Raw genomic sequence first — 72,089 nt, forward strand, 5'->3', positions numbered from 1 at the left:
ATTTATGAAAAATCATTTATTATTAATTTAATAATAATATATTTGATAAAAAGAGCTATTTTATTTTTGAAAAAATATTATTGAAAATTTGAAATAAACTATTTACTACATAGTTAATTATATAATTATCTAAAAAATATTATATACTACTTTATTTATTAAAGTATATTGCGATGATGTGGATACCATGTCCACATTATAGCATGCCATGTTGGATTGTTGGGTAGGGTCACCTTAATAACGAAAAGGTTATAATTCTAAGGTGGTCGATTCGTGCATGGGTTGCTCGCGTGGCCACAAGAGAGGACGGTCTTATGAATTGGAGATATCTTCATTTCGCGTGTCGCAAGCTATTGAAATGACTATTAGGAGAAAACATAACGTTTCTTTAATGGTTGCCTTAAGTATCACTTTTTCCTATGATAAAAAATCCTAGCATAATTTCCTTGGTGTACCAGAAGATGATGGTTGGCATGTTTGGGCTTCATGGCAGGCATCACTTAATCATTACATCACAGTAAGTAGTTTCTTAGCCAAGGCCTTTAATGTTAAGGCTATGAAATTTGTTTTATCAACTAACTACAAACTATGGAGAAAGGAAAGGGCCAAGTTTCAAGCTTTTTGTGTTATAGTGATGGCTTCCATGGGTGGGGATAGAGTTAGGATTGAGCTCGACAATCACATTGAGTTCAAAAGGAATAGTATTGTTTGGAATATCTATAAAAGAGGGTGGGGTGGTTTAGTTTATCGAAAGCATAAATGGGTATGATGAAAATCTTTCAATTCAATTTGCTAGGTCATTGGCTGATAAAAGGATTACTGCATGGGGGGAATTTTGTTTGAAATAAGTGAAGAGGTTATTGGGAAAGTGACAGGACTCTCCATGAGAGGGAGAAAATGGAAGAAGCAAAGCAGGGTCACGAACATCAAAAGCCTTGCCCAATTCTTTAGAGAGGATGAGGAACTGGTCAAGCTCCATGGTGGTTTTGCTCACGCTATATTACTTGAACCTTGGAGTGAGGTTTGTCTCATGCTGATGAATTTTTTTACTTTAGAGGGAAGATTTAAAGTTTATTATTAATATTATCTTCCTCTCCTCAATCATTTTAGGAACCACGGCCTACTTTCTCTCCCATTTTTTTATTTACTTCCCTTGAAATCTCTATTCATGATGCTCTAGAATTAGCTAAATTTCAAGGTAGGAAATTGATTCCCCTCCACCAAGGCTTAATTTTTCTCCTATACCATTTTCACCCCACCCTCTGTCCACCTAGACAGCTCTCGATCTTTGAAGCCCCATGCTCTTTCTCTCTCCCCACGGCTACAATTCTTGACTTCCCAGGGACCAACAAAAAGATAAAGCTATAAATTCCCCCCATTGTTAAAACCCTCTCTCGCCCTAGTTCCCCGGCTATCCCTAAACTTGATTTGGGGGCCGAATAAAAAAGATAGGCTTCTACCTCAGACATGAAGAAAAAAAGGAAATGTCAGACACCCTCACCTCTACCCAAAATGTACAAAATCACAATTAGGAAGTGGTTGGTGATGAGGAGGTTGAGGGTGTCAAGAATGATGGTAAGAGTGGAAGCACTTGATGGTGCTTCATTAGGTTGGTTGTTCACTCAAAGAAGAAAATGGAGGAAAGAAAATAGTTGATTATGAGGTTGGTTCGAAGGAGGGCGCAGCTATAGACAATGAGGAGGAAGTTGAGGATGAAGATGAGAAGGTGGATAGCACATGGAAGGTTGAAACTTCGAACAAATAAAATAGTGACAACTTTGAATAGGATGAACCCCTGGTCTTGATCCACGATGCAATATCAAAAGAGGAAGACATCTAATAGGGGAAGAGTGAGTGCATTTGTGTCAATTGCAAGACCACGATGAAAGATTTGGAGGCTCTGAGGAAGAAGGTGCTGGAGATAGAACAAAAGATGGTCAGTGTATCCATATTCAACATGAAGGTGATGCATAGCTCTGTTACCTCCATGTGCCTAATGCAGAGGAAAGTCCTATACAATGATGTTGAAAAAGAAGCAAAATACAATGGACTCTTTAAGTTCCTTACTGATGATTGGAGACATGTGCTCAAATAGCCACTGGGTGGCTGGTTTTATTTCTCTTAGTCTTTTGGTCCTTGTTGTTAAGACTTTGTTTTGTTTAGCTTATTGGTTAAGACTCTTTATAGTTTTTTATATTTATTGTTAAGTTGTTGTTAGTCTATATGTTGTTAATGTTTAGTGTTGCTAATGCGTTGTTAGTGTAAAGGGTCAACACCCTTGTTTTGTTGCTTTTTAATATCAAAAACACCATCAAAGCAATATAAGTAACACTGTCAAAGTATAAGTCTCCTAATTTAGACTATTTTGTCCTCCATAATATAAAAAAATATTATAATTTTACGAAGAATGCATATAAATATATAAAGAGCGTGATTTTATAATCTTTAATAGGCTTATGAGACGTGGACCATTTTTTCTTATTAAGCACTCTTTTATGTATATTGTCAAGTGGAACATGTGATATTATGAAGATAAAATTATATATTCAAAATTCAAGGCTCCAATCTTAAGAATATGAATCATTGGTTTATTTTTCTTTCAAATAATAGATTTTAAGTCGGCAACTATGTAATTATGAATTATCTAGTGTGTTAATTTGAATTGTCATGTTGATATGATGAAGTTTTCTTCATATTTATCCAATTCTTAGTATTGCTAATATTTTACTATGTGTTCTTATTATCTTATATCTTTTCAACTCCATCATTTTATTTTAAAATTGAGTAATGATAGAAAAAGGAATAGAAATTATAATGGAAGCCTCAAGTCATCCTCATACACAACCAACATTATTATGAGCATGTGTCATTCTTTGAAAACTCAAGGAATACTTCCTCCATCACACTTTTCATGCTCTTAAATGAGTTTTCCTACTTATAACAATAAGAAGACCAAGTTTTGACCATTATATTAGCTCTACCTTTCAAGGAAGTTATTCACTCATTTTAGTAGGATGTTGCATGAATCTAACAATTTCACAACCTAATTAATTTAATGTGATGAATCACTTTAATCAAGAGGTCCAAACATTGTCAAGAGTTTCAGAAAGATTTTGGGTATGCTATATATGTTTGTAGTGGTGAAATTTGTATACTTATGTAATTTATATTTATTTTAAAGAAATGTCCTAATAAGTGTATATAATGATAAATAATATAGTTTTATGTGGAGTTGTGCTTATCCCCCCAATCTTTTACTGCTTCATATAAATATATATTCCCATACACTTAGCCTCCACCTTATCCCCTCCCCACCCTGCCCCCCCCCCCCCCCCACACACACACACTCTCATTATATGTGTACATTTATCACATTCACCCATGCATCTACCTCCAAATATTTCTTCGCCACATGGATCTTATTGTTTAGATGAAGTAGTGCCTTTTTGGAGTTATAAGGGAAACCCTACAATTGTGGTGTGTCCCCTTCCTTTCTAATATTTAAAATTAAAATTTGGTCACTTGGCACACTTCATTTTTACACTCTAGGTCAATTAAACACATGTTGACACAATCCGATGCTCTATTAATTTAATGTATTCATTCTAACATCTCCAAAACACACATTTTCTCTCTCATTCTATGTCATTGAAGGATTAGCTAACAATAATGTCTTTTGATTTAGTTCTTTTAAAAAGAGTAAAGAATATGTAAACACCATTCTACAACCCTTATTTGTTATCTTCAAATCTTTAGACACATTTTGGAGGTTGGACTAGAAGAATATGGGTAAAAGCACAAAGTTGTGTCACGTTTGAGGCTAACTTATCAGCCCAAGTGAATTTAGGTAATTCTAACTAAAAATTAATTTTAGTCAAACATATGGTCTATATAGAATCATTATAGCTAAGTTATATATGGGCCACAACTTTTTCAATTGGAAGTGTCTACTAAATGTATGTTTTATACTACTTTTGATCTAATTACCAAAAAAAAAAAAAAACTCGATGGTTCAACAACTCCTACTCTTATGAATAATTTTTTTTTTGAAATGTAAAAATACCCTTTTATAGATCTATAAGTGAATTTTCCAAAATATATATATTTTAATATTTTAATTAGTTTTTTATGTTTTATATTTTATTTTTATTGAAAGTAGGTCATAAGCACTAAAATATAAGGTTGATTATCTTGTCAAGGAAAAATACTAAAATTTATTTAAAAATTTGAAAAAAATATGATGCAATAGAGAAAAGAATCTATGTCAAGATGATATAATTCTTTTATGATTTGAATAAATAATTAAGAAAAAAGGTGGTGGGAATTGGAAACAGTTATATTTCAGCACACCCAACTTTTTTTTTTTTTTCAATAAAAATGGCATAGCCACTAAACTTTATTATATTATTTTGAAATGAAGCACACGCAACTTTTCAAATTTAATGAAAAATATATATTTATATAAAATAGTAAACAATATATCCATGCACTAAAGTTTCAAGTTATCAATATACAAAAAAAAAATCAAGAAAAAAAAGTAAATTTTACTAAATAAAGTGTGGTGGCTTGTATAACTTCAATATCAACATTTTTTCAGCAACTAAATTATAGTGTTTACTTTATAAAAAATTATATTCAAATAATTTTTTAAATTTTTGTTAACTTAAAATAGACATAAGAATATAAATTTGATTAGTTTACATCATTTCAAAATTCAAAACATATATTTCACTTTCTATTGATTTAATTTAAAAAGTTGAATGAGCATTGGCCATTTCCTTTATAAAAGTGTGACACGGCTTTGTACTTTTACCCATATGTCTTCTTGCAATACAACAATGCTATCCAGGCATTCTTACATATATAAACAAAATACAAAATATAGAAACACACCACGCAAGAAGAATAACATAATTTCATTATGTGTAGGACAAATTTAGACTTAGAGAACTAGTCCATGGCCACAAAATTGTCCTCTAATAGAGTATGGATCCAATTAAAAATCAAAAGTGTTATCTAGCAAATAGATATTTTTTTTGGAACGTAGTCCTATTTAATGTAAGAATCTTTGTTACTAGGGTACACTTGTTGATTATATAACTAAGTAGCCTATATTCACTTTTCTAAAATAGAATTATAATTAGTTATATTATCAATTACTAACTATTATTAAATAACCTAGACTAATTTATACTTTTTATTAATTCAATGTAAAATAATCCTTAAAAATCAGATTTTTTAATTTCAATATTATCTATAGATCATCATCAAACTCTATCCCAACTAATTAAATAAACAATAGTTTTGATCTAATATTAAATTAAACAATCTTCAATCTACTCATCTACCTAATGCCCCTATCTATGACATATGCACTTAAAATACACAAATACATAATTACATCTAAAGTCAAATTCTTGAAATGCTTTAGTTTTCTTATTATTCAATTCAAAATATAGCACTCGCACAATTATTAGAATGGGAGAATTTTTTCCATTTCTTTTCTTAAGTGGATTACATGACCACAAAGTATATATTTAATTTAAAAATCACCTTCCAAATTTACTATTATAAATAGAAGAAACCATACTTAAAATACACAAATACATAATTACACTCATTAATTTTCCCATTATTCAATTTAAAATATAACAATTAATAGAAAAAATTATTTCATTTCTATTTTCAAATGCATTACAACAAATGATGAACAAGAACATAACCAAATTAAAAGTCATCAAATCACTTGACAATTGACTATAAACCCATCATATCTTTAAAAAATCCAAAATCTATTTAAACAAACATTAAATATATTAATCTACAACCCTTAAGTTCTTTCCCAAACATAAATCCTTCCAAAAGTCATTATGCCCATTACTTTTGGAAAGGACACATAATGTGATACCTTTTACTTGGCTATTAGTTTTGTCTTTTATCTCCCTAGAAGATAAAGTGAATACCTATCTTTGACATATGAAACAGACTAGTCATTTCTTTATGGTCAGCTCATTCTTCGTGACTTCCACTAGGGTATACATGAGTTATAAGAAGCTTCTTTTCTTCTTTTTGGTTGGTTAATACTTATGTTGCATTGTCTTTACTTGGTGAAAGAAAAAGTTGCATGTTGTACAACCACGTTCCTGGACGGTTGCATGAGAATGACACGTAAACTTCCTACGGAAGGAAGCACCTAAGGAGTGTTGCAAGAAATCCCCCGCGGTCAAAAGGAATCATCAAGGAATACTCCTCTTTATTAATTCCATATCTAAGGAGTTGGTATGACTTTATGGCATAAATTTCAATATAAAATATGAGTAGATTATTCATTCAAAGCTGTGTATAGATTAATAATTGTAATGGGATATGTTATTATTGGGTGTGGAAGGGGGAAATTATATTATATATATATATAAAATGGGTTGGTTAGTTAGTTAAAGTAATGGGTTTAGAAATGGAAAATGTGTGTTGAAGATGTCAAGAATTGATTGTAATGTTGGAAGTTTGGAGTTTGATTAAATGATTGGTTTAGAAATTGTAAATTCATTGTGTTAGGAGTTATATTTGTATTTGTGAAAATGATTTGGCATGTACATGTAAATTTGTAATTGCATATATGAATTGAAGGAAAATTGTTTGGTGGAATTTGTTCTATCTTTCGATAAGTATATCTAGTAAGTGTTGGTGTTAACAAGCACCTTTGGGGAAATTGCTAAATTACAAGGGTCTTGCTTTCCTAGATTAGACCTCTTGTTAGACTAATTTAATGACTTTGGAACAAGGACTGAGGACAACGTGCAAGTGTGTGATAGACCTTGGATAGTGCAAGCATGGATGAAGGATCAAACATAAGGATTATCCAACCATAGCTAACTAGTCAAAAGGGTTTACACTCAAAACAAGAAGTAAGTCTTGAATTATAATACAAACAAGTGTTTGGTTTCTCAAAACACTATCCTACAAGCTTAATTTTAATTTGATATTTGTTGATCTTTTATATCGTTACTTGGGATTAAAAAAAACTTGTCATGACATCCTCTCCATGTAGAATTGATGATCTTTAAAGAGAACGAGGACATAGTATCTTGAGTTCATCCCATAGTATGTTTCTTATGCAGTGGTGTTGTTGTTGTAACCACCAAGGTTGAAATCCACATTGGGTCATTGTGATCGCAAGCTTGTGACTTTGTTGATCCAATGTGTTCGCTAGTTTGGACCTCAACATTGTTTATTGGAGATGAGGTCCCATGTCTGTGACCTCATTGGTTCAAAGCTCCAAGTCAAAAGTGTTCCATGTTGTCCCAGAGGGCATGTCATGCTAGTGTTACCAATCAAGTTAAAAAGTTTGCCTGACAATTTTTTAAAAATGATCTAGTATCTTGGCACTGACCAAAAAACATAATGCATTTCCCTATGCACGTGTAGCAAGGATCATGTGGTCTAATTTAAGAAGATTTCTCTTCTAATTTCTCAGTGTGACTTGACAATTGCTTAAAAGAAACATGTACATGATCTTTTTGGTGAGTACACCAAGGTGTATGCTTTAAAACTCAATGTAACCTTAACCATGAACCTCCCCATGAATAATAACCTCATAAATGGCATTATCAATTGGCACAAGATTCAAACATGTGATGCTCAATTTAAATAGTGCTCCCTTAGGTGGACATTACAAGTCATATCACATTAAACTTGAACAAAACACTTAGCAAATATATGGTAATATAGAATACACCCTCATGAAGCTTTGATATCAATTTGAAGAAGTTGTGATGAAAATATGTCACCATATAGTAAGAATACTTGTTGCACTATATGTGCTTAGAATGTGGACAATTATAAGAATTAACCTCTATGGTAAGAATGGAATGACCATGTTGTGATGGATGAAAATGGGATCAGGTAAACTAGGACCTAATCCCACTTTCACTCATACATTGGAATACGAAAGATCCTAAGGAAGTAATTCACTTTGACTTCCTCTTGTGAAAGAGATTCAAGGAATACTTTTAGGGTTTATATTCCTTTGCTTCTATGAAAGGGGAAATGAGTCAAATGAAGGATATAAACAAACTAAGCTAGTAGGAGTAATGCAAATAACTAAAATAACAATAAATAGCAGACTGATACAGAAGTGAAACTGAGACGCAAATTATAGATCTGAAAGGGAAATTATGATGTGAACTTGATACTGAAATATGAGCCTAATTGAGCCAAATCGGGCTATTGGGTGCTCTGGTCCTTGTCATTATACTGAGTTGAGAATTGGAAATCTACAAATTGAAGTAATCTAAAGTTGAACTACCAAAAACTGCAACTAGTTGAGGAGGACCAAGGTGTTAGGCGCTCTGGTCCAGTACCCGAGCATTGGGTGCTTTGGTCCCAGAGTTCTAAGACAAAATTTTGCAAATAGACCTATGCTTGCTTGCTGAGTCTTCTCGGAAATTGCCCTCTTTGATAGAAACCTACAAATGTACCTGCAAGTTGGAAAATGGTGTATCGATGGCCATATAGGGTTTTGCCTTTGTCAAACCCCTTGTTTTGGTGATTTCCACCTCCACAAATAGCCAATAAAGTATTGAAAAGTGTGTGTGACCTAGAATCTCATGTGTTTGTAAGATCCTAATGAGCTAAAATGCAAAAGTGGAGTTCTACTTTATATTTGGAGTAAAAACCCCAAATGAACATAATGTAAATGCTTCAAATCACAAATATAATATGGATCTAAAGCAATAATGCAAATTTGAAAATGAATGATATATAGATTTGAAAACTCACATAGAGATATGAAATAACATCAAATCATACCAAACCCTAAGGGAGAGGTACAATCCAATCAACGGTCAGTGATCTCCTTATTATTCTTCAATATCTCCTAGGCTTCCATTGATGATGAAAAAGGTTGATGAAGACTTGATGATGAATTTTCACATAAAACCTACACTTTCACTTCATAAGAGGTCTCCTTCAATTACTTTAGAATGGATCCTTCAAATGAGGAAATAAAAGGTTATATATATGAAACCTTAACTTTAATTTTGATCATAGGCCGACCTAGAATTGATGAGATTTTGCATATAGAAAGATTTAAACATTATAATACCACCAAAATATGATCCTAAAATTCGGGGAGAAAAAGTCGAGATCGATGTGCTGGCCATACCGGTCCAGACGACTTTTTTTCAATTTTTTAGGGATGCAAGGTATCATGATTACAAAGTCAAATCCAACTCGATGATCAATCCAAGGTGTTTTCATGTGAGAAATTGAGCCTTGAAAGTCAAAATAAGACTTTATTGAGATAAATTAATTAATTAATTAAAGAAGATAAAATAAAAAGAGGCACACTTAGGGTTAAGGGCCCAATTTTATAATGTGTGGAATGATGAGAGAAGATTTTAGATTTAATTTAATTAATTAATTAAATGCTTAAAGGAATTTTTAAATGCAAAATGCAACACACTAAGGTAGGTGCTAACCTAAGCGTGAAATTGGACAACCCTAATTAAGGGTGTACAATTTACGACACTACACATGCAAACTCAAGAAACATATAAAATAAATATAAATATAAAAGAAATATGTTTATTTCATATAAAATTATTCTTACACCCTATATGCTCATGCATCAATGTAATACACTCATAGTAATTTTACGATGCTCACATGAATGCTCTATAATAATTACTTCGATAGCATGGTTTTAAGAAAATGAATTATTTAAATACAACATAACACACAAGTCGACAAAAATGTGTGTTAAGTAAGCTCATGGAGGCTAGTGAAAATATTAGCAAGATGTAAATTTAAAATTTTAAGTTCAAATCCATAATTATAGAAATGACTTAGGTCTAGTCTAAAGATTAATCTAGTGAGACAAATGTGGTATCTAGGGATAATTAACTATGGGACCAAGGTGTGGTGATAGCATAAGATGAATTCATGCAAGAACATATCACTTTTAGGCTAGTTGTTAGATTTAGCACATTCTAATCTAAGTTGATCCAAAACATAAGGAAAAAGGGCATTGGTATACAACTTTTACTACTATATTCTTACCCCACTTTCATGAGCATGAGAATCGCTATGAAAATACATGTCAAAATAAATTAAGTAATCAACATAATTATTAGAAAATGTGTTTTGTACACCTTGGATAATGTTAAAATGTATTTTAATATTATTTGTGGTACACCTAGGTGACCTAGGGATGCATGCATTACATGGGGTTAACATTCTTAGGGCCACTTTATGTGTTGTATGTAACATTAGATTAAATATTTAATGTGGTATTACATGTATATTAGATAAATATTTAATATTGAGAAAACTTAGTATCAAAAATTAAATGTGGGGGTTAGTGGGGTTAGCTCATGGTATTAGTCACACGGTTTTATGCAATACCACTTAGTGATTTTGTGAAAGCTTATCTCTATAACAAAAAGCACATGGATAGATGTTTAAGGTTGGTTGTTTTGGTTATGGGGTTGTGAGAGCATGTATTGGTCATATTTGTGAGGGTTTGAAGCATGGCACAGATATGTGGTTACATGCTTTTTCACATGGAGTACATGCAAAAATCTTGATGTTTTAGAAGTGTTCATCGATATTTTAAAGATGTATGGAAATCTTTATTGTTGAATAATACATGAGTGATGGATGCTTTTGCAGGCTAGATTATTATAGGGTATACTTGTGCCATCTTAGATGGTATGTTGTCTATTCTTTTACATATGGATTCTGAATACTTATTTGCATAGATTTCTCTATTTGGGTCATGTGGAAATTTGTCATGCATGAACAGAAATTTCCTAACATTTAGTATCAAATGGTTGTGATTTGTGTAACCCTTTTTGGAGTAAATCCGGTGCATGATTGAATCCAAAGCTTTTAGGAAAGAATGAATACATTGCATGGTATAAGGTTTTTCTATAGGTTGTTTCTTATAGATTTAGAGTTTTGGCCTTGCAAAATTATGGTTATCATTTATAGATATGGAGTTATGGATCTGATTTGGAAAAGGATTTTTTGGGTGTTGATTATGAGTGTTTTGGAGGTGATATTTTATAGATGACCCCTTGGACCATTTAAATGAACTTCACCATTGGATCCAAGAGGCCCAAGAGATGAAGATTAACATAAAATTTGACCCTTTTTTGCCACTTCAAAAAAAATTGCCCCTACCCTGTTTATTCAACCATATGACACCTCCAAAAGGTGTTAGTTGAAAAATACAATAAAATATTTTCCTAGATAAGGAATTTTAAATTTTTATAATAAATAAATTAAAATAATTATAGCCCTTGTGTGTGGCCGGGGGGGGGTGTGTCTAAAGACCCACCCACACAAGCAGGGTACGCCTATCACTGGTAACTAGTGGTACACATCAATAGTGGCACAACTAAGGTAATATTGATGGTTGTGCAACCCATCATCAATACCCTCCAAGGGTTTAAACAAAAAACAAATATTTTAACTTTCAATGCTGCCCAATTTTTTTTCTTTCTTTAACTTTTCAAAAGTTTTAAAAATTTTGCCCGTCAAACCCAATTTCATGATTTTAGAGTCTAGGATCTACCAGTGGGTGACACCTACTAACATCAATAGGCTATACAACCCTTTTTTGCACCCCATGTAGTCAAATAGGTTATTTTTTCAAAGGAGTAGAACTTTCATCCAAGTTGTCAACTTTTTTACTTTTTTGGAAAGGTGGTTTCAAGTACTATGTTCTGGTATAAAGTGGTTTTTCTATATTTTGTTATTTTGACAGTGAAATTCTTGCTAGAATTTGGGTTTCCATTTTTGGCTTCAAGAGGTCATAAATTGTGTATATGAAGTCATATTTTGGACTTCTTATAGTCGAAATAAATCTTTTTCAAAGCACTACATAGTGGATTAGGTTTGGAATGTTTTGGCATGATTTATTTTTTATTATTAACATTATGAACTATTAATGGGTTCTTGTTGAATACATGGTAGTTCTTTTAGCTTGTGGAAAGTACAATCTTTGTTATTTGGTGTTTGATTCATTGCATGCTCACATAGACATATCTAGTTATGCTCATTTGATATGGTTATCAATATATTATTGAATTTGTATGTTACATTGTGGAATCTATGAGTTGTGCAATATGTTAGGATGTAAATCCTTACAAGTTGCATATATGACTTCAATGTGGTTTGTTTGTACCCATAGATGTCTCAATGTTGATATATGGCTTGGTTTATTCATATATTTTGGTGGTTTGATTGTGTTTATGAAGTGGAGAGATGGTGTTACCTATTAAAGTCATATTGTGGACCTTGTTCTTATTGACTATGTGATACAGATGCACGACATGGTAGGAGTTTTATGCTATTACATTTGGTGGTGATCATGGTGTCATGGATGTTCCTTGTTCCTTTGGTACTTTGAGATGACATGTTTGTTTATACAGATGCAGTGTTAGTTGTATTGGATTGATCCTTGATTGTTTGTGTTGATGTATCTTCTTTTTTGAGGATCATGGTTCTAATTTTCCTTTTGGGATCTCCTAGTGTTGTAGTTGAGTTGTTTGATTATGTGAGGGCCTTGGTTGACCTTTAATTCGGATATTTTTATCAAAATGTCATGGATATCTTATCTACACATTTCAATGTGAGCATGTATAGTGATAATTTGGTGGTGTTGTATCTTCTTGGTTTGAAGAACATGGTTGAACTCTTCCCTTTGGGAGCTTTTAGTGCTGAGCTCTTTGATCATGTTGAGGCCACAAATGATATTTAGTTAGGATGTGTTCATCGTGATACCATGGAGAGATCAATATCACAATTTAGTAGGAGTTTGTGGCATCAATGTGGATTTATCATTTTATGGTGAATGATCTTGTTTAGTATTTGTTGGTTTCATGGATGGACTCTTAGATTTTGTTTCATATAAAGTGATAATTAATTGATTCCTTGGGTTTCATTGACATCAAATTATTATCTTCATATAATTTGGAGATGTTGACATCTTCGTTCCATGGAGGACTTCTGGAGTGTTTGGTTGAGATGTTGTTTCTAGTTTGTCATCTTTCTAGGTGATCCTTGCTTTGACAAGATGTTTTTTATTATGTCATAATGTATTCTTGATTGTGCAATATATTGTCGAAATGATTCATGTACTCTTAGGAGCATGATATGTTAATTCAAGCATATGATCTTTTTTTAGGAGATGTGAGATCATGATGTCATGATTGAGTTTCTAATTTTGCAAATGTGCATTAGGAGCTTTGAGATTGATCTCGTTGGTTCTCTTGGTATTAAGTACATTTATCATTTGATTGAGAGATTCATGATGGTGCTTTGTTTCATTTTAAGCTTCATACCAATTGATTATTTATAGGCTCTCATGGATACTTGGAGACTTAGGTGAGGCTAGGAGATCTCTTGGGATTATAGATGTGTTGAAATAGATACTCTTGATAGGATTTCAATAGGAAGTTTGAGGAACATACACCTTGGTTGGACATGAGTTCAACATGGACCTATGAGGAGATTTTTCTCATATGAATCATGATGACTTGGTTACCCTAGAAGAGCATTCTCATTTCTCACTCTTGATCTAATCAATGGATAGTCATTAGAGAGGTATTTCCCATTATTGTTTTCTAGATGTATTATGTTATATGCTTTGTCTTCTCATGCATATGGATCTTGAGCTATGGTTATCTTATCTTAGAGTGTTTATTTGTGGAGTGTGTGGCATGATTTTCTCTCTATTTATTATGAGTTTATTTATTATGGCATTCATTGTTGTTGATTTTAGGAGATTTTTTGGGCATATTTCCTTTTGTTTGAGAATGGATTTGGTTTGGTCTTCCTTTTATTTGAGATAGATACATTTTGGTTATAATAACATGTGGATAATGTTATTTTTTGAGGGGGGGTTATATGGAGGAGACGATAATTGTCACAATTTAGCATTTAGAGGTATGTGTAGAACGACATACTACAAGTTGTGAATTGTAGGTTCTCTCTTTGGTCTTGCTCTTCTTCTCGAATTTTTGTATTCACATGATACTAGATTTGAGATCTTGTGTTGAGATATGGTAATCACTACATATTTGTGGTCATGTGTCGGTACTTGTACTTAATTATTATATGATGACGTGGAGGTTCCTTTATTTCTTTCCTTTGTTGAGTGTGGGGAACTTGGGAGATCTATGTAGACTAGTGGTGAGAGTTGTTTTGCATCATATCTGTTTTCATGATTTGCAAATAGTTATGGATGTTTCATGGTACTACATGATGTTAATTAAACTCTTTACATAATTTAATTAGTGTAATTTGGATACCTTGATCATTTTTAAATTTGGTGTTACCTATGCAATGGGAGTTCCTAAATGCATATGATCTTCATTGAAAAGTTTGGCACATGGAGCTTGCAATTACATGTTATAGGTTACACATGTTAATGGCATGAGGTTCACTTGTTATGGTGAGTATGGCTTGGAGGTATGTATAGCTAGATGTACTATAATTTATTTTGGGTGTTATTTTAGCTATGGATATTATTGCTTGATAGCTACTTATGCATGTTTTTTACCATTAGATTGAGTTTTTGTGTTAAGGATATCAATTAGAGGTAGGACTTATGCTTCTATATGATAGATAGTGTGACATCTCTTTGGATGGTTTCTTATCTTTGTGCATTGGCATGATGGAGGATGAGAGCATTCATGCTTGATATGGTGGTCACCTTGATTCTTGTTGTAGGTATCTTGATGGAGAACATGGAGCACTTTCATTTCATGATAGTATATGTGGCTATAGGATTGTTCATTTCATGATAGTATATGTGGCTATAGGATTGTTCCCTTATTAATTTTCGAGTTTACTTTTCACCCCTTATGCAATGTATACACAAATGGGAAAATGTTAGCAAAAAGGTGTATTGTACACCTTGTATAGTATTAAATGTAATTTAATATTATTTGTGGTGCACCTAGGGTACCTAAAGATGCCTGCATCATATGGGGTTAACTTACTTGGGATCACTTCATGTCTTGTATGTAAAACTAGATTAGATATTAAATATGTGATTGCAAATTGGATATATATTTAATAGTCAAAAAACTTGGTACCGAAAATTAAATGTGTGAATTAATAATCTTGTAAGCTCGCGGCATTATTCACTTAGTTTTATGTCATATCACTTGGTGGTTTTGTGTAATCTTGTATCTATAAAAGAAAGAACATGGGTAGATGTTTAATGTTGGTCAATTTAGCTAAGGGTTTGTGAGAACATATTGTGGTTGAATTTTTAAGGGTTTGAAGGATGGAATGGGGCATGGGATGTGTGGTTATATGCTCATCCAAATGGAATGTACGTATAGATCTTAATGCTTCAAAAGTGTTCATGGAGACTTTGAAGATGTATTGAGGGAAAAATCTTCTTTTGGAGGCTAGTATTTTCCATCTTGAGGGTTTCTCCATGGTATATCTTGTGTCATCTTTGATGGTACGTTATCTATTCTATTGCCTATAGATTTTGAATACTTTCTTACATATATTTCTTTATCTGGGTTATGTAGAAATTCTCATGTATGGCTAAATATTTCCTAACATTAATCTAGTGTGACAAATGGGGGATCTAGGGATCATCATCAAATTTCTAGGGATGGCTGACTATAGAACTGATATGAGGTGATATCATAAGATGAAATCATGCAATTTAATATATCACTCGTAGGCCAGTTATTATAGTAATGTCACTCTACTCTAAGTGGACCTAAAACATAAGGGAAAAACAAAATGTTCCCTATTATGTTCTTACGCAACTTTAATGAGCATGAGAATTACTAGAAAAATACATGTGAAAATAAATAAGATAGTCAACATAATTGTTAAATATTTTTAAAAGAATCAAATGATACAAATTGTAATGGTGGGAAAATGGTGAATGATAAATCAAGAGGGAAACTACCCTTTCCCTCAAAGAGAGATGAGAGTTTCGCTATTGATTACCCTTCAAACACTTTTCACCATTACATTAGGAAGAAGGGGATGATAATTCACTAGATTCAATCTCTCCACACAAAGATGATAGATTGAATTCTGAATGAATTGGGAATGCTAAGTTGATCCCCTCTTCCTTGTTTGATTTGGAAAGGAATTGATTGAATTGTGTAGTGCAAAAGTGACAAAGAATCGATTATAACTTGAGATCGAAATATGGGATAAAGTTGTGCACCTGGATCTGGCAATAAAATGTCGAGACGAAGTCGCCCTGCAAATTTGAAGAAAAGTTGTCCAGACTGTGGTGGGAATGTACACGGTCCTCTGAAAAATCCGCGAAACAAAAAGGGTTTTTCCGCCTTTGCGAATGAAGTCCAAATCTGAAAGTACACCTGCACACCTACAACCTACACACAGAAAAGAGAGGAAAATGGGTTGGGATTGGGGGTTTTTCTTTAGGTCAAACCCCAGTCTTGGAATTAACCAAGTAATGAAAGAAAGTACTTGCAAGTAGATGTAATTGAAAGACTGAATTGTAAATCACCTCAAGGGAGGTTGTAGCAGCAATGTTGATAGAAATGCTTGTGTGGAATTGAATGCTTAAATCATTCTCCTCTTCAATGGTTGTATCCTTGACTTGAATGCAACACCTAACCTTGAAGGGAGACTTGAGAATGCTCAATGCTAGAAAAGGATGCTTGAATGCTTGAATGTTCTTGAATGCGTGATCGCTTGTGCAAATTGACACACTCCAATCTTATCCCACTTCAACTTATTGAACTTATGCAAATGAGAGAGTGAATGTCCCCTTAAATACATGTTGGTGGATTTGAATTACGCCACAGGCTGAAATCGGGGGAGTTTCCCGCCCGAGGCACAAGCAACAATGCAACCCTAGGAAGGGTCCTGCCACAAAATAGGGAAGGGACAGGGACGCCACACCCCTGTCTTGGGAGGACAAGGGTGCCACACCCTTATCCAAGGGGGGACAATGGCGCCACGCCCTTTTTCTACCCCTTTCTCCAGGGCGGAGTGCAGACGGGGTGATGCAGAGGCCAAGGAAGAAGTTGTTTTTGCAAGCCCAACAATCTCTGGTCTCCAATCGGGCTAGAGGATTCGAGTTCGCATGCGTGAGGACCCTAATGCAGTCAGAAATTGCTAGGGTCGCAATTTTATGACACCACAAATATACTTAAATTTATATGTATCTTTACTGATTTCTTCTCACAATGAGTGCTCCATCAGAAAACTCAAAAAAAAAAAGAAAAAGACAGTAATGAATAGTATTTGTCATACATTTAAAATAGTCTCTAATTAAAATTTTCTTAAGTAAAAACTATCCTCAATAAATAGTATAAGTAAAGATAAGGTGAAATATTTTCATGGTACAAAAGGTGGAAAAGGTCAGCCTTTGCAAAATATGTGAATTAACTAAGAAATAATATTGGCAAATCTCCCCTTGACATGGGTAAATAAATGTTGATAAAATAAACCATTTTTGGAAAGTGAAATTTTGGATATAGGCCTCTTCATATTTTGAAGTAAATTTTTATTTAAGTGGCTTTAGACATTGATAATTTGTGCATAATAATTGTATCATCAATAAATTATTGATGTGTTATAGGATGAACTAAATAGATGGACATAAACCCTTTTATTTTGCCCCTTCTGGCTAGAGCTATTTTCTTGGCATGTGGCTCTTCTAGGGGATTGGCCTAACTTTCCTTTCAAGTATACACAAATATAGCATGCTTTCAGGGTGGAGATTCTCTTTTCTTTATAGAAATATAGAAATGTTATTTAATGTTCTCACAATTTTTATTGTCATTGATGTTTCTCTTTTTCCTAAAGCACGTATTTGCAACAATGTGATGCTTCAAATATAGGTGTAGGCAAATAAGGTGGTGTTGGAGGTTTCTCATCTCTTCAAGAGCTTCTTGAACACTGGAGCAATTCCTCTTACATAGTGGCATGGCTTCCTTCTAAAAAATTTGCCTCATGTGGTCGCTCCCCACTTTATGGTCGTAGTTCTTTAGCTCAGTGTTCTCAAACCCTTCAATCCTAGGTGACACTCCAACTCTCCCCCATGTGGAGGTTTTTCCATTAAGTGTGGTTCTAGGGGTTCGACACCAACTTTTGGTGGTGGTAGTGGTTGGTTGGCTTTTGATCTTGGTGGTGGATGGCTTGACTCATCTAAGAGATTTTCCAAGTTGGATTTTGTTATATTGCCTATTCATGGAGATAAAGATAAGGAGTAAGGAGAATTTGTTGCTAACAAGGGGTGGTCCTTGCCTAGTGTCACTCCAGACCTCACTAATGTATGGGGCAAATCGAATGACTAGGATCCCCCTCTATTGTCTTCCAAGATTGCTCTTGTTTCTTAAGTAGTAGTTTTTTTATGGTTATCTACTATCTAGGATTTGCCAATATCGCTGTTATTTTGTGTATTTCGTATTCTTCTTTTTAGGCTCTACTCGTGTGAGTTTGTATTACCTTTCTAGGTTTTCCTTGCGTGACTCCAAGGGGTGATCTTGTGTCCCTTTATTTTTTGTGTGTGGATATGTGTAAATTAATTTAAATTAATAGATTCTGACCCACATATTCATCAAAAAAATTATGAATGTTGTTTTGATGAGGTTTGGGAAGTTATTTTGGAGCTATGTTACACATCAAAACTTTGTGTTATAATAAACAACTCATCCTATGGTTTCTTCAATGGAAGTTGTCCTCAAATAGGGGGATCCCTATCCCTCTTTTTATTCATCCTTTTTGTTGAAGACCTTGGTAGAATTTTTAGTTTAGTTGCAACTAAGGGAAGAATAAAAGGGTTTATGTCCATCTATTTAGTTCATCCTATAACACATCAATAATTTATTGATGATAAAATTATTATGCAAAAATTATCAATGTCTAAAGCTACTTAAATTAAAATTTACTTCAAAATTATGAAGAGGCCTATATCCAAAATTTCAATCTTTCCAAAAATGATGTTTATTATATCAACATTTATTTACCCATCAAAATAAAATTGCTCAACTAGCCCCATTAGGAAGGGTTGTGGATGAAACATGAAGAAAAATTCAACAACAAAAAAATTATTGAATGGAAAGGTTCTCTTCTTTCCTAGGTACGGAGGTTGTAACTTAAAGATAATTTAGTGTATCTGCCTTAGATAGCATTAACAAGTGACCAATTCATTAAGAGACCATGTGATAGGTTCATCTCAACAAAACCAAGATCCAAGGTGCCCTTAAAGAGAAGAACCAAAATAAAATAAAAGGAGAAAAGAACAATAGCACATAATACCTTCAAATGCTAAATTAACCATCCATGTAGACTTCCATTTTTACCAAGAAAGTCCATGGTTTTCTTGAAAAACTAACCCTACACTTTGAAATCCCTTATAGTGATTGCCCTTGACCATAGGATAGGGTGATCTCAACAAAACTAGGATTGAAGGTGTCCTTTCAAAGAACTGTCAAAATAAAAGCAAAGGAGTAAAGAACTTCTATTTTTACTGTAGTCCATGGTCATATTAAAAAACTATCACTACACTTTGAAGACACTAATAGTGATTATTCCTAGTACGAACTCATCAAAATAATTTGAAACGGTTGATTTTGTTTCTCTTGAGTCTTATAAGTTGTTTAGCAAAAGAAAAATGATATTTATGAAATTGAACAATCAAATAAATAAATGTGCACACTTATGGTGGAACATATAGTGGCAATGAAGTTGAAACAAAAGTCTACATCATCAATGCTCAAATATAAGAAAATTTTGATCAAAATTGTCAAGAAAAAGACATTTGATAAATCCATTACATATGCAATCTAAAAGAAATAAGAATAATAGAAAGAAAAGATAATGCATAATATTTTTACTAGGATAACCCTTTTAAGTAAAAAATCAAACACAACAAAATAATTAATTATTGCAAAAACTCAACCATGTGAGTAACTAGGGCATTTATCTTATAATTATAAATTAATTAGATCCTTTAATTACCCGATTCACTTAAGCTAAACTTACGTGCTTTTTAGCTTTTATTTAATTAGGTTAATGTTAGCTTCCCTTTAGTTTAGTTGTAGTTGAGCTTTTTTTAGCTCCTCGTGCTTGCATTTTAGTTCTCCTAAATTTAGCTTAGAAAATTTGTGTGCCCTCTGTAAAAGCACATCATTATGCATTATAATTTCACCCTCTAAATTTTTTTTTGAAAAATATGGTATATCTTTCTTGCCACTCTCATTTGTAGATGGTGTTCTAGTTTGTTGTTTGATCTTGTAGGCTTGTATTGCAAAATTCAACAGGGTATTAGAGCTCAATTTTTAATTCAACATGGTATCAGAGCACGGATTTAGCAAACCCCTTGTCAAGCTTTAAAGGTTTTTTTTCTCAGAAGCATTGTAGGGTCACAAGGTTTGCCTTCTTGTGTGGATCTGGAAGTGGACAATTTTTATTAGCTTATAAAGAAAAACTGGTGTAATAAATTTTGAATTTTTTTCATTTTTGGAAACTTTCTAGAAATTTTCAAAAAGTTTCTAATTTTGTAAAGTTTATATTTTCAAAAAGTTTCTATTTTTGAAAAGTTTCTAATTAAAAAAAAATATTTCAAAATCTTTCTATTTTTATAAAGTTTCCATTTTTTAAAAGTTTCTATTCTTGGAAACACTTCAAACCTTCCAAGCCCTAATTGACATACAATTGATTTTTTGGCAATAACTTGGTCATACAAAGTCAAAATCATGCAAATGAGATATCGTCGAAAACATGGATTCGACGTCGATCCAAATCTATAGGTGGTTTTGACTGATTTTGCTCCTAGTGACTACTATAGGCCATTGAATTCAACTCTTTATTTTGCACTTCTAAGGCTATAATTTGGTCAAATACAATTTGTTTTCTGCCAACAAGACATCATCATAAAGGTCTTTCAATGATCTATCTAGATCTACTAGTATTCTTTTCAAATTTTTCCCCAAGTATTTTCTATTGTTAGTGCTAATGTTTCTTTGGTTTCTCTTTGGAGTGAGCCACGTATTTAGTATTTGTTCCTATGTACTAGCTAAATGTAGTGGTTGTATTGCAGTGAGATGGAGCTTTTACCATAAACACACTCTTGCGATCTAGTTTTGTGGAGGTGACTTATCCTTAATTGATCACTTCTTTAGACTATTGGCACTTGTATTTTTTACTAGCAATTTATTATTACATGGTTGAGCAGTGTCATTGGGGACACGTGCAGATTCATGTGCCATCTGTAGCTTCAATTGCTAGATGTTTTTTCCTTTGTTTACCATTTGATAGTTTGAGTAGTGTTGTTGGGAGCACTCATGCAAATTCTTCTCTTCTTGATCTTGATCATCATCTTATTTTAGAGGAGGTTCTACATTTAGTACCATAGAAGTTATCCTATGATAGTTGTCTGCAACTTCCTTGTGCTTCGAGGATGTTCTTTATGTTCCTATTCTTTTTTGGGATATTTATTAAAGGCTTCCTAGTGCTTCATTCTTTTTCTCTCTTTTAGAGAGGAGTTTTCTCCCACAAGGTTTTTCTCATTTTCTCTAGTTGTGAGAGTTGCATTGATTTGTACATGAATATATGATCAAGTTTTTGTTGTTAGGACTTGTTCATGCATGCATTTTGCATTCACATTTAGCTTTTTAGCTACTCCCTAAGTTTATTTTAAAGGGGGGTGTTGGAGTAATTAGGACATTTATCTAACTATTAATTAATTAAATCTTTTAATTACTCTGTTCACTTAAGGTAAACTTAGGTGTTTTTTAACTTTTATTTAATTAGGTTAATATTAGCTTCACTTTAGTTTAGTTGTAGTTGAACGTTTTTTAGATCCTCATGCTTGCACTTTAGTTCTCCTAAATTTAGCGTTAGGAAAATTTTTGCTCTATAGAAGCACATCATTATGCATTGAACATTCATCCTATAATCTTTGCTTTTAAGGAATATGGCATATCTTTATTGCCACTCTCATTTGTGGAAGGTGTTCTAATTTGTTGTTTGATCTTATAGACTTGTGTTACAACCTTTTGTGCTACAAAATTCAACATGATAACAAAGCTCAATTTTTAATTCAACAAGTCATCCTCTAATACAACAATGAATCTCTCTTCCTACACCCTTAATCATGCATATGTGTGTGTACACACACCCACACACACAAATCAATTTCAAATGATTGAAAATCATATTTAAAGAGACATTTTGAAATTCATCCTTAATTGGATTACTTCCCTTGCCTCCTTTAATTAAAAAATAAAAATAAAAGCAAAGTTGATCTTTCTATTGGATTACTTCCCTTGCCTCCTTTAATTAAAAAATAAAAATAAAACCAAAGTTGATCTTTCTATTGGTAGATGAACTAAGGTAATCAATCAATGATGTGATTGCTTGAAATACCCAATATTTTCACTTTTAAATTGAGTGGGGGCATGTGTTCTATAAAATTAGTTTCTCTAAGAATATTGATTTTAACTTGCATTTCGTTCTGCAAATAAGAACTTTTGCAACACGTCATAATCACCTTTTAAAGACGTTCCATTGATGTGCAATAAATGATATTGTCCTTAAGTGTTTCCTTTCCACCCCCACCAAAAAAAAGAAAAAGAAAAAAAGATTCCAAATATGATCCATTAAAATATCACAACTCTTCCTTTAAAACACAATTTATGACAATTTCTTTTAGGTATTACTACGTTAAGCAAACACAATTTTTTAGTGGATTCATGATTTAAATTTGATGTCTAAACTTACCTATCAAGCAAGAGAATTTTATATTCAAAATTACCTTTCCAACATTAAAATATCACAACTCTTCCTTTAAAACACAATTTATGACAATTTCTTTTAGGTATTACTACGTTAAGCAAACACAATTTTTTAGTGGATTCATGATTTAAATTTGATGTCTAAACTTACCTATCAAGCAAGAGAATTTTATATTCAAAATTACCTTTCCAATATTATAACATATCTTTTTTTAATGTATCATGTATTAAATATATATTTGACTACAATTCTATATTTTTTTTAATGATATTTTCATGCAATTCAGTCTTACTTAAATCTTGGCTCTTGCCCCCTATCGGATGGTAAAAAATACTTTGTGAAGGCCCTCGTTGGGTTGGCAGCTCGTAGGCTTCATGCCCTTGTTGGGCTGTGTGCTCGCAGGTTTCGACCTCCATCAAAAATAAATAAATTAAATAAAATCTTCCAAAACAATAATGAACACCTTTTTGTCAACCCAACCCCCCAGTACTAGATTGCAAAGGAGCCTAACAAATTGATAATGGAAAGTTCATTAATGAATATCACATGTACCAATAGTAGATAATTTTGCACACAAATGTCCCACTAGTGGTGCACAAATGGGCTAATGCCTAATTATAGTTAAAAAAATGTCAAAATTGGTGATCTACTACTGGGGCATTTGTCCACTACTACGTTATTTGCTTCACTACTACGTTATCTGCTTTTGGTGCAAAGGAGTTCATGTATGGGTAAACACTTTGAAATGACCACTTTTTGACCTTTCGACACATTAACGATTTCCACAGCGTGCATCGTCACTACCCAGAAGTTGGATCCAAATCTGATGTACGGTTTGAGAGTTCTATGTGCACGAAGTTAGCTATATCCACTTACTAAATGAGATCCCAACGAAAAGAGAAATTAATGCTCAGTTTTGTAATTAGGCGCCCAACCAGGCGCAAACAGTTGCCCCGAAATGCTCAGCTGGATTTTACCACTTAGAATTTTTCTTTCAATAGAGGTCAGGGCTAGTTACAGAACGGTCTCTAAAGCCACATAAAAATCAGTTCGTTTCTATTTGATTAAATAGTGAGCCTTGATTGGCCACAGGACCTCTTTACATTCATAAGACAGCCTCTTTGCTAGGAGGAGTAAAGTATACTCGTATTCGTTAATACTATTCAAGATTTTACAAATCAGTCAATTTGTTTGATTGTACTCAATCATCCCCAGTGGACAGTGGGAGGGACTTTATAATGGCTGCAACAATGATGGGTATTCCAAGACGCTGTATTTTAGCCAGTTTGAAAAATTACAAGTACATCCTCCTGATTGCAATCCTCTATCGGATTTTGAAATTCACCTCCTGAAAAGTTTCTCTGTCCCAAAGGTATAGGATTCTGCCCAATGGATAGCAAGATGTAGAAATAGTTCCATTCTCCTACTGCTGCTACCCAGTATAGTTGAACACGCAATGATTTATGCCCTTTGCCGGGTGTCTTATGGCTGGTTTATTGAAGCGTGCCAAAGTCTGGAATAAAGTAGGAAGTAGCAGGGCAAACGCCTTTGCCAAGGTCTTGAGCAAATGGAATTGCTTCTCCTTCAGGTAACTGTTGAGTATCTTCTAAAGCCCACCGCCGTTGGCCAGATCTGTTACAAACAATCAATTTCACGAGTCAACAATGGCCACATTTGACGTATCATTGTATTATGATGTATACATTTGATCAGCATTCACTAATTTAGGCTGTCTCAAATTTGTCTAACTCGCTCTCTATCGGCCCCTGGGTTTGCTAAATATTTTCAAGATCGTTCTTTCTTATCTATTTGGTTGTCTCAATTGCATTCTTTACACTGGGTAAGCTTATTTGCTCATCACAGCATATTTAGTCAGTAACATTAATTGTTCATCATAACCTGTTTAAGTAGTAAAGAAAAATCCCCATATTCAATATGGTCTCAAAGTCAGTCCTACTGTGTAGCAAGGACCTCAAATTGTATGTGGATTGAAGAGTGTGTGTGAAATTGCAAAGAACCTGAAAGCCTAAAGCCTTATTAGATACTAATATATGTTCCAATGGACCAGTCACAATCTTCTAGTTTTAAGTGTGATTTAATCTTGCAGGTGGCCTATAAATGTAGGTATAGCTCACAAGGATACAGAAACGATACGGTGCAATGAATTATACTTGGTGAGAAGTTGTTAAAATCTTATTCTAGTTACTTTGAGAACAAAGAAAGAAAATAGGAGGAAAGCCCATAAATAGTTTTGTTGAATTAGAATACTTATTCTTGTACAAATTCAATGTTTTTCTATTGCTACTCAAAAACAAATTGTTTTGCATTTCAGGTATACTCGAGTTGGAGTTATTTGGATAGACATTATCTACAGGGCAAAAGGACCTGAGAGTTAGACAATGTACTCAAAGTCTCAAACCCTCCAAAATATTCTACATACCGCCATGTGATGCAAGCATTCTCAAACATAAATACAATGATATTAATGCATGTGACACCTGTAGTGTTTTTATCAAAGGGTATAGCAGGACTTGAAAGGAAGAGGATATAATATAGTTTGAGTACGTGGAGGATATAAGGAGTGCAAGTTCACAAAATATTAGAGGCAATGATGACTTCCAATTGTTGAAATAATTGGATGAATAATTGATTACTAACCAAAAATAAAATAAAATTGACCATGCTCAGTTCACTCAATACTTCCTATGACAAATCACGTGGTGCATAAACGTATACATTTAATTCTTTATACTACAGAGTGCTTATCAGAAAAGGATAAGGTTCAGAACTTGGGAAGCTTGGTGCATTCCATGCGAGTCCACCCAATCCGGTTGTTGCCATTGTCATGAACCACAAGATAACCCTGCAAAGATATGTCTGTAAAACCAAATACATCATTAATGTAACTACTAAGAAGACTGCATTAATGCTCAAGATAAAAGCCTTACTGGCATCTGGCACATAATGCCTGAGGTTTCTGAACAGGAATAGCAGCCTCACAAAACACAACTTAGAAGAAGTAAAACCACTTTACCATATGTTATTCCATTTACCTCCAATGACATTGTAGGAGCTAACTTCAGTGCCATCGAGAATCCCTAGACAGACATTGCCTTTAACCTGCTCATATGTAAAGGTTAGTCAGTATGTTCTATTAGTGAAGAATTCAAAAAAACTCGATTTGGTCACCTTCACTATAGTACATTTTAAGCAATCAAAGTTGTATGATGTTGAAGTTCAGGCATCCTTACACTGATTACCAAATAACCCTCTGGAGGGATTTCAAAATTTGCATTTTTGGTAAATCGTGAGTTGCTTTTGAAGTTGAATTTTAATGGTTTGAAGTATGATTTTACATCTGCAATGGATCTGGAAAAGTAACAGGAGTCAGATGATAGGATCTTACCCTAATTTATATAATCTTTCCAAACTAAGAAATTTCAAATTTGCAGTAAGATTCGAAAAAAAAGGAATTCTCATTTGTGAAATATAAAAAAATCAACAAATTCCTTCACCTTAATTTTTTTTTCCCTTTCCAACAGAATGGCAGGGTTTGATCCAATGAATCTTGTACTAACTGTTTTCCAATGCTTTCTTTGACCTGTATCAACCGTGCATTGTCACAATAGAAACTAAATTATATTAAAATGGCATAAGGTTAAAGCTGTCTCTAAACACTTACTGCAGAGACGAGAGCATCGTGAGCTTGTTTTGTAAAGTATGTATATGAGCTGCCAGTGTCAAATATTATGCCTCCAAGCCTTCTTTCATCCCCATCCTTTGCAAGAAGTTTGTTCCCAAAGATCATCTGTGCTGCTCCCACATGGTAGTATCTCCTGATAAGTAAAGGAACAATTTGTGACTAGATGCTCAAAGACTTTCTTGGATGAGAAAAGGTTCAAGAATTTCCATTTTACATGAAATCAGGATATTAGAGGTTGTCTAACTAGAGTCCTATTGGTCAAGTTTGCCCCTTTATAACCCTGATTTAAATATGTTAACAGTTGATGCCAACAAAATAGATGATGACAGCAGACAGTGATTTAAAGATTACACAAGCCAAACTCTAAATTTAGCGGTCAAAGCTATTAGCTCTTATGTTTGAGCTTAACGTTTTTGTTTTTTCTTATTTCTGTTCAAAAATTTCAAAAGAATGTCAAGCCTATAATTTAGATTTTTAACAAGCTAAAACAAGAAATGTTTTGTCTCCATGAGTTACTTGTATCAAAAGGACAGAGTGTACTTAGGGCTATTTGTTAGCTTCCTTTTGGGCGTGGATGTCTTATTTAAAATCTTTTCTTGTAAGTTGAAAGCTGAACTTCGTGTTATCACAACAGATGATATCTATAAGTTGTTTCTATAGAAAGAAAAACATTTGAGTCTTGACACAGAACAAATATTGTATGCTTAAGTATCAAGACAAGAATGCAACCAAAGAGCAAGGAGGATTATAGACAAGGATGCGTGCAGGAAACTTGATGAATTCAAAAATAGATTGAGAACTATAGTTTCAGAAGAAAAGAAAGGAAAGAGCAGCACTGTATCCTATATTGAGGAGCAAGATGCAGTGAATTAGGTCATTGCCACTTTAGCTAGAGGATGGTATAACGAATGATATTTTTCAGATCAATGTATCAAAGAAATTTGCAGCCAGAAATTTTCACTGTTTCAAGGTACTTGAACAGTGCTTTGTTAAGTAAGGAATAGCCATGGATTATTCCTAAGTTACATCCTTGTATCAGTTTGGGTTTGGGCTTTGGATTTCAGTCAAACAAATTTGGGCTTGGGTTTGTTTTGGGTTACTCTATACGAAAACATATAAATCATAAATAAATACATATTTGCAGCCTAAAATAAAAAATATAGGCATCGAATACTATTAATGTACAAGAATATTTATAAGCTTTATACAATATTAATAAAGTTTTTATGTAATATTAAAGTATGATAATAAGTTGATATAAATAATTATTATCACTATCAAGAATAATCAAATTTGCAAAATGAGATGTCTAACTTTACATCTGTCAATTGCATTTGCTTAAATATTTCCAATGCCCTTTAAACAAGTTCTTTTTGTGTGTATTCTGCAAGCATGGCATCCTAAGAGACCGAATGTTTTTGAGGCATTTTGTCAAACAATTCATGTGCCTTGTGTAAGCTTTGAGAATCTACTATCAATTTTGCTTTGATGGATTTCCATATCATAATTCTCATACTTAGGCTTGACTCCGACTCAACAACTTGAAAAATACTTGATTTTCTTAAAAATATAACTTTTATACAAAATACAAATACTAAATGTATGAAATGAGTGTGGTGGGGTTCTAGGGGCAGCACCCCCTGTAGGGTCAAGGGACAATGTCCCTTGCAGGGGTATGAGGGCAGCACCCCAGCAGAGTCAAGGGGCAGCCCAAATGAAGTCTTCCAAAAACCACACGTACCATCATTGCACGTAATTTTCATAGTTTTTAATAAAGCAAAAAACGATGATTTTTGAGTGCAAAAATCACACTTTTTCCACGTCTTTTCCCTGTCTGCTGCATTTCTTCAGAAGTCTTGAAGCTTCAACAAGAATACCATTTTATGTATATCCTGGAATCATTGTATTCCATGATACCACACATTTTTGAGGTATTTTGTCAAACAATGTCAAACAATTCATGTGCCTTGTGTATGCTTTCACATTTTGCATACATATCTACCAAAGCATTTCCAACTGTAATATCTGATTAAGAAACCCCTTTCCATTATGGTTTGATAGATGACCATACCATTATTCATGGAGCATGCTGGCAAAAGCAAACTGATCAGTTTAGACACCTGTTTGTTGCATTTGATAAAACAGTGCCAATCCTCATGAGAATACCTATGTTTCCTATTAGCTGCAAATGAGGCATTCCAGGAGAAGATGTCTCATTCTGTTAGCTGCAAATAAGCCTAAAAACAGCAAAGATGAATGATGAATTAAATACCAAATTAAAAAAACAGAAAAAAATCACAAAAAGCAACTGATTGATCACGGTAGGAGCAGAAGGCGGCAAAATTCAGGACGGGTTTGTCTGTGTTTGTCCCAATTGAACCCACAAAGCTTTTGCAAAAATGCCAGATCCCCTATCAAACCAAACCTAGATCCGTATCTGGGACCCAAACAAATCCAAGGGGCCAAACCGGTAACACAGCATTATTCAATAATAGTAAAGGTGGTTATTACCAGGCTAAATATCTATACATAATTGTCATTGGATTATTTAGAGAAGGGCTAAAATAGTGAAAGTTGGCAAAAATGATGGAAAAATTTATCCGTAAGCTAAGATTTTGCTCATTTTACTAGTTTCAAAGCTTAAAAAATAAAGAATAGCAAGAATGCACAAAACAAATTACTAATTTACAATTCAGGATACACTTCACAAAAGTTGTACCAAGTTGAAATCAAATAATCAACATTAAAGCAGAGCTCCTTGGATTGCAGTTCCAATATGTTCCATTAGAAAGAAAGGTATACCAAAAGACTAGAAGCTAAAAACAGTATAAAGAGGTGTTTTGCACCTCTGCAAACAAATGCACACATTTTTTAGCTAGGCGATCTTTGGAAGTATGACTTAAAGGTCATTCATGATGGAGAGGTTAACGCTCATTGGTGCATATTGATGGAATAAAAACATATCTTCTAACCTTTAAAGGAATAACGTGAGCAGCCAATGTAAACCTTTTAACTTGTAGTCTAGGTTAAAAATAGTTTGAGCAAGCTATGCAAGATGAGAAAGTATATTAGAAATTATTTCAAAAACAAATGTACTAAAGAGAAAACCCTTTCTGCCAATAAATTAGGTTGTAGGATGTCCTCAAGTATCAGGACATATCAGGAAGCAACAGAATAATCTTGTGGAAAACAGGCCTATGCCCACCATACTCAAGTTAAGCCCAATGTAGCTTCTAAAGTAGATCTGGGATTTTAGAGAGCTGGAGGTCTGTGAAACCATAAAGGTGTGTTGTGGTGGAATGAATTGTGTAATGGGATCAGCACCAGCATTGCTTTGGAATGTGAAAGCATATAAATAGGACTTAAACTAGCCTCAGAATGTTCCATGTAAGACTTATCAAAGTGGATTAAAAGTACGATGAGACAATCCATCCAACCAATGAGATGATTTTTGTTTTCAGAATGGTTTCCGTTGGCATTGATTTTTACACCTTCTTTTGAGATCTAATGGTTAAAACATAGTCACCAAATCCTTCCAGATCTTCACCAGAATCTTGGATCCATATTTTTCAGACAACACCAAATTGGTCCAATCCAAAAAAATTTCTAATTTTGTAACTTTGATTTTAAAAAAATAAAATTTGCATTTCCTATAGATTCGTGACTGTGTAAATTGATCGAAGCCAATCCATGTTTCCATATTTGGTAACCATCGATTAAAATAATTGTGCTTTTTTGTGATGGTCATGTAATCCTTGACCATGTTGCTTCCAGTATCAGAGAAAGGCAAGCATGATGTTTATTTTTGCTGTTGTCAGGTGTCAAGAATTTTCAATGAATGCCAATTATTATAATTATAATTAGGAAGTATCTAAAAGTTGATACGAGGAGTTTTGGACAAGTGATTGGTAAAAACAAAGAAAATTTTAAAATATTAAGCTAACATTTCATGAATGGATAACAAGTGCAGAGGTGGACGATAAGCCTTATCATGGTGTGGGTGTTTTCTCTCATGCTGGTTACTCATCAGATTGGAACCAAATGTTGTAAACATTCCAAAGTCTAAACAAGCCGAACTAATGATTTTCATACAGATTAAGGTCTAAATAATGACTAAGAAGTCCTATTTGAAGAATTGAGTTCTATCCACATAATTAATTCCAGATATGAATAACCTTATTCAATTTCTAGTTTCTAGCAGCTAAAATGTCACAAAGTGAAGCCAAAGGATTCCAAGGCAGAAGAATCTGACAAGCTAAAGTGTCAAAGAATACTGGCAGAGAGAGATGATATTGCATGAATGTTTATTGAACTAAAGATAGTCCTTGTGATAGGTAATGAACTTTAACAATATAAAGATTCAGTGACAATATTTGATAAAGCTTATGTGTTTTCAGGCTCACATTTAGGAATCAAGTAAAGAATATGCTAGCAGATTTATTTCGATCTTTCAATTCAAAAAAATGAGAGAAAGAAAGTGAGGTTTTTAATTTCAACTCACATCGGGGGCCTCCCAAACAGAGGAACCCAGGTCATGGACGAGGTGGGCACAAGTTCATCACCGAAGAACATGTATCCCCCTTTTTTCCCTCCTCCAGTAATGCAGATGCCTATGACATTCTTGATGAGGCCTTGCTTTTCCCATTGAGATGGAAGACTTGCTGCAGCGCTACTCAGACCTAAAACACCATCTGTAGTTTGTGTCTGTCTCAACGAACATTTCATGAATGGATAACAAGTGCAGAGGTGGACGATAAGCCTTATCATGGTGTGGGTGTTTTCTCTCATGCTGGTTACTCATCAGATTGGAACCAAATGTTGTAAACATTCCAAAGTCTAAACAAGCCGAACTAATGATTTTCATACAGATTAAGGTCTAAATAATGACTAAGAAGTCCTATTTGAAGAATTGAGTTCTATCCACATAATTAATTCCAGATATGAATAACCTTATTCAATTTCTAGTTTCTAGCAGCTAAAATGTCACAAAGTGAAGCCAAAGGATTCCAAGGCAGAAGAATCTGACAAGCTAAAGTGTCAAAGAATACTGGCAGAGAGAGATGATATTGCATGAATGTTTATTGAACTAAAGATAGTCCTTGTGATAGGTAATGAACTTTAACAATATAAAGATTCAGTGACAATATTTGATAAAGCTTATGTGTTTTCAGGCTCACATTTAGGAATCAAGTAAAGAATATGCTAGCAGATTTATTTCGATCTTTCAATTCAAAAAAATGAGAGAAAGAAAGTGAGGTTTTTAATTTCAACTCACATCGGGGGCCTCCCAAACAGAGGAACCCAGGTCATGGACGAGGTGGGCACAAGTTCATCACCGAAGAACATGTATCCCCCTTTTTTCCCTCCTCCAGTAATGCAGATGCCTATGACATTCTTGATGAGGCCTTGCTTTTCCCATTGAGATGGAAGACTTGCTGCAGCGCTACTCAGACCTAAAACACCATCTGTAGTTTGTGTCTGTCTCAACGAACATTTCATGAATGGATAACAAGTGCAGAGGTGGACGATAAGCCTTATCATGGTGTGGGTGTTTTCTCTCATGCTGGTTACTCATCAGATTGGAACCAAATGTTGTAAACATTCCAAAGTCTAAACAAGCCGAACTAATGATTTTCATACAGATTAAGGTCTAAATAATGACTAAGAAGTCCTATTTGAAGAATTGAGTTCTATCCACATAATTAATTCCAGATATGAATAACCTTATTCAATTTCTAGTTTCTAGCAGCTAAAATGTCACAAAGTGAAGCCAAAGGATTCCAAGGCAGAAGAATCTGACAAGCTAAAGTGTCAAAGAATACTGGCAGAGAGAGATGATATTGCATGAATGTTTATTGAACTAAAGATAGTCCTTGTAATAGGTAATGAACTTTAACAATATAAAGATACAGTGACAATATTTGATAAAGCTTATGTGTTTTCAGGCTCACATTTAGGAATCAAGTAAAGAATATGCTAGCAGATTTATTTCGATCTTTCAATTCAAAAAAATGAGAGAAAGAAAGTGAGGTTTTTAATTTCAACTCACATCGGGGGCCTCCCAAACAGAGGAACCCAGGTCATGGACGAGGTGGGCACAAGTTCATCACCGAAGAACATGTATCCCCCTTTTTTCCCTCCTCCAGTAATGCAGATGCCTATGACATTCTTGATGAGGCCTTGCTTTTCCCATTGAGATGGAAGACTTGCTGCAGCGCTACTCAGACCTAAAACACCATCTGTAGTTTGTGTCTGTCTCAACGAACCACCTTGTATATATCCACACCTGTCACAGGAAAAATGAAAGTCACTGATACCCTTAAACTATTTTCCATAACCTTTCTGCCTAAGAAAGGTCAGATCACCTCAAATTGCGTTATCTGTTAGGTTCATCACCAGTTATGGCAAAAAATCAGATTTGTTTTTCATTATTGAGGGGCTACATTCTGTGATAAAAGGTATGCTGAATTTGAAGCCATGTGCAACGTTTATGCCATGATTCACATTAAGTTGTAAATGGATAGTGTCCTATCCATTTAATGTATCTTAGTCCCTTGGATGTTTAAGGCCATAGTATCTAAAATTATCAGCTTCTCTAATTCATGATCTGTCTCAGGTTTCTGCACTCTTTGTAAATTGTAATAAAAAGAAAGGAAAAAGTCTTACCCAAATACATAAGTAGGCCTGACGATAGTGCCATTGCTGAGTGTTACCGCGACACAGTCCCTAACAAGAACTCCCTTAGAGAACCCATTATCAGCATACCTAATATCATAATCACATTGTTGATAAGAACTCTGACAGTCATATTTGTCATGACTCGTTGCCTGCACAGCCGCACACAGAGGATCCTTGCATGATACCCCTGAGCGTGGTTTTGGTTTGTACCATTGATGGGGTGTCTGCGGAACACAAAACTACTCATTTGAATCACAAACTGAAAAACATAAATAACGTTTATACCCACTATGCCTGCTACAAGAAATCAATGAGCATTCAAAGAACCCAAATTCACTAAACTAGCCATAGGATACATGTAGCATTTCTTCAATTGCGTAACAAAAATAAGATATGGCCGTAATTGATATTTACCTTGGCACAACTTTGGCAGGGAGCATCACACTGAAGCCATGTTAAATCACTGCCAGTGTCTACATCCAGATAATATTGGTTTTGGGGATTACCAATCGACAAGTTTACATAGTAAATCCTGCAATTCAGTATGCATATTCATGAGCTTTAAATTGGAATCCAGAATTAAAATAACATTTTGGGGGTTTGTTCTTGTTCCTTACCCATCTGGATAAACATTGCCTTGCACATTAAAGAAGGCAGTCTTTGCTGTTGCTTGTAATCTCCTGCCAATTCTCTGGGTGTCTTGTTCAACTAATGAGGAGACCTCAGATTGTTCATTCTTGGGATAAATTGGGTATACACCTGCTGTTCCTATGGACGCAGGGATGCATCCGCTTAAGATTGTCAACCCAAAAGCCAGTAGACACAAGAGCTTTACTTCGACATCCACTTTCATATTCCCTAGCATACAAATGTCTCTCAATTTGAATAGACGAAATAACAATAATGCCAAATGTTCGTTGAATGCAAAATGATGGATTATACAAATGAGGATTATACAGGGAGGGAGGAAAGGTGGTCCTCAAGTCAGCGCATAATATTGTGAAGGAAAATAAATTTTCTTTAAAATTAATTATAATTTCTACAGAACAATCTAGAACAATAAATAGATTTTGTTTAAATGAAATTCTATATCAGTTATTTTAGATTATTGTTTTATTTATTTTAGATTATTTTTTAAATAATATTTTCAATTGCTATAGAAAATCTAATTTAATTTAGATAATAGATTTTTTTAAATAAAATAATATTTATCTATGAAAAATATAAACATTTCAAAACTATGTATTTTTATTATGTATTGAAATATATGTAAAATATTTAAAATTCTAATTATTTAAAAATTTTAATTATATTTATTATTATTTTAATTAATAATCAATATTCAAATTATTTTTATCTGAAAAGTGTAAGAGTTGGTATAAAATGCTTTATATCATGTAAGATTTGCTTATAGATTATAATCACTCAAGATTTAGGAATTTTAATGAAAGCACAAGAGAGGTTGGTTAGGGGAAAATAATGCTATTTTATCAAAGGATGTAAATGACAAATTATAATGGATTAGATTGTTTGATATTACAAAGGAAACTAGTTATATATGTCAAGGTGAACATAGGTTTGCATTATATTATGGCATGTGTCGTAATCTTATGAATTGAGATATAAAATGATAACTATTATTTTTGTACCCTAAGTAAACTTAAGTAACAAGTGTGAGCAGGACTTAAGCAATAAACTAGCTAGGTAATACAAAGTGTTTCAGACCAACACCCCCTCTTAAATGTAACTCGAGGAGAATGTGCACAAATGCAAAGAAGCAATATGTGTATCATCTACTAAGCCATATTAGGTACCCATTTGCAAATATAATGTAGCACAATACAATTTCTCATAAATGGAGAAAATCCTATGGTACAAAACTCCTCTCCAAAAGAGAGACAAAAACAAAATGCTTTCAATGATGAATGAGATGGACGAAATCCCATGCAAGGAAAAAGTAACCCCTGTAAGAGAGAAGAAGAAGAAGAAGAAGAGAGATCTTACGACCCCCCTTATTCTTAAATGTCTTGAGATATAAAAATATAACTATTTTCTGTGTACCCCAAGTAAACTTAAGTAACAAGTATGATTAGGACTTAAGTGATTAACTAGCTAGGTAATACACCATGTTTCACATCAACACCCCCTCTTTAATGCAACTCAACGAGAACATACAAAAATGCAAAGAAGCAACATGGATCTCATCTACTAGGCCATATTGGGCACCCACCTACAAATACAATGCAATGCAATGCAATCTCTCATAAATGGAGAAAAAGAGAATCCTATGGAACAAAACTCCCCTCCAAAAGAGAGATGAAAAGAAAATACTTCCAATAATGAATGAGATGGACAAAACCCCATGCAAGGAAAAAGTACCCTCATAAGAGAGAAGAAGAAGAGAGATCATCCAACACCACCCCCCCCCCCCTGCCTTAATGTAGAGTCTCTTACGATGATGACAAATGTCTGACAATGAACATTGAAGATGATCCAATCTTGCCAAGCAATGTTCCTTCTTTTAGGCAAAAATATCAAGATGGTATGTAGAAAGTCTTCCCATTCTTGAAAGGAAGAGGAGGGAAGAAGGATGATGTGTGGCGTCTTTGAACTTTTCTTAATCATCTCCATGTTGATGTTGAAATTTACCACAATCAAATCAAGTATTCTAAGCCACATTGATGATAGAGATGACTGTAGAAAAAATACAAAGATAAGGATTGCTCCTCCATAACATTTGAAGAAGGTTCAATGCAACTCCATGCAAAGTAACATCAAAGAGGAGATGGATATCCTCCATATCTACAAGATGTTGGCAACAATGCATAAAACTGAAAGGGAGGGGCGAGTCAGTTTTCACAAAACTTTACTTAACTTAAACTCAACTTCAAATATGATTATTAACAATGAAAGCATAAATCAGCACCACATCAATAACACACACAACATCAAGATTTTTTATGTGAAAAACCTGGTTAAGGGAAAAAACATGGTGAGAACCTGCCCACAATAAGATGATACCCTACTAGAAGTATATGAAATATTACAATGGTGAATTCACATGCATTTAGGCACACTGCTCAAAGCTCATTGCTCAAATCACAATAATCAACAAGGGCCACAACCCTGGGGAAGACTCACTGTCTTACAAAAAGATAAGGATTACATCTGAAAATATATGAATTGATAGAATAGCATCTCCCAATGCCTGGTTATAATTATGGTTAAGCTCATATACTGCTTTACTACACTTCTTCTCTGCTGTCGAAAGATCAAAGCTTTATTCACACTTTTCACACACTTGCAGATTACACACACAGATTTGCAACACAAAATTACATCATTTTATACAATCATCAACCTATATTTCAAGGTCGACTCAACCCACAATACAAATTACAAAATATGACCACACACGCTACAATGAAACTTGTGGACCAAAACAATGTCATCTAAGACATAGTATGGACCCAAATCACCACTGCGAACATGAAACACCTCCAAAAATTATGCCTTGAACTTCCACAACACGCTACAATCAACATGAATGTCGCATAGCACGAAGAACACAATTGGACCAAGAAAGACATCATTAACACCCACAAAGATCAACATGGACCACCAACACAAATAGAACTATTGGCCATTTAATGGAATTGATTATGTGTTGCATTGATGTTTTGTCATTGATGCCAACACTAGCTGTTTGGATTCTTTACCGGTGCCCTTTTGGTCCCGATAGGTTGAGTGGTTTCTGGTTGACTTGTATCTGGCATGATCAGGTAAGCTCTGATATAGTATGGTGATGGAATTGGCTTTTTCATGATACTCATGCTCATATTTGGTCAGTTGGTTTTGGTCTGATGATCAGATGTTATCCTGCTTGCTTAGAAGCTTGGTTTCTAGTTTCGGCAAGGGTTTCACCAGCAGAGCTTTTGTTGGAGATCTTTGATGAATTGTATAAGTGGTGTTGGTGCAGCTTCTGGTGGAGTTTCAAGATGTTGTTGGTGATCATGTTCGAGACTTAGTGGATGGAGATCATTGCTCAAGCGTGTGGACTTATATTGGGTCTCGGTTGATCTAGGTTATGGACCGACATTAATGTAATGTGTGGATAAGACCTATTTATATATTTTTGGGATGTCTTGTGTGTTGATATTATTTGTTTGGTCCAAGGTCGACATGGTTTGTAATTATGTAATTGGTTTATTGTCTAGTGGTTGACCTGATTGTTTATGGTCAAGAGTTTGTATATATAGATGTAAGATCTCATTGTAGACCATCATGTTATTGTTAGAGGTCATGGTCAAGGAATGTAATGTGTGAATAATGTAATATCATTTAGGTAGAGGAGTTGGTCAATCATTGGAGATCGAATTGGGTTTATGTAAGAGGATTTAGTCCTCCAGTATTGAGCTTAACCGAAACTATACTCAAGCATAGGAGATGCTATCTTTTGCAGTTCAACACTTCTCTAGATTGTAGTATGAATTTCTATGTAGTCAGTGAGGCTCCTTTTGCGATAAGCAATGTGCTCTAGGTTGTTGGCCTTCCTGCAAGTGCAAGCCCCTCAATTGTAATTCACATACTTACTGCAAAAGTAATATCTGACTGTGGGTAGGCTTCCCACCGTGGTTTTTCCCTTTATCGGGTTTTCCACGTATAAATCTTGGTGTCATGTGGATGGTATTTATTCTGTAATTACTGATTATTCTTAATTGGTTTATCTGCTATTCTGGTATTATTATTTTGGGGTCCAATATTAAAGTTTAAATTGCTAATGGTTCTAGTAATCCGTGACAACTGATTCACCCCCCCTCTCAATTGTCTTTCGGTTATTTGAACTGTCTAACAAGAACATGATCTAGAAACATCCACAAGTATCATAAATTATTGCAACATCACCACTTACTAGAATCTCCATCGTCTTTAAACTGAAGCTCAAGAACACTAACACAACCGATTGCCAAATTGAAAGATACGCTTGGAACATCCAAATCATGAACCATCTGAATTGAGGACATACCAAAACGTCCCAAATATTCTACAAAATCTGTAAACAAAGATGTTGCAGTCCCGGAGAAATGCAAAACAAAATCAATAACACTGAACAACAAAAAACCAATTGCAATACCGGTTCACATAACTTGATCAAAACGTCATGCAAACCATTGAAACTTTTGTTGAATCAACTAGAGATACTTACCTCAAAACCCTTTAATCTGCAACAATTCATCTAAAACACACTGATAGAACCAACTTACTTAATCTAACTGCAATACCGAAACACATAGAGGAATATGTTGACATCAATGGCAAAACATTGTTCTAGCAAACTTCTCAACAATATCCAACACAAGATCTAGGTCTCACAAAATAAACCTACAATGTTTGTCAAGTGATTATCCCATGTAGCCATGTCTAGAAGATAATTTATGTCATGTTACACTAAATCTCAAGAATCCAAAACTATATCAGCACAAGTATCATCATGTGCAATAGTAGATGAAGGAGATGGAATCTCAGTGCATGTCATTTGACTACACCTATCATCCCCAAATGATGTTGTTTCCTCATAATATGTTGAAGAAATAAAACTAAATTATTATGTTGATACTAGATTAGAAGAATTAGTCAAACCGATGTCATTGACAATGCAAAGCTATTCAACTAACAAAGTTTCAAATTATCAAGTTCTTTCAATGAGCATTCATCGATTGTATGCTTTCTCTTTCCACAATAATCACATTCACCTTCCATGCATTAAGAAACATGATTACAATCAACAAAGAAAACAAGATTAGCCCCTCAAAATACTCAATCAAGAGTCGTCCAAACAAAATATGGTTTGGCACTTTATGCTCAATGCAATTACAAGTTTTGGATGTAAAAAACAACGAAAAGACTTAATCTTAGTGTTTACAACTGCTAAATTTGACCACAAACTCATAGTACATTTTTTACTCATAATGAGATCAATCCAATCACATTGATGTAAAGTACTAGAAAAATCATGTACTTTAAAAAAAAGAACCTAAAAATATTACCATAGGAGCAAGAATGAAGCCCTAAAAGTTTATAGAACAAAAGTTGCTCAGAAACACCTATGAGAATCTACATTTGTTTTTTTAATTTAGCAATAAAATAAAAAATTGATTGCACCAAGTTGTAAATAAAATGAGATTCCACCCTAAATAAAAAAATTGATTACAAAAACAAAGTCAGGTGACTAAGCTGTGAACCTACAAAGTTGACTTGCAAAATTTAAAAAGCCAGCAAATAAGGGGGTTTAAATTTGGGGATTGACTTGCTAATGTCAGCATAGGGGGTTGACAAAATATGCTTCTACACTAATGAAATATTCTCTCCTAATCACTAGCTATAAAATATTCTAAATATCTCCTACCGATATACTTCTTGTAGTTGAATATACCAAGATACCTTGGTGTAGTGTCATGAAATTGTGACCCTTGCAATTATCGACCACATTTGGGTCCTCATGCACATGATTTCAATCCCTAAGCTAGATCGGAGACTGGAGACTTGCTCGGCAGCTGAGAACTGCACCTTGCTTGCCCTCCGCACTACCGAAACTGCATCCTGTCCTGCAAAAAATGGTAGGACGGGGGCATGGCGCCACTCGCCACACCCCTATCCCCTGCCCCATTTCAGGGCAGGACCTTTTTCAAATGTGCTTTGGAGGTTGCACATTGAGCGGGAAAACTCCCCCAGTGTCGGCTTGCGATGAAAAATCAGTCAATTAGCCCTAATTGACAAGTATTTAAGTTGCATTTCCCCTTCCATTTTGGCATAACATAGATACATGAGATCAGGCATTCGAGCATTTGAGAGAATTGAAGCATTCTTTTCCAGTATTGAGCATTCTCAAGTCTCCTTTCAAGGCTAGGTGTTGCAGTCAAGTCAAGGATTCAACCATTGAAGAGGAGATTCATTCCAACATTCAATTCCACACAAGCAAATATATCTACATTCTATCTACAACCTCCCTTGAGGTGATTTACATTCACTTGCAATTACTTTCTTTCATCATTTGGTTAATTTCAAAACTAGGGTTTTACCTGAAGGCAAACCCCCAATCCCAACACCTTTCCCTCTCTTTTATGTGTGTAGGTTGCAAGTGCACAGTTGTACTTTTGAATTCGGGATCCATTTGTAGAGGCAGAAGAACCCTTATCATTTCACGGATTTTTTGGAGGACCTTGTACATTCCTACCCACGTTCCAAGCAACTTTTTCCCAAATTTGCAGGGTGAATTCGTTTCAACGGATTATTGCCAAATCCAGGTGCACAGCTTCATCCTATGCTTCTATCTTGAGTTATAGTCAAATCTTTGTCACTTTTACACTTGATCAGAAGTACACAATTCAATCAATTCAAGTCTCAATCTCAGAAGAGGGGATTCACTTATCATCACTCAGAATTCAATCTCTTTCTCTAGAGGTTGAATCTAGTGTATTTTCCTCCCTCTTCCAATGTAATGTGGAAAATGTGTTTGAAGAGAAATCCAAAGTGAAACTTTTATTTTCTCCTCAGAGGGAATAAAAGCTTTCCTCTCGATATCTCCATCATTCACCATTTTCCAACATTACACTTGGAATGTTCCTTATCTTAGTTGGGTTGATGAAATCTAAAAGAAGTTGATAAAATATTATATTTGACAATTGATGGGTGGTTTTGAAAATTGAAATATTTCAAATATTCTTAAAATATTTATGTATCTTATTGATTGCATTGGTGGATTTGTCATGTATTACCTTGTGGGCCAATGAATAACCACCATGTGTGGCAGTGTCAGATGTTTAGTAATATACTTGTGCATGGTCTGTAATATAACCTTTTTTTAATTGTACCTTGCACCTATGTAATAATGACAATTTTACAATCCTACAATTCAAGAGGTGATTTATTTCCTCAAGCAATAGGTGAAGTTCCTAGATTTGGATTTGTCATGCATTGCCTTGTGGGCCAAACTCTCAACAATAAACAATGCAATTTAGAAAATGCTTGAAATTAACTCAAATTTTGCAAGAAATGTCTCATGTTTCTCATTCAAAAACTCCTAAATTGATACAATAGCATAGAATAACTAAAATTGCATTAATTTGTAGCCATATGGGCTAATGAAAACCATTACAAATTTAGAATAAAATGATCTAAAACAACAAACAATGGCCAACAAGAGCAACCACAAAATCTCTCCATGAAATTGGTCATCTTCTTTACAAACTTTCTTCTCTCTTTGAAAGACCCCCTCTAAAATCAATAATGGGATATTTTAAACCATTTTCTATTGCTAAAACCAAGAGGGAAACATATTCTCACTTAGAAATTGTATTTTTCCATTAGATGCTTTGTCAACTCCACCTCCAAACTTGTCAATAATATTAGTCTTCTAGGCCATCCACTCCACTCATCATGACCCCCAATATCGAAATAGACCCATAAATCATTCTTGGCACCCATTTGAATAGCTATATTTTAGGAGTGAATTTGTGAGTTCTCACAAGTTGTAACTCCAAGAATTTATGCCCCAATAAGGATTATTCCAAATTTGAGGTTGAATATGCCAAATTCAAATTTGAATCTCCTACCTCTATGGATGCTCCTACATCATTGACCTACAAATTTGTGGGCCTTTTGGATGTGGTTCCAAGATCAACTTATGCTCAAAATGCTCCAAAATGGTAGCTACTGTTTGGATCTAGAAACCACTTCCCAACTTCAAATCCTCATAGATTTGGCCTCAAGTGTCCAATTTGGACGAAATGAAAGGCAAAATTGACTTTCTCAAACCCTCTAAACTCAATGGTGAGCTCAAATATGAATCAAAAAGCTCCAATTTTGACCTAAATTACAAAGCCGCAAAGAGGGAACCCTTAAATATGGTATGTCTTTAATTTTTTTATGATTCTCTAGATCATTCTTAGATGTAAGAGAAAACACTCAACTTTTCAAGATCTATCAAGATTTACACTATAAATCTCTCAATTTTTACTGTCAAGAAGTAATCTCACAAGCTCTAATGCCATCTAAGAGTTGGTATAGAATGCTTTATACAACACAAGATCTGGCTAAAGATTATATCCACCCAAGATTTGGAAACTTCTAAGAAAGCATAAGAGAGATCAATTATAAGAGAATAGTGTTATTATATCGAATGATGCAACTTTTAGATTATAATGGGTTGGATTGATTGAAATTACAAAGGGAACCCCTTGGTTGTATAGGTCAAGGTGAACATAGGGTTGTATAAGATTGTGACTCGTGCCTTAACCTTATGACTTGAGATATAAGGTAATAACTATCCTATGTGCGTCATAATTAAACTTAAGTAACAAATGTGATTAGGACCTAGTTGAGGAAGTAGCTAGGTAAAACACCCCTTTCACACCAACATAAAGCTATGTTATTTTATATTCTAAAAAATATTGAAATACATTTTTTACTTAATGTTTAAGTATATAGTTATCTCAAAAGTATGGTTTACTCAAGTGCTTTCTATTTATTATGTTATTTATTAAAATAAAACGATTGATTTACTTAAATTATTTCATTCAGTGTAATAAAAGATTTTTAAATTTTTATTTTGTTGGTTATGTAGAGTTTTGAGTTTTTGTGGATATAGTTTTACTGTTACATTCCACATATTATTACCAATATAAGTTATATCCCTTGGCATGATAAAGAATAGTTGTGTAAGTGATAATTAAAATATTTAATATTAAACTAGAAAGTTAAATGTAAAGTGAGTTGTATTACCTATTTTTAGATTGATAGAGATAAAAATTCTAAGAATATACTAAATTCTATTTACCTTGAGATTTCAATTCCATTTCTCTCTATCTATATTTTGTCTCACAATCAAAACAATCTATCTACTCTATGTGAAGTTGAGTCTATGGTTCTTGGTCATTTTCACAAATGTGAATCATGGATCTAATATATGGCCCATAGATTTTATTTGGTATAGTGTGTAGTCTTACTTTATAATTCACTTAAATCTTTGTGATTGACTAAGTGTTAATGATTGATAATGTTTATAAACATGTAGGGGAGATCATTGCATTGCAAGGGTTGTGTTCTCATAGGTCAAACCCCTTGATAGGATTACCTTTTACAATCAATTGTAGAATCATTAAATACCATAAATATTAAAAAAGATAAATGCTTTAGAAGAGACTTAGAATTAGATTATTTTAGGTGCTCCAATCAAAGTGTTCCTACCATGCTCTCCTTCAAATATGAACGATTTTCAATTATGTTTTAATATGAGATGGTGTCTACTAAATACATTTAAATCCCTTTAAATTCAAGTTGTAATACCATAAATTGCACACCCTTGAAATTTTCATGTTATGTTTTGGGCTCACTTTAGCGTTTGTAACCCCCAATGTGTTTGTAGGCTCATTTTTAACCTTTCCTTGCCCTTTTTTCACCCTTGGTGTCAACTTGTGTAATGTAATTTTATGGTTTTTTCTCTTTGAGCTATGTTAACCAATATTATTTTGTATTCATTTTATGATGTGCTAACATGTCAAGTATTCAAATGACTTTTTGTGCTTAGACACCAACTGGCATGCTAGCATCGACTAACATTTTTAACATTTAATAGTCATTGCTTTTCAATCTTGCCATCTTTCCGTCAATACGAAAGTGTTTTTACCAACCTAGAATGAATCCTAACAACCAATTCAAGCCTCATGCATTTTCATCTTCCATGTCAGCTCTCACTTTGAAGGGAACAACTAAACATTTAAAGTATTTAAGCTCACTACACTATTTACAAGCAACTCTCTTATTTTCAAGCTTTCACGTAACTATTAGAAATACTCTATCAAAATTCTAAAATTATTTGAGCACTATGTTGTCACCATGGGTTCAATTGAAACTCTTGCATCCTTGAGGGCATTGTGGTTGTGGTTTTTTTTGTAGGTTTTCATCTCCCTTCATCATGCGAGATGATTGTATTTGAACCTTTACTCTTTACTTTCATTTTTCAATAGCATTTGTGAACTATTGTGTTTTTGTCTCTTGTTGCATTCCTCATCTTCTTTTCACACTCATATGGGTGATCCCACAATAGTGTGCCCCCACTTTTTGGTTAAAGTGGGACATTGAGATCAACATTATTAACCAATTTTTTAATTTTTTTTGAACTTATAATAACTAAACTATTAAGAATTTGAAGATTATGCGAAATAGTATTTTTTTTCATGTGTGGATTATAAATTATTTTTAAAAACTTATTTTTTAATTTTTTAATGTCTTATTTTATTATAGTTAATAGTATTTTGAAAAGAGAAATTTGTTTCATATTCTATAACGTATTTTTTTTTAAAAAGGACAAAATTATAAGCTCTTAAAATAGATTGGTAAAGCCAATATCTAGTCCATGTATATTTTTATGACTTTGTTGTTATATATTTTATTTATTATTAATTTTCGATGTGAGATTAATCATAATCTAGACATAATTTTATTCTATAATGCATAAAATTTTGTTATATATTCAAATTAACTTTTTCCTTTTTTGTTGAAACAAGTGCATGAGTATATAGTGCATAAATATTTTAAAAACTTTCTTTTTGATTTCTTTCATGTGTGTAAAATAAAGACCTTAATGTGTGGTGATTTTTTTTCAATAAAAATAGAAAATAAATATAATAATTAAATTAAATATATTCAAAATTATATGTTTTGGAAATCTTACTCTCAAGGTTAGAATCCTACAATATTTCATGTCATGATGGCTTTGTTTGATGGTACAACCCAGGGTTTGAAACAAAAATATCTTTAGAGAATTATGTCTAAAGGACCTTCATTCAAAGGTACCTTCAAATTAAGGTAAAATCTTTTGAAGGTACCTTTTACTTTATGTTATATAAATAGTGCAAAAATAAATAAAAAATAGCTTCAAATGGGTGTCTACCTTCGTTTGAAAGTGATTTTTTGTGACCTTCAAATATTGGAACCTTCATTTGAAGAATTTTTTTGTCATATTCTATGCAAAATTTTAATATCCCACGAGTAGGATACACTATTGTGGTTTCATCTATACATAATAGTTCATTTCTTCTTATGGGTCTAAGAGTAATATTTATAGTATTTTCATGTGTTACTCTATTTATATACACTTAAGATAGGAACACATACATTTATATTTCACCTACATCGTTAAATTTATGTAAAATCCAAAAAGTAAATAGGTCTTGACCATTCAATGCAAGTTCTCAAGTAATCTAAATCTTATTTCTTGTTCATTTTATGGGTTTACAAGCTTTATAACCACACATAATTTTACTTGTAGCTCTCTTTCCTTTTGTTTATTTCACCATTTCATTTTATTTAGTTAACTTAGCTTTATTTTTGTTATTTATGTGTTATTTGGCATCTTTGAATTCATAATCATGCTTGTATTTTTCCTCTTGTTATGTAGGAAAACAAAATTTTGGTTCTACAATTAAGTTTATAATTTTCTAAGATGACAATGCCTAGACAAGATGATAGTGTTTGTGTAAATTATATGTCTCATAATTACACTTTACTTAAGTTGACTTAGGGTAATGCATTTTGTAGAAGCCTAAAAATGTCTCATTAATTATACACTAATTATTCGTCTGTTTTTAATTAAGTAAATCTTTAATTATTTGATTAAATTAACTATTTCTTCTAATAATCACCCTTCAACACTTCTAATTATTCTATTTCTATTCTCAAATTATTTTAATCAGTTAACCATATCTCAATTATTAATTAAATATCAATTATTTAATTAATTACAATTTATTCCTTAGTTAAATAATATTTATTATTTAATTAATTCTATTTCCTAAGTTTAAATAATTTCATTTAAATTATTTAAATTAATTAACTTATTCCTCCAATTCCCCAAATTGTAATTCCATCTAGTTTCATTTCATATTTCCCCAAATTCAAATTTCAATGCATTTCATTTAATTTCATATTCTCAAATTCACATTTTCCCCAAATCTGAATTTCAGTTAATTTCATGTGCATTTCAACATTCAAATGACGAAATTCAAATCCAAATTGAAAATGAAAAATTCAATTTCAAATTCCTACAACACATGCTAAAATCAAAATTGACTGATCAAATCAGTTGTCTAGTCAGTTAACTCATCAATCATCCTTTTTAACTCAAAATCAACCCACTTATCTCTCTAATCAATCTAGTCAACTAATCCATCTATTCAGTCTACTGGTCAATCAATTGAGTTCACTCTTCAATCAATCCAGTTGACTACTTAATCAAATGAATTAACAAATCAATCAATTGAGTTCACTGATCAATCTAAATCAGTTATCTATCAATCAACACTTGAGTTCTATTTCTCACCCCCTTTGTGTTGAAAATCTATAAATTCAACCTCTTTTCTTAATTTAATCTAGAACCACAATCTTCAATATTGTTGTCTATCTTATGTAGGAAATCAAGTGCAATACTTGAGAGCCACCTACATCAACAACAATGGAGAAGAGCAATGGAAGCCTTGCTATGTCAATTGAGGGAGTCTTAGTAGATTAAATTCTTTCAATTCAATTGATATTAGCTTTATTTCATTGTCATTTAGGAGTAATATTGATTAGATTAGAGTTGTGATTCGCTCTTTGATATCTGATTATGCAATTTATGCTTATTTACTGCCTAAGTACACATTTCATAGTAGTTTTCATATGAGACACTTAGGAAGTGTACACATAAGGATGTTGCATGTAGGAGAAATTCCACCTTTTGTGGTCTTATCTTGTTGTTACATTCCACTTCAGTGGGTGATCCACCTCTTGTGGAATATTTTATTATTTCTCCTACCTACCCTCTCCTACCCTTGTTTCTCATTGAGCTCACATATCCATATGGCCTTGCCTTTATAAGAAAGCTCATCTTACATTGTATGTAATGATCCAGTTAATCTTATTTTGCATCTTGATTAGAATACAACTTATTCTTATGAAATACTCTCTCTCTCTCTCTCTCTCTCTCTCTCTCTCTCTCTCTCTCTCTCTCTCTCTCTCTCTCTCTCTCTCTCTCTCTCTCTCTCTTGTGTTATTCATTGTGCTCTAAATCTTGGCTATATTTGACAAATTCTTATATGGTATCAAAGTCATTGGGGCTTCAGTGAGTAGTCTTTGTTGAGAGATTTGGAGCATTCATTTTTCGGATCTAGGGAGTTGTGAATTTTGGAGCCATCCTACGATAATTTTGACCTCCCCATTGCATCCAAGAGGCCATTTCCATGAATTTTGAGTATAAATTTGCCTATATTTGGTGAAAATCAGTTTTGGGCCCTTGAAGGAAAAATTTAGCCTATTAGGCTATTCGGGACTGTCAGACTATACCCACTCAACCGCCTCTTTCCCGAGCTTCGCCCTACACCCACTAGTGGCTCCCAGCTCTAATTCTCGAGCTCTACACCACCGTTGGTCCCTAGCCAATGCAACCTTCTCCACTCCCCGGCTCCCGTGCCACTTGTGCTCCTCCCGACCCCCTCCTTCCGGTTTCTTGCCTGTGTCAATTCTCGATAGCTTTGATCACTGCCTGAACCTTATTTTTTGACTTCTACATTCCCTCTAGTGGCCTACCCCACTAGCCCATATCATCAATAACTCTTCCTATAGGCGTCATAGTTGCTCCATGCAGCTCCTTATTTATCCACGCAAGAATCTCTTTATTGCCCATTGTTGTAATGTGTCAACCATTTATTCACCAATTGGATCCAATCACCTTGCCACACAGACCCTATATATGCGACACTCAAAAAGGCACATGGTGGTTTTCTATTCGTCCACATGATCAGGCAAACCAGCACAGTCAATGCCAAGGTGTTCAGATCGTACCTGCCACAAAAGCACCCAGTTGGCGCCTACTCACCCAGCCACATAGTCGCCACATCAAATTTTTTTGTACATTCGTACATGTTCACATTGACACTTATGTACATCCACATCACCCATTGTATGCTACCACATTTATGTTGCATCATTTGTCTGTACAATCTGTACGATACATGTCGGCTTGTGATTTTGTCCATGTCATCATGTTTGTATTGTACAAACGCCACACAGGCCAGGGGTGAAGTTTTTATGACGGCTAGATGGGTGTCAAATTTAAGCCCGTCAAATGTTAATGTTAGCACTACGTTAATCATTTTTTGACAAAAATTTACCCCCTCTCCAATAAGATTTTTGTTTTTGTAGGCGAACTTTGAAGGCCCATAACTTGGTCATTTAGAGGCCTTTTTTAGTGTAATTTTTTTTTTTATTTAGGCTAATTTTTTCATGCTCTCCATAGTGGTGGTGGCAGTGTTTTATTATTTTGATGGGCAAGTTTTTCAAAATTTTCAGTTTTTCAGAACTCTACCTGTCCAATCCTCAATTTTCCAACTTCAAAGGCTTTGTTCGAACTCATACGACCTCCTTTTCAGGTGTTGTTAAGTGTATAATTTTTCATCTAATTTCACGTGGTGCTATTAGATTTTCACCATTCTAGGTAGAAATGTTACTTTTAGTATTTGGTCATTTTTGGCCTATTTGGTACTTGTATTTTTCTTCAATCTCAATTGAAATGACTTGCAGTATTTGTTTGAGCCTCTTATAGCCTATTTGAGGCAGTTGTAAAGTTGAAATCAGAAGTCCACTTTGCCATTTTTTGCAAGTGGCCCATTGTACACACACTAAGTATAAAGTGTTAAACCATCATTTTAGGGGGGAGGGTTCTTTGATTCGAGGAATTTGGGGGTTGTCTTGTGTGATTGTGCCTCTTGCTATGTTGTGGTTTTTTTCATTTTGGTGATATGGGTTCTCCTAAATTTCCACTTTTAACTCCACATATTATGCATCATGGAAAATTAAAGCATGGAGTAAGTTAATGGAAAAAGGACTCATTCACTATATAAATGGAACAATAACAACACCACCTGATCCTAAGGTTGATTGTAATGCTCAAGTTGAGTGGCTCACTAAAAATTATATGGCACTTGGAACCTTGAGAAAGTATGTATCAGATGACCTCATTTTTCACATTGAGAAATGTACTACAGTCAAGGATGCTTGGATTATTTATGCCAAATTGTATGATCAAGTTGATGAGATTAGGGGCTAAAAAGTTAATGGTGAACTCACAACATTGGATCCCAAGGATTTTGATACAATCCAAGATTATGTCACAAAAGCAAATGAGCTAAGAGAAAAGCTTAAGGATTGTGGCATTGACAAAAAAGATGCTCAACTGGTTTACAACTTGTTGGACAAGCTTCCATCAGAGTATCCAACCTTTGTTTCTAGCTTTCACACTCATCGATTGGCTCAAGGTGTCTCATACACTCCACCATAATTTGATGCATTCACAAAGATGTTGATACTTGATAAATCTAAGCTAACCAAGATGGGGATTCTTAGGGTAATTCATTTCATTGTAGTTTGCATATGAAACACTTAGGGAAGTGTGCACATAGGGATGATTCATTTAGGAGAAATTCCACCTTTTGTGGTCTTATCTTGTAGTTACATTCCACCTTCAATGGGAGATCCACCTCTTGTGGAATATTTTATTATTTATCCTACCTACTCCTACCTACCATTGTTTCTCATTGAGCCACATGTCATAATTGTGTCCTCGCATATCCATATGGCCTTGCCTTTATAAGCAGGCTCATCTTACATTGTAAGTAATGATACAGTTGATAGTATTTGCATCTTGATTGGAATATATTTTATTCTTATCAAATCTATTGTCTCTCTTTTGTGATATTCATTGTGCTCTAGATCTTGGCTATATTTGACAAATTCTTATATGGTATCAGAGCCATTGGGGATTCATTGATTAGTCTATTTGGAGACATTTTGAAGCATTTTATTTTTGGATCTGGGGAGCAGTGTGTTTTGGGGGTATCCTACAGTGATTTCAACCTAACCACTAAGTCCAGGAGGCCATTTCCATGAATTTTGAGTATAAATTTGCCTATATTTGGTGAAAAGTGATTTTTGGGCTTTGGAGAAATTTTTTACCCAATTTGGGTAGTAAGAACCGTACTAGCTTCGACCCTGCAACCGTACCCATCATCGCATTGATTTGTTGACTGCTATGTTGGTGGCCACCTCCACTACCATCCTTCTTGTGGTGACTCCTTCCATCAGTGCCCAGGACCCTTCCTCCGTCGTGCAACAACTACCACCTGGTGACGCTTCCTCTACCCGGTCAACACTTTATCTCCCAAGTCGGCTTCCTCTGTTTGACCAACTGTTCTTTTCCACTAAGTGGCCCGATAATTGCCCATACCACAACACGTACGCCCACGCGGTGCAAGGTCACTCACCACTACCGAGATCCAGCTCGTCCATACGACATTAATCCATTGGCACACACTAGCACCACACAGTTCGATGTCGACAAGCCAAAAAGATAACTCAACCACCATGTGTCCTTGATTGGAATATATTTGCATCTTGATTGGAATATATTGTATTCTTATCAAATCTATTGTCTCTCTTTTGTGATATTCATTGTGCTCTAGATCTTGGTTATATTTGACAAATTCTTACATGGTATCAGAGCCATTGGGGATTCATTGATTAGTCTATTTGGAGACATTTTGAAGCATTTCATTTTTGGATCTGGGGAGAAGTGTGTTTTGGGGGTATCCTACAGTGATTTCAACCTAACCACTAAGTCCAGGAGGCCATTTCCATGAATTTTGAGTATAAATTTGCCTATATTTGGTGAAAAGTGATTTTTGGGCTTTGGAGAAATTTTTTACCCAATTTGGGTAGTACAAACCATAGTAGCTTCGACCCTGCAACCGTACCCATCATCACATTGATTTGTTGACTGCTATGTTTGTGGCCACCTCCACTACCATCCTTCTCGTGGTGACTCCTTCCATCAGTGCCCAACACCCTTCCTCCGTCATGCAACAACTACCACTTGGTGACGCTTCCTCCGCCCGGTCAACACTTTGTCTCCCAAGTCGGCTTCCTTCGTTCGGCCAACTGATCTTTGCCACTAAGTGGCCTGATAATCACCCATACCACAACATGTATGCCCATGCGGTGCAAGGTCGCTCGCCCCTACTGAGATCTAGCTCGTCCATACGACATTAATCCATTGGCACATGCTAGCACTACACAGTTAGATGTTGACAAGCCAAAAAGATAACTCAACCGCCATGTGTCCTTCATTTATTGGGCCATTCTTCCTACATTTCCATGTGTCCTTCCTCATTAGCTATTGATTCACCTGCCACACGTTTGCCATGACAGTGCCACGTCATGAACTGTACAGACCACATGGCACACCAATTAGCACGACCATATAGCACAGTTATCTTGACACATCACCCATTTATACAAGCATTTATCACAGTTATCTATTGCCATTGGGGATAACTCCTTCAATGATGTGTTGTGTGTACCTCATTTGGTAAACAATCTTCTTTTCATTTATCAGATCACTCATGGGACAACAAGGAAGATTGTGGAGTTCACACTTGATTCAGTTATCATTAGAGACATGGAGAGTAGAGCTATCATTGCAATTGGTGTGGTTGATCATACATCTTGGTTGTACTCCTTTTTCACATTTTGGTCCTATTGATGATATTGATTCTTCATATGTTGATCATGCTTCTTATGTTGATTTAGATATCGAGGAGAACTTTGGTTACTTGAACTTGGGTATTCTCACATGTGACTCCGTTCTTGAGCCTTACATTTCATCTCCTCCTATTGATAACACATCACCTATTGCACTTGATGATGCAGATGTTGTTACAGTTTTGCCTTCTTGTGATTTAGTGCAACAGGATATTCCTTATCTTCCAGCTTCAGTTCCTTGGGATGATCATCTACTTGCCAAACCTTGTAGGTTTGTTTGTGGAGTCCTACATTGCAGATTTGGGAGACATCATTGATGATATTAATCTTTTGTTTGATGGAGATGATCCTTCTTCAATTGTTGTGAAGGAACACTCTGACCCTCTTGTTATTTCTCTACATGATCATTCTTTTGAGGTTGACATGATTGTCGATTTTATTTTGGAGGAGGTCTCTTTATCCTTAGAGGAGACATGTGAGTCTTTGGATCAAATTCTACATTCATCCTCACTAGATCTTGGATTTCTTTTTTCAGTAGTGTGGACCAATACACCTAATTTGGAGAGGCCAACTTTCAGCATCGACATGGGGACACTTGAGCAGGTTTCAGAGACTCTATACATCTTGAGTTGTTTTCCTACATCTTCCCTTCATGATTGGGGAGACTTCATGGACAAACCTTTGGTGTTATTTCTTCCTAAGGGGAGAAACATTGTTCGACGATCTTGGAGAAGCTTATCCATTTAGTTTCAAGCTTCTACCATTGGTGCAAATTCTACATTGAGGGGGCTACTTGGTCTCTCTTCTTCTCTCCTCTAGAGGGGACTTCTTCCTCACATGGGGTTTTGTCCTTCTCATACTTCATTGAGAGTTATTTTGTATAGTTTTCATCTATCTCTTGGGGGGATTTTTTTCCCACGTAGTTTTCTCCCTTTCTCTGTTTCTGAGAGATTGCATTGGTTTGCATGCATTTGCATTTGTACATGGGTACCTAACATGGCCTAGTAGCCAGGACCCATCTTGCATTGTTAGCTTGAATCTACATTCCCCTAAGTTGTACTTAAGGGGGGGGTGGTGTAAATTATGTCTCATAATTACACTTTACTTAAGTTGACTTAGGGTAATGCATTTCATAGTAGTTTGTATATGAGACACTTAGGCAAGTGTGGACATAGGGATGATGCATGTAGGAGAAATTCCACCTTTTGTGGTCTTATCTTGTTGTTACATTCCACCTCCGGTAGGTGATCCGCCTCTTGTGGAATATTTTGTCATTTCTCCTACCTACCCTCACCTACCCTTGTTTCTCCTTGAGCCACATGTCATGATTGTGTGCTCACATATCCATATGGCCTTGCCTTTATAAGCAGGTTCATCTTACATTGTATGTAATGACCCAGTTGATCTTATTTTGCATCTTGATTACAATACAACTTATTCTTATCAAATATTTTGTCTCTCACTTGTTCTTTTCATGATGCTTTAGATCTTGGCTATATTTGACAAATTCTTTTAGATAGCAATTGGGCTCTATATAATGTTTGGTTTAGATAACAACACTTGTGTAGATGTTCACACATCACAATTACATCCTAGACAATGAGATCCAAACTTTAGTGTTGGGTTCCTTTCTCTCTATTGTTTCCAATTTTGAATTTAGTTTGTCTTATTCTATTTCCCATTTCTTATAATTAATATATTTCTAATCCATATCTCAATTTTAACTGAGGAGTTAAATTATTTCTGAAGTTAAAACACTTAGAACATCTTTTTTTTTTTGTTCTTTCTATTGTATAATAGTAGCAAAAAACCTCATTTTTCTAAAAACTAGTTATATTCTAGAGTAAAACTAGTTTATGATAAGCAAGAACACATTGTTTAAACAATCTCAAACTTCAAGTTTACACAAGGTATAAATTATGTCACGTACACTAATTTAACTCGATACAAAGAAACAATTGAATAGAAATAGTTAATTTTTGAATTAGAAACTATAAATTTAATGGATCATATACGTGATTGTGAGATTAATTGTGTCCTCACATGATTAACTTAAGATATATAGAAATAACAATACTCAAATAGTGAACGTCTATCATAATTGTCAAATATATAAGTAATATGCATATGTAAATAAGACAGTCATATATAAAAATGTATAAATTAAAAATAGATAATAATATAACAAATAAATTATCTATCAATATACAAATCTATTAATAATTCCATCAAATAAACCTAAACTTAAACATAAAGTTATATGAATATTAAAAAAATTATTGTTACAAAAACAAACCTTGCATATTATACAAAATGTCTTTTATTTATCAACTTATTATAATTTTTTAAATGAACAATATAATTTTTTTCTTAAAGAAAAAAGGAAAAAGAACTCTTAACTTAAAAAAATTCAAACAAAAACTATGTCCTTTCGTTATATGTATGTATGTATATGTGTATGTACATGCCCACATCTCTATGTGTGCATGTAAATGTGTTGGTTAATATAAAAAGAAACATATATTATGTAAACATTCAATTTTAATTTTTTTTATATATTTAAAGATTCTACAAAAGGAAAATGTGATTTTTTTTATACAAACTTTATGAAATTTAAAAATCTAAATTGTTGGTAATAATATTTTTTATTTTATTTAGAAGATTATAATTAAAAAACTTTAAGAAATGTTAACAAAAATATAATAAGGACCCAATGATTATTTGTATCACGGATTAATAACTTTTTTGAAGGTCTTGTATAAAGTTATTTATAAAATCATTGTCAATTTTTTCATTGATCATGTCATTTGCTTCCTCTAATTGTTCAACATAAACAAACAAGTTTCATAAAAAGAAGATACATTTTTTATAATCTCTTTGTTGTATAAGAACATATGGAATGGGCTAGGTATTTTTGTTAGCAAGCCATTTCTATCAAAATAAAGTGTACCAAATCATATGATTGTATTGAGTGGCCCTTTATTATTGCAAAGCTTCTATATTTGAGAGTGAGGCTTAAATTCTCATGTTTTTTTTCAAATCATTTTTTATTATCAATGATGTATCTTATCTTCTTCTTTTTTTTAATGGTAATAGCTATCAGTACGGAGATAGCACCCTTGTATTGCATAAAAGAAACTATTACATGAGATATCACTGCCTACTGGCAGGTCCCTATACAAAAACTGCTATCTACAGTGAGTACATCTACCTATAGGATGACAAATTTAGATAGGGCATACTTGGTTATGCCACTTACTGATCTCCAATGAGGGTCTGCATGATCACCCCCGCATATTCTCCGATGTTGATTACACTAGCAATGGCTCCAGCCGAGAACCACCATGTTTCTGAGTTAGTTACCCTACGAAACGGGGCCATGTTCCCATTCTGCACATCGCTCCTAAACACCTCCCACACATTTTCCCCAAATGATCTCATTAGCTCTTTTAACTCTTCCCTTTCAAAACGTTTGCGCTCTGTCCTACTTATCTCACTGTCATTTGATTCATTGCCCTCCTCCTTATCACTTTCCTCTTCATCTTCTTCCTCAGAGCCCGATGGCAAGAAGTAGCTCAGCTGGAAATAAGTCTTGAGAATGCTAATCCATTCATTCTCTGGCAAACTTAGGATGGAATCTGCAATGTTGTTGCCGAATGCTGTATCTTATCTTATCATTAATGAAAAATAATTTTACTTTGGATTTTTCAAATTTATATGATAGGGATGTCTGCATTATATTTCTCTCTCAGTGCTCATGGCTAAGGGCTTTGATTATTATATTTTTCATATTATCTTACCAAAAGTTACATATATTTCATTTCCTTGATTCTTCTCAATAGCTCGTTAATGGATATTTTATCAATAATTATTTTATTACTCTCTTATAATAAGAGGATAATGTCAAATAGGATTTGTAATGCCTAAATACCTTTTGTTTTGCATCAAACTCAAGCATCCAATGGTAGAAAACTCAATGATTTTGTTAATTCTTCCGGGCCCCTTACCTACTTGGCTTAATATCTTCAAATATAAGTGGATTGAACATTGGGAGCTCTTGAAGTTTCTTAGAACAATTTATTTTGAAGTTGCTTCTTCTTATTTGTGTCAATTAGTTATTAATCACATTTATAAGAAATTGGCTCATTATATCTTCAAACCTTTTTCTTTGACTAGAAATTTTCAGGTGCATTCTAACATATTAACTAGTCACCCATGTGTAGAACTCATTTTTTGGGTTCCTTTAAATGTTTCCAATAAAAAAACTTCAAAAACTACCAAGCAGTTTTTTACATGCTTCTTTAAAGAAACACAGAGGTTTTTATGATGTTACTTGGGATTTTTGTTGCCTCACCCATGATTCTTGTGGATTAGCATCATATATATTCAATGACATAAATTGGCTCTCTATAGTAAATAGATAATTAGATCTATTGATAGGAATGAGGCCTAAAATATTTTATGGCATTGGTATAGTCCCTTAGGCTTCCCCTTGGTCATAAATCCTGGAGAAATATGGTATTACATTTCATTATTATTATGAAAGAGCCTATTTTGTTGGCATTTTTGATGATGATGTTGTGATTGTCATTGATGGACACACACTTGCTTAGAGATCACTTTTTGTATGTATGAGTTATGCTCAACCGGTATTTGTTCCAACCGGTATTATGTATTATAGTCTTTAGGCTATCGGTGTTTTGTAGAAAGTGTTTACCGATCTCAAGCGGTATGAAGACCCAAAGCGTTATGAAGACCTCAAGCAATTCAAGGCATTGGTATAGTCCCTTAGGCTTCCCCTTGGTCATAAATCCTGGAGAAATATGGTATTCCATTTCATTATTATTATGAAAGAGCCTATTTTGTTGGCATTTTTGATGATGATGTTGTGATTGTCATTGATGCTCACACACTTACTTAGAGATCACTTTTTGTATGTATGAGTTATGCTCAACCGGTATTTGTTCCAACCGGTATTATGTATTATAGTCTTTAGGCTATCGGTGTTTTGCAAAAAGTGTTTATCGATCTCAAGCGATATGAAGACCCAAAGCGGTATGAAGACCTCAAGCAGTTCGAGGATCTCAAGCGGTATGAAGACCCAAAGCAGTATGAAGACCTAAAGTGGTATGAAGACCTCAAGCGGTTCGAGGATCTCAAGTGGAACGAAAGAACTAAAGTGGCAGTTGTCATTTTCCCAGTCTTCATTTTTGACAACCGGTAATCAATAAAATGTATGAACCAGTATTACTCTGTGATGAGTTACCAACCGGTATTTTTGTGATGAGTTACCAATCAGTATTTTTGTGATGAGTTACCATCCACCGACACTTTGGCAGTGATTTTGTGTCATGTTACCAAATGTGTCTAGATGCAATGAACCTAGGAACTTGGAATGTAATCCTATTGGACTGACATGAAATCAGATTCCTTTTTAAGGACATCATGTCTAGGGTTTAGATAGAGAAGTTAGGGTTTCTGGTGGTTGATGAGGTTTTTGTATGTGCGATCTTAGAAGAGAAGATCAAGTGTGTGTGAAGTAACAGAGTGTGGATATACTGAAAACTGAAGTAATGTTGAAATGCATTAACAATAAGCTATCATGGATCTAACCAAGCAGACTGTGCTATTTGCTAGATCACTCACTTGTTGATTACTCACATCTTCGACAAGTCTAAAACCCTTAACCAGGTAGGCCCAAAAAAGCCTTTGTAAATCCTCTATCAAGGTGGTTCACAACTGTGGATCTGAAATCCTCTCACAAGGTAGTCTTTAATCGGACTTATCTCCTAACAAAGATTGAGATTCCTAACAGGATTTGTTCTGGTAAAGAACATTGTATGACCTTAACCAGTCTGGTTTCTATTTTGCAGATAGTTACTTGTGAGTCTCTGCTCACCGTGGTTTTTCCCATTTGGGTTTCCATGTCAAAACCTCTTGTGTTATGGTGATTGTGCTCTTGTGGGTGAATGTCTTATTTGTTGTCTGGTTTGCATTTGTCTTAATCGGTTTGTTAGTAAATTTGTTTTATCAGTTGACTGCTAAACTGTTTAAGTGTTTGAGTTCAGTAATTTTTGGTATACTAATTCACCCCCCCTCTTAGTATTCATCATATTTATATTCAAAGCACTTTTGTTATCAAAAGTATAGGAAGACTCAAGAGGTAATTAGTCTATGCTTATGTAAAGTGCTAATGGTTTTTGTAGTGGGTTTTCTATCAATCACCAATCTCTTTATCGGTCTCTTATGGTCACTTGTCAATATATATCTTTAGCCAAAATTCTTTAGGTCATTTCCCTTAAAAAATTTAACTCACCCACCATGACCATTTTTTACCTCTTTAAAAAAAACCACCATGAATTGGTTATCTTGGTTTGAAACCAAAAGAAAAATTAGGCTTTCTAATTAAGGCTAGGCTATTTTTAAATTATTATCTATTTTGTTGCTCCTAAAAATTTCCTTCACTATGTTGGTGTTTGATGTCAAAAAATCTTCTAGAAAGAGTGGAAATAGTATTCAAGCATGCCATTCCATAAACAAAAATATTGTAAAGGATGTATGTGACTCTCCCCACATTTGCCCATTATTTAAAAGATTAATGATAGATGAGCACATCAATCCACACACAGCTCATGACATTATAGGTATCAAATAGTTTACTAGAAATTATTGAAGGTAATATTTCTCACTTGACTTAGTGTAGTATCTATAAGGGTCTTGTGATTGGATCTCAATTGATCCACCTAAGGTTCAGTTATTCTTGTTTTCCTTTTGTGAACACAATGAAACTCTTAAACATCTCTTCTAGTTTTGTCCCAAATTTCAAGTTGTTTGAAATTGTACTCATAATTCTTTTTGACCCTTCAAACCTAATCTTTTATCTTGGCATAGTTTTTAGGATTGTCTCAAAGTTCTAGGGAAATTCACCCAAATTTGGCATGCTTTTAGAATAAAAATTGTATTAAACTTTTTGAAGGACAAAATTTTCTCCGTTTTGGAGACTTTATTAATGTGCATTTCTCTATTTATATTAAATTGATTATTTGTTATAATATCCTCCCAAAAATTCAAGTGCAAGATAATAAATCTTACATCGAGCTAGCCCATTTGTAGATTATATTTGGTCATTAGGAAGATGCACCTAATATAACAGCCCAAGTTCTACTAGCCCCCCCTCTCATTAAGGGAAATTCCCTCCTTAAGGGTGTTGACATGAATGTAGTCAAAATGCTTGATATTACTAGCATGATTCTTATGGCTCTCATATTTCTCCTTTTCCATAGCATCAATCTCAATCTAGTGGGTGGTTGCAACAAACTCACCAACCTTCTATACTTATCAACCCCATGAGAGGGGCAATTCTAGATTTTTAGATACTAGTAAATTTCCTCAACTTCTACTAGCAATCTCTCCCATAAGAAATGACATTCCCCTTCAGGTGATGAATATGATAAGGATTATATTGGCATTATTGTTTGGATTCATTTTTTAATTGTTAGGACCCTCTAGATGGTTGGGAAAAGCTAGATGACTATGTTCCATTGTTACCACATAGTTTTATAGCTCTTACAACATAGTTTAAATCTTGGCAACTTAATTTTGTTCTTTTAATGCTATGTGTAAGGCTATTATTTGTTTATAGTTTGGGGCATGATTTCATTTTACCTACTTGTTCAGTAACTCTCTATAGAATAATATAATAGACACTTATGAAAAAAATTATACAACTTTAACATTTATAATTATTTTCTATATATTATATAAAATTATTTTATGTATTACAATATTTATAAATAATTATAATACAATCATAAAATGTTTTAAATAGATATGTATAAAAATAATTTTCATTGATTTATTTTGAATCTTTATCATTATAGTAAAGCCATAGTTTTATTCACTGACTATTTTAACAAGTTTTGAATACAATTTCTAGTCTCATCATATTTTGGTCCTTAATAAATGGATTACCAAAAATGAGTGTAATCTTAAACTTGAGCATACAATTTAAATAATTGAGGCATGACCTAAATATAGCCTATATAATACTTATTTTAGATTTAGACATCACAATTTGTTGATGTAGAAGTCGATGATCAACCATGAAAGCCAAGATTCATCTGCAAGCAAAATACCTATCACACAAAAGAGATCAATCAAAGATTGTATGCTCTATAACAACTAGAGAATTTTGTATTATTGCACAAAATAATATTGGAGGTACAATAATGGAGGTACAATTACAATTAATGAATGGATCCTTATAAAGGATAAATGAAACCCTGTGTGCAAACCCTAATGCTAAAATTAGGATAACTAAAGCAATGCAAATAGGAGTTAAATTAAGTTGAAGTATATCTATAACTACTGTTACAAAAGTAAACTCTAGATAATAAAAAATCATCTAAGTTTGGCTTAAGTGAAAAAGCAATTAAAGGACCTAATTAATAAATAATTAGATAATTGTCCTAAAATTACACCAACACCCCCCTTAAGATTAACCTTGGAATAAGCTAAAGAGTTCATGATAAATGCAAAATGCATGCAAGAATGAGCCCCGACAACTAGCCCCACTCAAGTACTCATGTACAAACCAATGAGGTCTCTCTAAAGGAGAAAATGGAAAAAACCCCTCTCCAAAAGTGAAAGATACAATGAAATGAAAGGTACTAGATGCAATTAAGATGAAGGAATCCAAGTGGTCCCCCAAGTACTAACTCAGTCACATAAGTACAATCAATATTTCCCCATAGGAGATAAAAGAAGAGACAATTTATTCCACCCATAAGTGAGAAGCTTTGATGCAAAAGATAAAGGCTCGGGGATGAATGTTGATGGAGATCCAAGAGTAGCAAACAATGTGTCTCCCCTTAGGAAGAAACAAATCAAGTGGCCAAGTCTAAAAAAACTCCATGAAAGGAGATGGAAGGAACAATCTCAAAATGTGTGTCATGAAAGACTGCTCAACTGTCCAACTATCTAAATCAAAAGATGTCAAATCAACAAAGCATTTCCAAACAATTGTGAAGATACCTGATGAAAAACCTTTGAAGGCACTAAAAATGGGATGATAGGAATGCTCAAACTACCATCAAGGGGGAATGGAATATCCTCAATCATGTCTCTAATGTTTGAAATGTGTGATGTATCAAATAGCCCTACAATATCTGGCAAGTACTCATCCCAATTTGCTGAAACTGGAAGGGAACAATCACCCTATTGAACTGAATTGATCTCTGAAGAGGCAAGAAGTGGAGGAGGATCAAAACAAGTCTCAAGAACCATTGTGGATGAATGAAGCACACATAGCTTTAGGTGACCAAACCTCTCCTCAAATTATTGATCCACTATTGATTATGAGAGATAGGACCATATGCATGCTCAATGGGAGAAAAATGTGAGAACTCATAAAATTGGGATGCATGATCAACACTACCAAGTGCAACAAGCTCTCTACTATGCAAATCTCTGATGAGCATTGAATCAAAGATGAACTCAACTGCCTTGCTTATCCCACTACGAATAATTTGGTAAATGGAAATGAGATTGGAAGATAATGCAGGGACACAAAGAAAATTATTGAATGTGTCACCTTCAACTTCAATAGAACCATTTCCATTAACACTCATGAAGTGTTAATACCCATCAAAATTTATACCCTGTGATGATGCCAAATAATGTGAAGCTCCTGAATCAAGAAGCCATCTAGAGGACTGAGAATGTGTCGATTCAAAGAGAGCATCACCTTTCATCTTGTCTTCACGACGTGCCATGAATGAAGAAGACCTAGAATGTCCCGGTCCTGAAGTGGTAGATGGACTAGATGAAGGCGACTGGATATTATTCTTTTGAAGTTCCTTTAGCTCATCAATCTGCTTTGCATAACACTAATGATCATCATGTCCTAGATTTGTTCAATTAGCACACTTAGGCTTGTCCTTCCTAGATGAATACCTCTTGGAAAAGGTGGAAGAATCTGAATTATGTCCATTAGATTCTCAAGTTTGAGGCATGGATTATGTACCTCTGTTCTTCTACTTCTTCTTGTAATGGTGAAAATTAGGGTTTCACCAATTAAGCTAACAAAGCCACTAATTTTTCCTAAAGGACCATTAAATTGAAAGAGGGATGGACCTAATAGATCTAGGCTTAATCCCTCTAAGGAAAAAGCTCTGAAATTTTGATTAGGTTACACATAGGTTAGGGTTTTGATTCCCTCTTTCTAGGTTGAATTATGAAAATGCTAAAATTAGGGTAAATAGGTGAATATTGAAGAGATTGGGCATAAACAGTGAGCTATAGTCATCACATGGATACACCAACCTAAATTTGAGTAGAAGAAGATGATTCAGATTTGTTCCCAGAAGTTTGGCCTAATCTTTCAAGACCATGTTGGTAGTTGCCCTGGTCCTATGAATTTCTCACTGTCAAAAAGTGAACTTGTTCATCTTTTCAAATCTTGTCAATCCTCTCGAACACAACTTTGTACCTATTTCTTGCATATTGAAAGAAGGGAGAAATTGTTTGGAATAGGGGTTTGCCTAATTCAAACCTCAGTTTAGGAATTAACCTTAAATGAAATAATGCAAATACTAAAATAAATACTAGAAATATATACCTCAGATCTAAAATTGTTGATGATGATGCTTTGTTCTTTGAATGTAATCACATATGTTTTATGAAATGGCATGAACATGACAAAACCCTAATCACACACACATGCTCAAGCATAGGAATGATGTAATTTTTCTCCAAAATGTTGAATGATGAATATGCATCCTTGAAGATCTTTGGAAATCCTTGATAATGAATGCATCATGAATGCAAGAGTGCTAAGAATTGATTGTTTAGATTGGATAGATTGATTGTATGAAATTAGATTGATAAAATGTCTTTATATAGGGGTATCAGAGGTAAATTATCGGTTAGGTGGACCTCTTGCATACAGGAACAAGATAAAGCTTAAGGGGGAGGGGTACCTCACCATGGGACCCACCAATGGGTATTCATGGCCTCAAAGCTAGAGAATAGGCACAAAATAGACCTAAACAGGTGATGAGGGGAGGACACACTAAAGTAGGGGTACAAACATGAGGTATAAATTGAACTAGTGACAATTTACGACGCTACATTTAGCCCCCACTTTAATAGGAGTACGAGTCTGTATAGATACTCAAGATAAAGTAGATTAAAGATGAAAGAGAAATGAGCAATTAGGAGCACAATCACAAGGAATATAAGACATCACTAATTTTGAGGAACCAAGCTCCCAATCTTAGTATCCTAACTCACACAATTGCATGGAAGGGCACACAAAATAAGACAAAAGCAAAAAGGAAAACAAAAGAAAAAGACAAAAGACACATGACACGAAAGCTAAAAGCCAAAAACAAGACCTCAAATCAACTAGCTGAAGAGACCTCAATATCAAAATGTCTCAACCACTAATATCTCTTTTGAAAATTTCATCTCAAGAACACAAGTGAACACATAAAAAGAGCAAGAGCACAAATCATCCAATAACTACAAATAGTAGAGCTATGAGCTTATGAGAAGAAATGGGAGACATGGATACACATTATAGATGCGAATTTCTAGGTGATCCATGAGAAGAAGAGTGAGAGAGGACATGGTTACACATTCTAGTTGTGTTTTCCTAGGTGATCCATGTTGGGGAGGAGAGTAGGAATAATCTAGTTGTGTTTTGCTAGTTCCTCTCATCCTATTGTGTGTGCAAGTGGTGTCTAGTTTCAGGTGTTAAGTATCCCATATAAGAGTTTTATTTCTCTGGTTTCGAGTGTGCAACAACCTGTGTAATATATGAAATGAAAATGTCAATGTGTGTCTAGTTTCAAGAACATCTCATGTAAGAGTTTGTTTGCTCTGGTTTCGAGAATGTGTAATCCCATGTAAGACAAATGTTTGCTTGGTTTCGAGGACATCTCATGTAAGAGTTTGTTTGCTTTGGTTTTAAGTATGTACATCTCATATAAGACATATATAAATGTTGCATTTGGTTTCGGGCATGAAGCATCTCGTGTAAGAGTTTATTTTCTCTAGTTTTGAGAATGAACACCTCGTTAAAGACATGCAAAAAAATAACAGTATGAGGTTAATATGTATGCCATCCCCTTAAGATGTCAACATAGCCCTATGTTGATTTATTAAGGAAGATATAAACAAGGATACCCACCTTAGACACCAAGGAGATATCCTTATTTCTAATCTTCAACACCAAGGAGATATCCTATAGGCAACAATGTTCATAAATCCAAGCTAAAGAGGCAATACTCTTACAAGCAAGGGTAAGATATTTGAAAAAGAGACATATTGAAACAAGTGCAAAGGAAATCCTTGGAGGAGGAGATATCTTTGCTCAAAACACATCTAACTTCAAGAGTAGTTCTTGAACAAACATAACATCATCTACCAAAAGAAGGGAAGGAGAACAAGAATGCCTACCTTACTCTGATTACTAGGTGAAAGGGATTCTTGATGAAAGATGGCATAATTTTGACACAATGTGAAGGGTTTATTTATAATAGATATACATTACCAAGTGAAGAAGAGATTTTAGTCAAGGATATACACCTCTTGTATAAGAGAGAATCCATGAGCAAATAACAACTTCACACAAGGAATGACATAAAAAACACCACTCAACAAAGGAAAAGTGGATCTTTAGAAAGGATAGGAAAAATTAATGCCCCCAAAGTGTAAGGACAATGAGAAGAATTACACAAAATCTAAGAAGACATTATACATAAGAAAATTCATAATTTACATACATGAAGGAATATTCAATGCAAGGAAAGATATCGAGATATGCAAAATGCAACTCTAAAGAAGAGATAATCTTCAAAGAAGGAAACATTAATGTGAAGTATCACAAACTCCCCTAAGGAGAGATTAATCATAAGAGACATACCATTCCATGAAATAAAGGACATCAAAGTATGAAAAATGCAACCCCTAAATAAAATAGTGAAACCTTAGATATAGAGAAAAGATGGGATAATATTCTTTCCCCCCAATCATAGAGGCAAGAATGAATGATGTTGCTTCCCCAATATGATTGTAATTGAAATAGAATCACCCCTTATGACAAAGAGCCCCCAATTAAGTTAACTACTAGTTTCATAGGGTGAGGAGCAACGTGATAAGGTGAACAAATGTTATGGAGATGAAATAAGATGAGGGGTTACTCCATCATCATCAAATACTTGAATGATATGAGCTATAAAAAGTTGTTGAATTCTATTTTCCAAATCATTACACTCATTGGTAGAATGGCCATGTATTTGATGATACTTGCAAAAAGTAGGATTGTCTAGATGTTTCTTACAATTCTTTCTTCAATTTTTCAGAGGTGAAGTAATTAAATTGGCTTTAAGGAGCTTATGCAAAATATCCTCTCGTTGTGATGAAAAGTCAGGAAGATATGCAGTAATTAGTGGGAGAAGATCTTTTTGATATTTTGAAGGGTCAAGGGGATAAATAGACGAAGAAGGAATATCCTTTGCAAAGAAATTTCCCTTTCTATCATCATTATTCATGTTCTCTTTATTTGTTGGAAAGGAAGGTCCTCATCATGTAAGGCTTCATCTCTTCTTAATGTTATGTGAGGAAATATATCATCATCTTCTCTACAAATATTGTGATGACTAGGAGAATGAGGAAAATATAAAGGAATTGATAAATCAACATTTTGGTCTTGCCCCCCTTGCGCTAAAGTATCCTTATTAGAAGAGGATTGTGATATGTTTCTCTTCAATACATTCTCTCCATTAGAGAGATCATTGATAGGAGATTGACTCTTTCCTTGTGAATAATAAGAATTTTAGGAAGGGTACAAAAATTCATTAATGCTTCAGCTTTAGGAGTAATACCATGTATGGAGGGTAAAGTAACATTAAGGAAGGTGTTTATGATATCATACTCTTCTTCTAGGATCTCCTTATGAGAGGAGGAAATTTTAGGGGAAAGATCAACATCATTCATCAAAATATTGCCCTGAGGAGAGAGAGTTTTAAAAGAATTGTTAATAATCTCATCTTGCACTAAAGTTTCCTTATGAATAAGAGAATCCTTAGAGGAGGGAAAATCATATTTATGCATGAAAGAAAAACATAAGCTATCATCATATGCACAAGGGAACCTTATGGAGATGTGGAATTAAATTTGAAATTGATTTAGAAAAACAAGATAACAACTTCATTTATCCAATAACCAAAGAAATGTTCACTCGATGTATGCAATGAAATAATGCAAAATCAGATCTAAAAACACAAGTGAAAAATTATGCCACCCACAAATCAGATTTATCAAAATAAATTAGGGTTTTTATGAGTTTAACCTCTAAAATTATGTATGTTTGATTAAAAATATAATCAATGAGTGTCAAATTGAAAATACAAATCAACTATGAGAACACAAATCAGAAATAAATGTGTAAGGAGTCAGTTTCACCAAAATGTAATGGTAAAAATTATGGTTTCACCAATTAAGGTAACAAAACCACTAATTTTGCTTAAAGGGCCATCACATTTAAAGAGGGATTGACCTAATAGATCCAGGATTAATCCCTCTAAAAGGAAAAAATCTCTAAAATTCTGATTAGGCTCCACCTAGGTTAGGGTTTTGATTCTCTCTTTCTAAGTTGAATTGTGAAAATGCTGAAATTAGGATAAATAGGTGAATATTTAAGAGATCGGGCATAAACAGTGAGCTATAGTTGGCGTACAAAGACACCAACCTGGCTCTAAGCAGAAGAAGATGATTTGGATCTATTCCCAGAAGTTTGGCTTCATTTTTTGGGATTGTGCTACTAGTTGCCCTGTTTTCTGAATTTCTCGTCATCAAAAGGTGAACCTTTTTGTCTCTGTGAATCTTATAAATCCTCCCGAATGCAGATTTGTACCTATTTCCTATACATAGAAAGAAGGGGGAAATTGTTGAGAATTGGGGTTTTCTTAAGTCAACCCATGTTTAGGAATTAACCTTGAATGGAATAATACAAATATTAAAATAAATACTGGAAAGATATACCTCAGATTTACAATTTTTGATGATGATGCGTTGTTCTTTGAATGTAATCATATATATTGTATTATATGGCATGAACATGACAAAACCCTAATCACACCCACATGCTTGTATAGGAATGATGTAGTTTTGGTCCACAATGGCTGAATGATGAATATGTAGCCTTCAAGAACTCTGAAAATGCTTGATAATGAATGCTTCATGGATGCAAGAGTGCTAAGAATTGATTGCTTAGAATAGATAGATTAATTGTATGAAATTAGGTTGATAAAATGTATTTATATAGGGGTACCTAGGCAAATTAATGATTAGGCTTACCTACAATGGTCATGCGGAGCCATAGGGATTAATTCTTGACAGGGAAATACATCACTTGCCCTATTTTAAAATTGGGCCCCATTGAGAGGGACCATGGTGCTCGACGCCATGGTCCAAACTAGGGCATTGGGCGTCATGGTCCTTCTGCTTATAGGATCACTATAAGGCTTAGGGGAGAGGGCTACCTCACCATGGGACCCACCAATGGGTGTTCATGGCCTCAAATCTGGAGAATAGGCACAAAACAGACCTAGAAAGGTGATGAGGAGAACACACACTAAAGTAGGGGCACAAACATGAGGTGTAAATTGGACCAGTGATAATTTATGATGCTACACTTCATTTGTTTCCTAAATTTAGTTCTAATACCATGTTGAAATTTCAAAGCCCTAATACCATGTAGAAGTTGATGATCAACCACATGAGCCAAGATTCATCTACAAGCAAAACACCTATCACACAAAAGAGATCAAGAAAAGATTGTATGCTCTATGACAATCAAAGAATTCTCCAATGAGGAGGACCAACCAAACTACATTAGGAACTTGCCCTCACCTTAGGCCAACAATTCAAGATGGAAGGATAAACACTTTGGATCTTGCCTCCCTTGTAACAGTATACCATCCATCTGGGAATTTTGATTCTAGTTGTATGGGTCTCGTTGAAATTGGTATTATTGCACAAAACAATATTGGAGATACAATAATGGAGGTACAATTACAATGAATGAATGAATCCTTATAAAGGATGAATGAAACCCTAGGTGCAAACCCTAATGCTAAAATTAGGAGAACTAAAGCAATGCAAAGTAGGAGCTAAATTAAGCTCAACTACATATATAATTAATGTTAGAAAAGAAAACTCTAGATAATAAAAATGACCTAAGTTTAGCTTAAGTAAAAAAACAATTAAATGATCAAATTATTTTATAATTATATAATTTCCTGAAAATTACTCCAACAATTTAATAATGATAAATACTAAAATAATTTTAAAAATGGTAATTACTATCAAGAGTGAAACTAAATAACAATGCTTCTCAATTTTTTTTGTATTATTAATAAAATTTCTTTAAAAAACTATATTAAAGAAGGTTAAATTGAGGTTTTAAACCAAATTTATGAATTAACATTTAGATTTAGATTTTTTTGTTGTTATCCTATAAGCCACATTATAGGGGAGAAGATCCATCATAAGTGACTAATATTGATCTTACACTACCCAATAAAATAACAATATAGGCCCAAGATAGTTTGAAAGAAAAGGCAATATAAGTAAAATCACCAAAGGATAAGTCTCCTCACCTTGCAATGGTGTTTTCTCCTGTCTTGTATAATTTTTTTTTATATTTTTATTTTAGGTATCATATAAACAAACATACCAAAAACATGATTCACAATCTCAAACAGTATGTGAGATGTAAAATATTTATTTTTTATTAGCCACTAATTTTAAGTATGTTGTCAAGTGGAATATGTGATAATATAGAGATGAAAGCTTAGATTCACCATTGAAGGATCTAGCCTTGAAAAAATATTCTCTTGTTTATTTTTCCCTTCAAATTAATGGATATGTAAGTTAATAGCTGTGCAATATTTAGTGTGTTAGTTCAAATTTTCATGTTGATATTATCAAAGATTTAATTATCTTTATCTAATTCTAGTACCATTATTTTACTACATGTGTTCTCATTCTCATACATCTTAACCCTATCATTTTTTAAATATCGAATGATGGTAAAAAGATAATAGTAGAAAGAGAAGGCAAGTGCTATATCTAATTCTAGTACCATTATTTTACTATGAGCATCCACCATCATGCTTTCAAGTTCTAAATATTTTTTCCTACTCATCACAGCAACTCGAACTTTCAACTTTATCTTAGCTTTAATTTTTAGCAAATATTAACTCATTTCAATAATGGTTTGTAATAATCTAGTCAGTTTATGACCTACTTTACGTAATGCAATGAATCACTTTCATTAAAAGGTTTAGGTATTATAGAGAGATTGTTTTACTCGTAGTTTTATATTTATTTTGAGAAAACATCTTAATTCATTTATATAATAATACATGATGCAATCTTGTATAAAATTAGGCTTATCCCTCTATTATTTAATCCCTTCATATACATATACACCATCATACTCTTAGCGCCCACTCTATTCGTGCATACATACACTCCTATATATTCATTATATTTCATTTTATTTTTATTGTTATGAGAATGACCTTACAATAGTGCAATTATTTTATTTTCCTATTGTGAGCCAACTAAACACACGCTTACAAGTTTTTGGTGTTATGTTCATTGAATACATTCACTCTCAACACATCCAAACTATGCATGTTCCCTCTCATCATATAACATTGAAGAAGCAACAAATAATGATATGCTTTGATTTGGTGCTTTAAAATGAGTAAAGATTTTACACACATCATTTTATAGGCCTTGCCTAATGTCTTTGAATCTCTATACAATTTCTAGGGGCTAACTTAGGAGAAATTGTCTCCTTGGAATATAATGATAGTCCTATTAAAGTAATTCTAAATACTGCCAACCCCACAAATATGAAAAAAGACAAAAAAGCATAGAGACACATCAAGTAAGAACAAAATTCCACTGCAAGTAGGCACAAATCCAAACTTAGAGAGCTAGTTTATGACCAAAAAACTTGTCCTTTGGCATAGTGTAGACCTAGTTAAACACCCAATGTTTCTATATATGAGTAAGGTAACATTTTTACAAGTATATTCCTACATGATATCAAAATATTCATTATTCGCTTACACTTTAATTGAATTATAAAAACTAAGTAATTCTATTTTATTCATTTACATTTCTAAAATAATAAATACACTTGTCTAAATTATCAATCAACAACTACTATTAATTAATCTAAACTTATTTTCACTTTTCTACATACATTTTTAAACTATTATTATTTAAATTAATCGTAATGAAATCTTATTTTTCATTTCAATATTATCTATGGATCAAACTCTAATTCACCACATTTAATTGTATAAATGATAGTGTAATAAAATAAACAATAACCTCAAACAATTCCCCTGTAATAAATATACAATTATACTTGAAAAAAAAAATTAAAAATGTTTCTTGAAATCTTATTATTCAATTTAAAAGAATAATATTACATTCCTTTCTTTTATGATGGATTATATAGTTTGATATTATCTCTTGACTAAATCTAAAGCACTTCTTTATTAAAACTCATTAAATCATATTTCTTAAATCTTATATAAGGCATATTTTTTAATGCTGCTCCTTTATGCAAGGACTTATAATGGAATACCTTTTACATAAGTATATGTTTTGTCTTTTATCTCCCTTGAAGGGAAAGGAGATACTTTGTCTAATACCTAATTAAGGCTTCTTTTCTTCTTTTTCGTTAGCATATATTTGCTTCGTAAAACCAAAGTCTCCTTAAGCTTTTGATAAGACCCCTGAGGGAAGGAAGCATCTATAAAATATGACTATAAAGATCATTAATGGGATAAGTTATTCTTGTTCCTAAGTCTTACATTTGGAAGGGGGGAAATTTTATTCTATTTAAAAGTTAAGTTGATTAATCAATGTAAAGTGATTTAAATAAATAAATTGCTATTAGATAAATCATAAATTAATTTTGAAAAATTAATCAATTCATCAATTCAAATTTGATATTTAGTGTGATTTTAGAAATGAAAGAGTTATGTTGAATATGTTTTGATTAATTTTCTATAATTTTGAAATTTTATGGTATGATCAAGTGATTATTTTAGAATATATAATTTGAATGTATTTTTCTATGGTTTAGATAACATTTGTGAAAATGATTTGGCATGGAGACCTAGATTTATACACGTGTGAATAAATTCATACAAAAATTGAATTTGGAATTTTCTTACCTCAATCGTCTGGTAATTCAATCTAGTAAGGAATTGCTAGTGTTACAAACACCTTTGGAGAATTTGTTGAATTGTAAGAGTCATGTTTGTATTGATTAGACCCCTAGTTTGATTGATTTAATGTCTTTGTAACAATGATTGATGATAGTGATCAAATATGTGGTAGATCTAGAATGATGTAGTCATAGATGAAGGATCTAATTCACAGATTATCCAACCATATAATCTAACTCAATAACACTTGCAAAGCTTGTGTAGTGGAATTAAATACTAACATAATGTCGTTGTTATATTGAAGTAGCTTTAATTAAATCATAATTAAAATAACATCAACAAATCTAATTGCAAGGGATTATAATCAAAATAAGATAAGCCTTGAATTACAATGAAATATAATAGCAAACAAGTGTTTGACTTCTTATAACAATATCCTATGTTCTAACCTCCAATTTGATGCTCAGTCATCTTTGGTATTATTACTTTGAACCATAAACATGTTAGGAATCAGGTGTTGTACACCTTACATAATGTTTGTAATGTTAATTTATTACCATGTGTGTGGTACACCTAGGGGGACCTTAGATGTAAATGCATCGCTAAGAGTTGACATTCTTGGGGTCACTTTGTGTGTTGTATGTAACATTAAGATTTTGAATGTAAGTCATCAAATTATATTTATTTAATATTGGAGAAAGTTATTTTATAGAGTACCTAATATTAAATGTGGGGTCAATAATTTTGTAATCTCATGGTTGTAGTCATATGGTTTTATGTAATACCACTTTGTGCTTTTGTGTGAGCTTATTTCTATAAAAGAAAACACAAGGGTAGTTGCCTAATGTTGACTAGGTGGGGTTTTGAGTCTTCTTCTGAAGAGTGCATATGTTAAGCATGGCATGGGATGTGTGGTTACATGCTTGGACATATGGAGGATGCATTGAGGAAGCTTAACATTTCAAAGGTTTCCATGGAGGCTTTAAAGATGTGTTGTAATGTTTATTACTAGATAAAACGTGAGTCATAGATGCTTTTGGAGG

The 72,089-nt window shown here is 33.7% G+C and overlaps 1 protein-coding gene across 1 annotated transcript; it reads right to left on the reverse strand.

Annotated features, from left to right (window-relative positions):
• Window positions 1-23,796: 23,796 nt before the first annotated feature.
• On the reverse strand, window positions 23,797-34,119 carry LOC131043070 (aspartyl protease APCB1). Its single transcript, XM_059220485.1, has 11 exons — window positions 33,766-34,119; window positions 33,563-33,680; window positions 33,137-33,372; window positions 32,520-32,756; window positions 30,972-31,259; window positions 26,450-26,603; window positions 26,283-26,368; window positions 26,019-26,136; window positions 25,821-25,887; window positions 25,557-25,644; window positions 23,797-24,399 (listed from the first exon to the last, which is right to left on the reverse strand). The coding sequence occupies exons 1-11, from the start codon at window positions 34,011-34,013 to the stop codon at window positions 24,261-24,263; spliced, it is 1,779 nt and encodes a 592-aa protein (XP_059076468.1). The 5' UTR covers window positions 34,014-34,119; the 3' UTR covers window positions 23,797-24,260.
• Between the last annotated feature and the right edge of the window lie 37,970 nt (window positions 34,120-72,089).

The sequence above is a fragment of the Cryptomeria japonica genome, chromosome 5 (genome assembly GCF_030272615.1).
Source record: "Cryptomeria japonica chromosome 5, Sugi_1.0, whole genome shotgun sequence".
NCBI lineage: Eukaryota > Viridiplantae > Streptophyta > Pinopsida > Cupressales > Cupressaceae > Cryptomeria > Cryptomeria japonica.

Bases quoted from the DNA above. Each gene is read 5' to 3' on its own strand.
- LOC131043070 (XM_059220485.1), bottom strand. From the start codon at position 34,013: ATGCTAGGGAATATGAAAGTGGATGTCGAAGTAAAGCTCTTGTGTCTA. The intron at 31,260-32,519 runs GTGAGTTGAAAT...ATGAGTAACCAG, and splicing joins CTGTTTGGGAGGCCCCCGAT to CATGAGAGAAAACACCCACA. The intron at 25,645-25,820 runs GTAAATGGAATA...TTGGTTTTACAG, and splicing joins CTCCTACAATGTCATTGGAG to ACATATCTTTGCAGGGTTAT.